This window comes from Ursus arctos, unplaced genomic scaffold (assembly GCF_023065955.2).
Source record: "Ursus arctos isolate Adak ecotype North America unplaced genomic scaffold, UrsArc2.0 scaffold_19, whole genome shotgun sequence".
Classification (NCBI taxonomy): Eukaryota; Metazoa; Chordata; class Mammalia; order Carnivora; family Ursidae; genus Ursus; species Ursus arctos.
Genome location: NW_026622863.1, coordinates 28,591,507 through 28,651,269, shown reverse-complemented (window position 1 = coordinate 28,651,269; position 59,763 = coordinate 28,591,507). Strand labels below are relative to the sequence as shown.

General features: G+C 45.0%; 2 protein-coding genes and 2 long non-coding RNA genes across 10 annotated transcripts; 3 read left to right on the top strand and 1 right to left on the bottom strand.

Moving 5' to 3' along the window:
- Positions 1-2,470: 2,470 nt before the first annotated feature.
- On the top strand, positions 2,471-19,148 carry LOC113252498 (uncharacterized). 2 transcript variants are annotated; one of them, XR_007191023.2, is made up of 5 exons: positions 2,471-3,528; positions 14,197-15,445; positions 16,121-16,185; positions 16,333-16,417; positions 17,800-19,148. It is a non-coding gene; the product is annotated as an uncharacterized LOC113252498 (long non-coding RNA). The 2 variants fall into 2 exon arrangements; XR_006409033.3 differs by having other exon boundaries at positions 14,197-16,185.
- ZFP1 (ZFP1 zinc finger protein) lies at positions 16,607-41,350 on the bottom strand. Of its 6 annotated transcripts, none has more exons than XM_048223772.2 (5): positions 41,199-41,318; positions 40,413-40,505; positions 36,171-36,229; positions 21,073-21,199; positions 16,607-19,536 (listed from the first exon to the last, which is right to left on the bottom strand). In XM_048223772.2, exons 3-5 carry the CDS (start codon positions 36,183-36,185, stop codon positions 18,461-18,463), a joined length of 1,218 nt encoding a protein of 405 aa, XP_048079729.1. In that variant the 5' UTR covers positions 36,186-36,229; positions 40,413-40,505; positions 41,199-41,318; the 3' UTR covers positions 16,607-18,460. The 6 variants fall into 6 exon arrangements, with proteins under 6 accessions (XP_048079729.1, XP_048079730.1, XP_026351023.1 ...); XM_048223773.2 differs by having other exon boundaries at positions 21,073-21,157; positions 41,199-41,299; XM_026495238.4 differs by lacking the exon at positions 40,413-40,505 and having other exon boundaries at positions 41,199-41,350.
- On the top strand, positions 23,743-34,099 carry LOC130544119 (uncharacterized). The gene is made up of 3 exons (XR_008960112.1): positions 23,743-23,920; positions 27,630-27,754; positions 32,352-34,099. It is a non-coding gene; the product is annotated as an uncharacterized LOC130544119 (long non-coding RNA).
- Positions 41,351-54,400: 13,050 nt separating the features above from the next.
- On the top strand, positions 54,401-58,962 carry LDHD (lactate dehydrogenase D). Its single transcript, XM_026495226.4, has 11 exons — positions 54,401-54,539; positions 55,230-55,342; positions 55,572-55,713; positions 55,914-56,055; positions 56,192-56,351; positions 56,628-56,827; positions 56,922-57,050; positions 57,138-57,265; positions 57,843-57,933; positions 58,019-58,130; positions 58,204-58,962. Exons 1-11 carry the CDS (start codon positions 54,465-54,467, stop codon positions 58,367-58,369), a joined length of 1,458 nt encoding a protein of 485 aa, XP_026351011.2. The 5' UTR covers positions 54,401-54,464; the 3' UTR covers positions 58,370-58,962.
- The last annotated feature ends 801 nt before the right edge of the window (positions 58,963-59,763 follow it).

Here is a 59,763-nt window from a genome sequence, read left to right as displayed (position 1 = left end):
CTTGGCCGGGGGTCAGAGCAAACCGCCAGGTCGAGAGCAAAGCCCAGGCGCGTGTGGAAGTGTGGAGCTGCGGACGCCCCGTCTTGCCGTCTCGAGGTGAGGCCGACAGCGGCAGGTTCCGCCGGGGCGAGGCCGGAGCCGCTCCCGGACCAGCACGGCGCCGAGCCGGGTGCCGCGGCCCCCAGCGAGCTGCTGCCGGGTGACAGTGGTGCCACCGGCGCTGACCGAGACTCCGACCACCGCAGACGGTCGGTCCCCAGGGAGCAGCAGGAGAAGCAGGGTGCCACTGTCACTCTCTCCAGGCTCTGGGGCAAGGGCAAGGCCTCCGACGCCGGGCTCAGCCCTGTGCTGAGGGCCCCCTGCCACCGAGGAGGCGTCTGTCACCTCAGGCAGTCGGAACGTGTTCACAGTCGGCCTGGGTGGGCGCCGGGCGGGGCCTCGGTCTCCAGAAGAGCCCGGGGGGATTCCAGAAGCGGACGCTCCCCGGCGTGTATTGGGCTGGCACTGAGCGCGCGGAGGCCCAAACCGGTAGGAAGCCAGGTGGACTCGTGTTTGCTCCGGAGACTCCGCGAGGCCTAGTCCGGTGCGGCCGAGGGCGTGAGTGGGAACGCCGAGCTGGGGGCCTAACGGGTGCTGGGCTGTGTGCGGGGCAGCTGCCAAGGGCGCCGTGGGGCCTGGCGCTGGTGGAAGGTGGCAGACGTGCGCGCTGCGTCTGGAGGGCGAGGAGTCGTGAGGGGTGGAGAGGGCGTCCTTCAGAACAGAAGGCTGAGCGGTGCTGTGCCCGTGGGAGGCTAGTGGCCGGTTTAAGGGCGAGGGATTCCTGCCCGAGGTTGGGGGAATTTCTCGGTCCTTAGAGAACCAGCTGAGGCCCAGAGACGTGACAGATGAGGCTGGGCCTTGGAGCTCAGCTCGTGTGGTGTAGGTGGCCTGTGCAGCTGTGCGGATCTGCCGGGACGCCCCCCCTCCCGGGCCCCCTCCCCCTCCCGGGCCCCCTCCCCCCCAGGGACCACCTCCCCCCCAGGGACCACCTCCCCCCCAGGGACGCCCTCCCCCAGAGGGACCTCTCAGCATAATGTCATCAGTGGAGTGCCCCAAACAATACATTTTACTGTGAGGTATTTAAATCCTGGTGGCAGAGGTTACATATAATCGTAGGGCCGTTTGAATCTCCCATTGTGGGGGCACCTGGGTGGCTCAGTCAGTTTAACATCTGACTCTTGATTTCGGCTCAGGTCATGATCTCAGGGTCATGAGATTGAGCCCCGTGTGGGGCTCCACGCTGGGTGTGGAGCCTACTTAAGATTCTCTCTCTCCCTCTGTTCTTCCCCACTCCCCACTCGCTCTCTGTCTAAAAAAATTTAAAAATTACATCCCTTTGGGAACTGCACAAAAGCAGCCCCTTCCAGACTGGGCCTGGAATTCCTCTGTCGGGGAACAAACAGAACATATTAACTACATCAGTGACTGCGAAGGACGCTTCTTGCACCCATCATATGTGCTCAGTCAGTTCTGTAAGACTAGGAATCAGAGCCTTAGGGGAACCTCAGTCCATGGTGAGGCTCGATCATTAGTGACTGGCTTGAGTGCCAGCCACATGGGGCCATGACAATGGGAGATGGTCGGCTTCGTGACTCCTGTCAATCACAGCTTTAATGACAGGGCCTTGGCTTTCATTGCCCATGTGATTCCATATTCAGGAGTGCTTTCTGTCCTCACCGGGGGACGGAGAGTCGCTGGCATCCACGTGGCCTTCCCACCAGGAAGGCTAAGAGCTTGGGATTGTTCTCTGTGCCCTGGTGGTGTCAATGCCCCCACACCTGGAAAGAGCGGGCCGGGGGACCCCCTCCAGAGGAAGCTGAGGTCAGTGTCCTAACAGTTACATCTGAGTGGGTCTGTATACCTTTGATTGTTTTACTGGCAATGCCTTGTAGGTAGAAGGACTTTGCTTCAGAGAGTTGACAGGGATTTCCTAGAATGACACTGATTTGGACCCCAGTGCCTCATAGCGCCAAAACGGCTTGTGCTTTTTTCTTGTCTCGGTGGACCACCAGGTGGTATAGGGGCAATTCTCTGGGAAGTGGGACAGGCCCTGGGGTGGGGGGGCCGCCAGTGTCTTAGGGTAGGTGCTTAGCTGACTGCCAGTCCTGGAGGTTAGGGACAGGGGCAGAGCGAGCAGCCAGGACGGGCTCGGGGTCACGGGGCAAGTGTGTGGCAGGAGGGTGGACAGCAGAGGGGGGCTGTAGCTGGGAGAGTGCTAGTTTTAGGGTGGGATTTTAGAGAATGGCTATCCAGAGAGCAAGTAACCAGGAGCCCCGAGTTTTCATAACTCCCAAGAAAGGCTTACCTTTCTATTTACCTTAACGGGCAAAGATGGACCAGGAGTTTACAGGGGAGGGAGCGGGCAACCTTTTCTGTTGAAGGAAATTTGTTGGAGGGGAGACCCTTCTGGGGTAGAAGGAGCGGAGGGGAATGAGTCTGAAGGATCTGGGTGTCTGGGGGTGAGACTCTCCTCTATGTCTAAGTAACCATGTCAGTGCTGTCCAGGGCCCTGTGGCCAGTTTGAGCAATCCCAGTAAAGTGCAGTAGCCTTGCCCCGTAACTAGAGGGAGGACCTGGCAAAAGAAATGTCTCTCCACACTGGGTCAAGTGAGCCTGCTGAGGGTTGGAAATGAAGAAGAGGTCATTTGGGTCACTATGGTCCTGTGAATGATCAACCCAGTTGTGATACTGTGATTTATAGTCAATACATTTGTGGTCTTTGTCCCTGTCCCTGGCACTGGCCCAGAGCACCTAAAACCTTTCCAATGTCCTCAGTGGTGAGAGCACTGGACGTGTTTTTTGCTAGGTTAATAAGGTGACTTTTGAAACGTGTTTAAGGATGGGGGCAGGTTTCCAGTGGAGCCAACCATGTGATTAGAGGACTGGCACTTAGAGTCACACCCGCTGACCTTTGGGGACCGGAGAGGATGTCATCAGTCGTGCCTGTGTAATGAAGCCTCCACCCAGAAGAACAAGGTTGGGAGAGCTTCGGGGTTGGCGAACGAACAGCTGAAGATTCAGAAGAACGGGGCCCCCAGAGAGCATGGAATCTCTGTGCTCTTTTCCCATGCACCCCGCCCTCTGCATCTCTGCTGTCTGGCTGTTCCCCGTTACATCTACTTAAAATAAGATGGTAACCTAGTCAGTAAACGGATTTCTTGAATTCTGTTAGCAGCTCTACAAATTAATTGAACACAAGGGAGGGCTCTGATTTACGGCCAGTTGGTCAGAAGGCCAGGTAGAAACCTGACCTGGGGACTGGTGTCTGAAATGGGGGTGGGGTGCACGTGCAGGCTTACGGGACTGAACCCTTAAACTATGGATTATTGCTTTGCAACCTCAGGAGCTCTCTGGGTGAAATCTGAAACCGGCCTCCGTACAGGGAGGGCGAGGAGAGGTTGCTAGAAGAGGTGGACCTCCGAAGCCTGGCGGGCAGCAGGTTTCATAAGCAAGGGGACGTCCGTGAAGGCTCCCTTGGGCAGCTGCACGGTGAGCAGATCTCCACACCCACCCCCCGAGAATCTCCCAGGTTCACAGGGAGGCCTTAGCGGGGTCCGTCACATGTGCTGTCCAGATGGCCTCAAAACAGGGTCCAGGGCCCCCTCGTACAGGGACCGTGGGGAACATACATTCCAAGGTCAGGGGAGGGGTCAGGAGCTTCTGACCCAACGGATCTAGTTTGTGGGTCAGTAGGTAGTCCTGTCTTCTCGATGATCTCCTCCAGCAGGAGTGTGACGACCTCTCTGGGGAGGTGGGGTCACTGGGCGAACTGACACGGCTGCTCCCGATCCAGACACACGAGCGGTTGTGCCGAGGGAACAGCCCGTGGCGCGGACTGGATAAAAGCCGCTGCGAGGTGTGTCTAACCTGAGAAGGGGGACTGCTCATTCCCCCTTATAAAACCAGGCGGCCCCCCGATGAGCAGCTGACAGAGCGTGGGCAGGCCTGTGGGACTGGCTTGCGGACGACCGGGTCGCCAGCCGCCGCATGTGCCTGTTGCGCAGATTTTAGTAAACGCTGGGACTGAGGGGCCACTTTGTACCTTCCCCGTTAGAAACCTGAACAGCAGTTCCAGAGAGAGCCCTTAGCAGATTCGCCGGGGTGGGGTAGGGAGAAGAGGGCTTTCAGGGACTCCTTGACGCAGGAGCCCATGCGCTGTGATTCCAAACCGTGCTGCTGAAGTCTTGACAGGGGCCCAGGTTCGAGCAGGAGGCTACGGAGATACAGCCTTCGATGGGGTTAAGGGGGAAGTTTGGATGAAAACTGGGCTTTTCTTTTCGAACAGATTTGATGTAAGGTGGTGGCATCTTGTTGACCTGAATGTATGGGATAGATACTATGTCCAAGTGCGGACTCCTTCTCTTGGCTGATGGTTAGGACAGAAGGCCTGTGAGCCCACCGTCAGGCCAGCGTTAATCGGAGATGCCCTACAGAAAGCACGAGAACTGCCTGAGCCCCCAGAGGTGGCTAATTGAACGTGGTGTAGAATATGGGTGGACAAGAAGAGCTGACCCCTTTGGTTCATGACATGCTAGAAACCGGAGTCGTGGTAGCGACAGTCTCCTCACAGTAGCCCTGTGTGCCCTGTGGGAGCAGCGACGGCTCACAGTGACCAAGAGTAAACCACTGAGGACTGGAGAGCCTCAGCGACTCCAGCCACGCAGACACAACAGGCTAGGGGTGCCTGCCTGGCTCAGGCCACGGAGTGGAGCAAGTGACTCCTGACCTCAGGGCTGTGAGTTCGAGCCCCCTGTTGGGTGTAGAGATGACTTAAAAATGAAATCTTAAAAAAAAAAAAAAAAGGACAAAAGAAAACACAACAGACTAAAGGAGAGGAGTCTGGTTCTCAGTGACTGATCTTGCAAGCGCTTTCTTCTCTTCGTCTTGGAAAGGAGCCCACCGCAGTCTGCCTTCGTGCGAGAAGGATCTTGACGTACGTTTACTGTGCTGCCTCCGGTTATCTGAACTCAGCAGCTACCGTAGTGATGTGGTCAGAAAGGATTTGACTTCTGCAGGGCTCAGGCGCAGTCACACGCTGTGGTAATGACGTTATGAGAGATCGGACAGTGAAGATCAGGCTGGGACTGACTCGAGTGCGAGGGTGACGTACAGGACCAACTAGTCCTGGTTAGGAAGTCCAGGAAGGCCCAAGGGTCTCCTCAAGCAGTGACACTCTCAGGAATAACCTGGGCAGGAGCCACTTGGGATGTCATGCAAGCAACTAAAAGTAATTGTCACTGCCCATCCCTAGGACCAAACAAGAAGCTAGCGTTTGGTCAGTGTATTTGGATTTTGGAGAATGCATGCTCCGTATCTGGGAATTTTGCTAACTCCCGTCTCTGAGACGACCCCAAAGAAAGCTGTATTTGAGTGGGGACCTGCACAAAAGCAGGCCGTGTTTGAATTACGGAAGGTGGGAGCTCTCTCGCTGCCTTTGAACCCTTGTGATCCCACTCACATGGGACACATGTTTGCCACCTGTACTCCTGCAGACTGGGGCTTAGGGTGAAAGCCCATGAGCCCCTCTGTAGAGAGCAAGATGGAGTCACTCATGTCAAGCAGTGACGCAAGCAGCCCAAGGGCATTGCAGCCATGGCCAGATACCACCAAAGCCAGCACAGACTGGCAGGACTAAGGACTGATAACCTGTGAGGCCATGTGAACCTGGAAGAACAGAGAGAGGATATCACTAGCACCAGGAAAGCTGCAGAGGCCCAAGGCTGATCACAGCCCTTTAAAAGGGAGGACTTTTGGGGCGCCTGGGTGGCACAGCGGTTAAGCGTCTGCCTTCGGCTCAGGGCGTGATCCCGGCGTTGTGGGATCGAGCCCCACATCAGGCTCCTCCGCTATGAGCCTGCTTCTTCCTCTCCCACTCCCCCTGCTTGTGTTCCCTCTCTCGCTGGCTGTCTCTATCCTGTCAAATAAATAAATAAAAGGGAGGACTTTTGCAGTGAACTGTCAGGCTCTCCAGACGCTGACCATTTCCCGTCTGACCACATGAGAAAGGCAGCTGCCACCAAAGGCTCTGAACATAACCGAGCTGCTCCCCCGTTGAACGTAATAAGCATAAATGTGGAGAGCTGACCCTCACTGCACGGAAGCCTCATCTCGGCCGCACACTCACCGATTTCATGCCGCTTTCATTAACTTCTTACCCCTGTTGTATCTTGGGGGTGTGACTTTGTATTTTTGGACTTTGCTTGTTGGACACATGATGCGGGTTTGGAATCTAGGTGAGGTTCAGTGGGGTGGAGTCTGGAGTCCGGAGCCCACAGCCAAGAAAAAATTCTTTTTTTTTTTTTTCTTTTTTTTTTTTTTAAATGATTTTTTATTATATTATGTTAGTCACCATACAGTACATCCCCGGTTTCCGATGTAAGGCTCGATGATTCATTAGTTGTGTATAACACCCAGTGCACCATGCAATACGTGCCCTCCTTACTACCCATCTCCGGTCTATCCCATTCCCCCACCCCCCTCCCCTCTGAAGTCCTCAGTTTGTTTCTCATAGTCCATAGTCTCTCATGTTTCATTCCCCCTTCTGATTACCCCCCCCCCTTTCTTTATCCCTTTCTTCCCCTACTGATCATCCTAGTTCTTATGTTCCATAGATGAGAGAAATCATATGATAGTTGTCTTTCTCTGCTTGACTTATTTCACTAAGCATTATCTCCTCCAGTGCCGTCCATGTAGCAAATGTTGAGAACTCGTTCTTTCTGATAGCTGAGTAATATTCCATTGTATATATGGACCACAACTTCTTAATCCAGTCATCTGTTGAAGGGCATCTCGGCTCCTTCCACGATTTAGCTATTGTGGACATTGCTGCTATGAACATTGGGGTGCATATGGCCCTTCTCTTCACTACGTCTGTATCTTTGGGGTAAATACCCAGTAGTGCAATGGCTGGATCATAGGGTAGCTCAATTTTTAACTTTTTAAGGGACCTCCACACTGTTTTCCAGAGTGGCTGTACCAACTTGCATTCCCACCAACAATGTAGGAGGGATCCCCTTTCTCCACATCCTCTCCAACAATTGTTGTTTCTTGCCTTGTCTATTTTTGCCATTCTAACTGGCGTAAGGTGGTATCTCAGTGTGGTTTTGATTTGAATTTCCTTGATGGCTAATGATTTTGAACATTTTTTCATGTGTCTGTTAGCCATTTGTATGTCTTCATTGGAAAAGTGTCTGTTCATATCTTCTGCCCATTTTTTGATTTGTTTATTTGTTTCTCGTGTATTGAGTTTGAGAAGTTCTTTGTAGATCTTGGATACCAGTCCTTTATCTGTAGTGTCATTTGCAAATATATTCTCCCATTCCGTGGGCTGCCTCTTAGTTTTTCTGACTGTTTCCTTGGCTGTGCAGAAACTTTTAATCTTGATGAAGTCCCATAAATTCATTTTATCTTTTGTTTCTCTTGCCTTTGGAGATGTGTCATGAAAAAGGTTGCTTTGGCCGATGTCGTAGAGGTTGCTGCCTATGTTCTCCTCTAGAATTTTGATGGATTCCTGTCTCACATTGAGGTCTTTCATCCATTTGGAGTTTATTTTTGTGTATGGTGTGAGATAGTGGTCAAGTTTCATCAAGAAAAAATTCTTGAGGCGTCTTTGGTGCAAAATGGTGGCTTATTAAAGCACGGGGACAGGACCCGTGGGCAGAAAGAGCTGCTGCCCCGGGTTGTGAGGGGTGGCTGATTATATACTATGGGGTTGGGGGAGGTAAGGAAAAAGGAGGTTTCAAAAGAATTTTCATATGTTAAAGAGGACTCACAGGATGACCGAGGTCTTGCCATTGTCCAGCGAAAGTTGCTTTTCCCTCTAGCAAGGCATTAACATGAACATAGCTGGGAACTTCCTGGAGGAACATTACACTCTGCCAGCTTCAAGTATCTGTCAATGGGCTGCAGGTTATAAGGACGTTTAACTGTATCTACATTCCCTTCTGGAAGCTAGGTTATTAATAGAAATGCTTTGTTCTTGTAGACCGCTAAGACAGTTGTCAACGGAGGGAGACTCCGGTCTTGCAGGATTGTGATCTCTATAAGTTCACTATTTCATTTTCCCTGCCTTAGCTTTAGGGCTGCCGGGAGTGCCTGAGGAATGTCACATATATTCCTGTCTGGGGGGGGCGGCGCGGAGTTGTGGGGTGTAGATTCTGCTCTGTCCTCAGCTTGCTTTCTGTTCCCTCATCAGCAAGTATGGAGCCAAGTTAAATGGTAGCAAAATGTCATTGAGTTTGGAATCCTGAAGCTGCTTTACAGTTATGCTAATCGTCAGGATTGAATAAAGCCGTGTCTTTGTGGAAAGACACAACTCGCGTAGGCGCTTTTGTAGAGTGACCGCCAACGGCCTCCCAGCAGTAACCGGGGGATTTTGGACCAGAAAGTTCCCACATAGCGGATGCTGCTGGCCAGTGTCCACCATTTGAGCGACAATTCTTAGCCTGCTCTTGGGCACTGATTAAGACAGTTTCCAGGATGTAAAATAATCATGACACCTGAGATACTCCTAATGTCTTGGGTGATGTCAGAGAAACACTGCAATCAGGAAGGCCGTGCCCAGAAGAGTTCCACAATCACATGGAAATCGTTCACACAGGAGCACGCTGCGTCCACGAGCGGGGAGCCTCTTTTTCTCTAGGACGGCCTTTGGAGCCCCGTGAGGAGCCACCAGAACCAACTGTCCTGTGGATGGGGCTGCAGGAACAGCTCTCATCTGGACAACAAGGAGCTGCTTGGTTGACGATTGGCAGTTTCAAGATGAACGGACAACATGCTGTTTGGAAAGTGAGTTTGCAACTGAGACCAGCACAGTGGCCATACCTAATGTCCCTCCAAAGGGGGAAAAATTGGGGGATAAATCGAGAGAAGGAAAAAATAGTAGCTATGGCTAAAGGATTGAATACATGGGCTATGTGATGGGGGAAATCAAATATTACATTAACATCTTGGAAGAGGCTCTGAGCAAGAGGCGATACGGTCTCTTAGCTGGACCATCCCAGATGCATAGAAGGGTGCGTGTACCCTTGAGGCCACTCCTGCTTTGGGAACCCGACAGGACTGAATGGTAGCCTGCAAATCTGAGTGGCCTCACCATAGGAGACATTTTCATGGGATGTGATGGACCGGATAGTTATTAGTGACTGAATGGGATTCTAGTAATATGCCAGTAACTTGTACTTCTGCCTTTCAAGACTGTTTTTCTATAACGGATCCATGTCTGAGAAGAGGGGATGGGCTGTGAAGTTGTGATTTATGATAAAGGTATATTTAGTCTTTGTCCCCATTTCTGGCACAGAGCTACTAAAATCCTTGGAATTTCCTAAGTGATAAGAGGGATAAAGGTGTCTTTTGTTATGTTAATGAGCTGGCTCTTGGAACACTCCTAAGGATGGGGACTGGTGGCTGATGGAGCCAAGCAGGGGACTGGACTAGAGGATTGGAACTTTGAGTCCCACCCCCTGACCTTTGGGGAGAGGAGAGAGCCTGGGGACTGAGTTCAATCTCCAGCTGTCAGCGATTTGATCAATCCTGCCAATGTAATGAAGCCTTCCTAAAAACCCACAAGGGGCTTAGGACTGAGCCTTTAACCTGTGGAGTCTGATGGGATCTCTAAGTGGATTGTATCAGAACTGAGCTGAATCTTAGGGCACCTAGCTGGTGTCCGAGAATCGCTTGTTGGCCTGGGGGAAACCCCTCTCCAGCACACGCGGTGGCATCGGGCGTGGAGCCCTTCTGCCAATGGAGCCTGCTCTGTGCAGCGGGAGATGGGCCTCCTTCATGCTTTCCTTCGCTGTGAGCCTTAGCTGTCATCGCTGACGGAGCGATGCAAGGGTGGGCACAGCAGGAGGCAGGACGCATCCAGTGAGGAGAGCGAGGGCCCTGGTACGAGTGCATGGCTCCGGGGCCTTCCCATCTCCCTCTTCCCCGTCCGTCACTGCAGGTCTCCAAACCCCGGCACCTTTTCCTTCCGCAGGGGTGCCTTGTGGGGGACGTTTCTTGGTTCTGCCCGGATCAGGCGAAAGCCGAGGGGGTTCTGGGTCTGTGGCATCTTCTCTTGGGGGAAACAAGCCTACAGCCTGGACGGATCTTTGACCAGCTTACAGATCTCTGGATCCTATGGTCTCTGGAGATAGCGGCCAGGGAAAGCATTCCAGCAGCCGGAGTCATAATGCAGACCCCAGCCCCAAAGCTGTGATAGCCAATCACTTCCCTTCTCTCTTTCTGGCCGCATACAGTCTTAGAGGTTTGAGTGTCGGTTACAGTATAGTTTCTGATCTGTTTCTACTTTGTGGTTTTCTCTTGTTACCCTAATCTTGCGTTGTTACTGGAAAAAATGGCAGATGTTCCAATGTTCCTGTGCACCCTCTTCAAAGGCAGCCACTTTGCTTTACAGGACCCCACCCCCACCCCGGGACTGGGGTCCGCCTCCGTGGTGTCGGCCTCCAAGCTCCAAGACCTCGGCAGTGTTAACGCCAGACTTGGCGGTAGGTACGCCATGGCACTGCACAACCCCCAGGAACCTTCCACAGAGGTTTTGCATTTGCCAAGGAACCGATGTACCACCTCAGGGTTTTTAGGACATGCTGGTTGCAATGTTTGGGATGATGGGGTTTTGGAATACCGGTGAAGTTCAGTGCGGTGAGGTCCGGAGCCGACGGCAAAGAAAGAATTCTTGAGACGTCTCTGGTGTAAAAAGCTGGTTTTTTAAAGCAGGGGGACAGGACCCGTGGGCAGAAAAAGCTGCCCTGGATTTGCGAGGTGTGGCTGATTGTATACTTGGGAGTTGGGGGAGGTAAGGAAAAGGGAGGTGTCAGAAGGATTTTTGTATGTTAAAGACTCACGGGATACCAGAGGCCTTGCCATTGTCAAGTGAAGGTTGTTTTTCCTTCTAGTAAGATATTAACGGTAAGACAGTTGGGAGCTTTCTGGAGGAACACTACACTTTTCTGCTTCAAGTATCTGTCAATGGGCTGCAGGTTATAAGGACACTTAATTGTATCTACATTCCCTTCTGGAAGCTAGCCTGTTGATAGAAATGCTTTGTTCTTGTAAATGGCTAAGACGTGTAAACTGAGAGAGACTCCGGTCTTGCAGGATTGTGATCTCTATAAATTAGCTATTTGTTTTTCCTTGATGGCAGCCGGGAGTGCCTGAGGAATGTCCCATATATCCCACGGCGGGGGGGGGCGGGGGTTGTGGGATGTCAGCTTTTGCCTGTCCTCAGCTTGCCTTCTGCTCCCTCATCAGGGACTTTATATTTGTCCTTTTTTTTTTTTTTTTTTTTTTTTTTTTTTAAGTAACATCACACCAGGGATTGAACCCATGATATCCCGTTGGGTCAGGGGATGCAGAATGATAGCAGGCAGTGAAGCAGTGACACAGAGACCACAATCCTGCATTTCCCTTTCGTGGTGCCACTGGTTTCCAGTTGCAAGGCTATTTGACTCACTTGTGTCAGGATGCACTGTCCAGGCGCAACCCACTGCCCAGATGGTCAGAGGTGGAGGTCTCCTGTCCTCCTTTCTTGTGCTAGGCGGGAGCAGATATCCTGTCCTCGTGCCTTTTAGCCCAGAGCCTCTCCTCAGTGTGACAATAGTCTTGTGATCCAACCTACTGCCCTAACTGTCCTTGGCCTCGGGGCATGGAGGACCCTTACATAAATAGTTAAGGCTTTTATAACTACTGGTCCAATCTTCTTGTTAGACAATACGGCCTTGACCCCTACTACTCTGGGAGACCTTGAACTATTACGGCAGCAGTGACATTTCGGGATGAATGCTGTGGGCAACGAATGAGAGAGGTAATAAGCAAAAGCACACAGCGGTGTGACAGACCTCTGGCTATTGGTGTGCCTTTCCCAGAGTGTTACCCACTGGGGTTAGTCAGTCAGGAAACCAGTTGCAGCTAAAGGGCTTTCCTCTCATTTAAGTGCAGGGGCAATCAAGTAATCCTGCTGACTATGCCAATTATTTTGGTCTTGGCCTATTGATAGTGCCGCTATCAGCTAGAAATGCCTGGGGGCCCGCTCCCCTGGGCCCCATGAAAACACCCCACCCCCACCAGACATCGCCCTTTCCCGAACCAGTGTTGTGGCTGGACCACCCCTTGGGGTTCTTCCAATTGCAAGACTCCCTTTGTAATAACTATCAGGAAACCGGTGTTTGGCACACGTACATGGGGGAAGGGGGGACCAAGGTTTATTACTCACAGGTTCTGGAGGGTACCTGACGTGTCTGGGGCCACACAGTGAAGTTGGAGAGGACATGAGTGAGCATGGGCCTGGGGTATGGCTTTTATTGGGGTTGAGGGTGGGGGCCTAGTTTTGTGAGTTTACTCTTTATTAGTGAATTCAAGGGCAGGAACGAAAATGCAGGAAGGGAAAAACAAGAAGCCAAATAGTTACCTAAGTCAACCAGAGACTTCTAAACTAGCGGAAACTTTTGGGGGGTGAGGTCAGGCAGCAGCCTGGCTCTTTACCCAGTTGTGTTGTGCTGGCAATGTGTTCATTTGAAATAGCCATCTTTCAAGTGGATGCCTCAGCATGAAAAGCGTGTCAGGCACATGCATTACAATAAAAAAAAAAAAAAGTATCAAATGTCAGGTGCTTACACTACATTTATCTTACTACTGATTTTTGTTTAATTGTTGCGGTCAGAGAACACACTGTATGATTTCAATCCTTTTAAATGCATTAAGACGTGTATGGCCCAACATATGTCTATTTTGGTAAATGTGCTACGTGCACTTGAAAAGAACGTATATGCTGCAGCTGTTGGTAAAGTGTTCTATGAAAATCAGTTAGATCAAGGTGGTTAATAGTGTTGTTCATATCTTCGTATCTTTATTGAGTTTTTATCGAGTTCTATCAGTTGCCCAGAGAAGGTGTTTAAAACTTAAGCTGTGCTTGTGGATTGTCTTTTCTTCCTTTAAATATGTCCATTTTTGCCTTCTACATTTTGAAGCCCTATTATTGGGCACATACATGTTTATCGTCCTAAACTGACCCTTTTATCATTACCCTTTATCTCTACAATACTGTCTTGAAGTCTACTTTATCTGATATTAATAGTGCTACTCCAAGCTTCTTACGTTTAGTGGTTACATGTAATGTTTTTCCCATTCACTTTCCATCGTTGTTTTTATAGTAAGAAAATGATTCCATAGAGCATGTAGTTGAGCCTTGTTTTTATTATTCACTGGACAGTATCTGTCTTATTAGTATGTTGAACTGTAGGTCTACCATTTTACTTTCTTTTCCTTTCTTGCCTTTTTTTGGGGTTAAAAATATTTTCAGATTTCCATTTTAATTTAGCAGCTTTTTAGATATACCTCTTCTCATGATTTTTTTTTTGATGGTTGCTCTGGACTACAATATACAACCTTTTCATATTTTTCTTAGTATTGTACCACTTCACGTACCTTGAGCAGATTCCTTAGCCTCTCTGAATTTGTTTCTTTATAAACACTAATAAACTTAGGGGTAAAAAAATGGGTTGACTATTAAATGAGCTAATGCATATAAAGCAAACAGCATGCTGCCAAGAGCATAATAAGCAACCAATACCTATTTACCATCACTAATAGCAGTACTGTTGTTACTATTACTGGTCTGGTAGCAGCTGCTGTTGCTAGTATTTTTTATTAGCATTTGACCTCCTGAGGTCACAGGCAGCCATATTAAGCATCCTCAGCAGCTTGACCCATTTGGTCATGTTTTTCTACCTGCTGTCAATCATCCATTCCTCTAGATGGCCTTTTTTTGTCTCAGCAAGACTCCCTTCAGCTGCCCCTTCCTTGCCCAGGCCTGGCCATCCTGTGCCCACTCTTCAGCCTGTTGCTGTACCTAGTACAGCCAAACCAGTTGACCATAGCCAGTCCCTGCCCTACCCCTAGCCTGATCCTTATCACAAACTAAGTCTGGCTTTATTTTTCAACATTACAGTGTCTGTTGTCCTGAGCAAAGTGATCTGAGCCCATAGTCCCACAGGCCTCTTGCTACCTTCAAACACATACTTCCCAACATGAGAGGACTTCCCACATCTTGTTCTCTCCACTTCAGTTTAAAGGGGGCAACCCCTGCTCAGTCCTGGCTTCTCCTCACTTTGCTAAGAGGTATCAACTTTTATGCACTACTCTTCCTTTTCTCGTTTTCAGTAATGGCTTCAGCACCTTGCAGGGATACCAGCCTCAGATAACTCCTCTTCCCACATTCAGCATCAACCAGATGGACAAAGTGCTCAGGTCAGCCCTGTCCCAGATCACCTAGGGGTAGAATTCCAGTCTTGAGGTAAGAATGGGTAATTTCAAGAGTCTGGATGGGCTGGAGGAAGAGGAATTGTTCAAATACCAGGAGACATTATGAAGAGATCTAGGAAAGCAGGAATTCAAGTGATCTTGAATTTGCAAGAAGATTTCTCACTGATTGCCGACAGTCAGTAATAGAGAAAGCACTTGGTTGCTATTCAAAGTTTTGCTGAAAGCCATTGAAGTGGGGGCCATGAATTGGCAGAACTTGATTTCTTACGGTTCTCCTCCTAAGGGAGGGGGGTTGTTACTGGGCACCTGCCCAAATTCTCTTCCCAGTTAGCATCAAGCTCACTTAATTCTTAAAAAGCAGATGATGCTATTCTTTATTCGAAGCTCTCCTGTGGCTTCTCATTTTTCTCACAGGGGCAGGCCCAGCCCATACCTATGCGTCCGGCTTCCTGTAGTCTGTCCTCCACCCAGGTTTTCTGACTGCTCCTGGGAAGCACTGCTAACACACAAATACCTCCAAGACAGGAGCCCTCTGTCACAATATGATCTTGTCCACCACTGTATTCCTGGCAGCCCACAAATGCCTGCTCCCTTGTTGGTGCTTAAAATGTCTTTTGTATGAATGGATGTCCCCACATCCACTATCAGTGTCAACAGCTGTGGTCTGGACTTCTCATGGGGGTTTTATGCTCCCTTTACTATCCAATAACTAAAGTCTTCAGTACCCATCTATGGGTTCTTTAACACGAGTCTCACTAGCCTTTATAGGTGGTGTTTTGGTTTGTTTGTTGTATTTTGGTTAATATTCTGACAGTCCTTATAAAACTGAGAAAAGTAGATTGTCCTCTATTCAGATATGTTACATACAATTCAATGTGTATGTCTGAGATAGAAGAGCAGCCTCATGGGACAGAAGAGATAAGACCTGAGGAATAGAAGGTCACCAACACTGTGCTAAGATCTGGAACACTGGAGCAGAGGGTCCCAGATAAGTTCTATTGACCACTGCTCAGCAGGATGAACTATGGGAGTTTTCCCCTTCAAAATCCCCAGAGTACAGACCTAGCCAAGTCAGAAGATGTAAGTGGAGACCAGGTACCAAGAGTCCACTCTACTTTGGCCAGCAGGATTTGATGGGACAATCGAGGTAAGTAGTTGAGTCAAGAAAAATTCTAGCCATACAAGGCCTGGGGATGTCCCAGACCAGCTGTCTGGTTGGGAGAGGGGCTGTGTGTCATCATGCAGCTGCAGAGAATGAGGATGGAGCAGGGGTGGCTGGAATGAAACCTCTAGCTGCAGTCACCTCCCCCCAACCCTGAGTACCCCAGAGTACCTCACATTTCCATATTTTTTCAAGCTGTGCCTCAGCATCTCATCCCATAGTTTCCTTAGACCTACAATCCCACCATCCTTAGACTTAACAGTAGAGAGATGCCAATTAAATTTATCAATGGCAGCCTTATGCCAAGATGGTCCCCAACTTTAAATTTAGAAAGCATTAAACCATGGGGAAAGCTGCAAGTATTTAAGCATTTTAGTTATGAAAAAGGTTATTTGTGGAAACAGGAACTCCAAAGTTAAAATATCTAATGGAATAAAGACAGGTAAGGGGGCCAAGTGTAGTGGGCATGGGTGTTGGAGTCAGATTAGGGAGAGGTCAGAATCCAGAAACAGCCCCTACTGGCTGCGTTGCCTCTTGGCCTGCTGTACCCAGCGTGATGCAAGGTGGAAATGCAGCCAAATGCCCAGGTTGTAAGAACCTCTTTCAGGAGAAGTTTCATCTAAAAGCACTTTTTTTTTCCCCCCTGATCTGGATTTCTAGGGCCTTGGGAGCAAGCAGCTCACGAAAGGACAGTCACCCCAATGATTACCTTTGCCTTTGTAAAGGTGGGTGTGTTTTCTCAAAGCATTTGTAATTTGCTGATTTGTAATAATGACCTTGCCATTCCTTGCAATTTTTTCATGGGTTTTTCTGTCTTTCCTATTTTTTTTTTAATTAAATGTTTCCTTGTGTGAACAATGAATATCAAATAGGTGTTTTCATGGAGAACACAGGCTCAAGCACACCACACAGCTATGAAAGTTAGAGGCCCAGAAGAGCAGACAGCTGTTTTATAAAGTAAGAGAACCTGCCTTATGTTAACTAATGTTAATGATCTGATTGTGTTATGAGTTATGGTATTTAGTATAAATGGGTTAATTTAGGGACCAAGGAATGCATGACACATTTTCCATTAGACTTAATGATAATTATATTTTTTCATATAGAATTTTATTATCCAGGACCATAAAATCATACAAATACACATGTTCTTAGATCTTTATTTTAAAAATGTGGCGCACACACACAAACTTTCTCTCCCCTCTTCCCCCGCCCCCTTCTCATTTGACCTGGAGGTATTTGCTCCTACACATTCTTTTCCATGGAATACCATCCAACCATGGTATATTTTGCCTGCAGTTTAATCATTCTCTTACTGATGGTCATACATTGTTTCCATTTTTGTCCTTATCAAAAAATACAATATACATTGATAAACATATAATCTTAAGTACTGGCACTTTACTTTTTTCTTAGGGATAGATTCCCAGGAGTGAGATTCCTGGATTAAAGGGTATGTGTATTCTTAATGTTAAGAGTCACACTTTACACATGTCTAACAGCAGTGTATGAGATGAATCTTTCCCTTGCTTCCTTGCTTGTAGGAGACAAGATGACAATTTAGACAAAGACTTACTGGACTATAGATGTTCTGGTTAACCTATTCAGAAAGTCACTCCCATTCATATAGTCACAGCACATCAATGACATTCAGAAACAAGGAAAAAGGCCAGTTACAGTTGCCAGTGACAAATCTAGTGTGTGATTTATGACTGATCAGGAGAGAAACTTGGGAATATGAAATCAATAGTAAGATGGTTTGCCTCTGAGTTATGCAAAAAGCTTTTTTTTTTTTTTAAGGTTAATTGTTAAACATCTGGAGAGATCACTGAAAAGCCTAACTTCTAAGGTGTTTGTGAACCTTTAAAGGAAAAGCTTAACTTTTACTCGAGTTCCAAAGGGAGATGCTTTGGGTTGATGACAGTGAAACTCAGGGAGTGGAAATGCCTCCTTTAAACAGAATGTGGCAAAAACGCATTTCTAAAGTGTGTTGTGCACATGGACATTTTAAAAAGCAGTAAGACATTTACTGACAGTTTCTTAAATTTTTTCTCTAAAGTCTCTAAAATGTAACATTTGTGAACCACATACACATCCTACTTTTTTGTAAGACAATTCATAAAATATTAAGAGAAATAGGGAAACACACAAATAAAAGTACGAGTAGTTTCTGGGTTATACACTATGTTAAAAGACATGCATTCGTAGGTAACACCCCACTGCAAAGTGACTGTGCACTAGAGACGGGCCCTCTTCGGCTGGGGTGCGTACTGAGCGCCCATCGGCCCGCCGTGCTCTTTCACTCGCTAAATCCCCTCTGCATTCTCACTCACTCACAGACTGACGTGAAGAATGCTTCTAGCAACCCCAGAAGCAAGTTAAAACTCCAACATTGTCTTCTATTTACTGAAGAGGCAGCGGAATAACGATGGTCAGACCGACTCTCTACGTCAGCGAGCAGCAGGAGACAACAGAGGCCACACGCCCCCTGAACGGTTACCTATTTCATGTGGAATGCATACCGGCTTGGGAAAGGTACTGAAAAACACATGATGTTCAGCATGGAAAATCTTATTCGTGCCCCAACTGTCAGAGGACAAGAATTTCAAACTCCCAGTGACTGTGTTAAATGTACATGTGTAGGTCTAAGATAGGATCACACAGAACCACTAAATTCCTAAGGTACTGACTGATCCTTTATGCTGCTGCCCAGAATATTTCATTCTTGAGTCATTCAAGATTTTAACAAGCTCACGGTAATACCATTAAGCATTTCTATTTAGAGTTGGATATGTGCTGATATATATTCTTTAGCTGGGCGTCATCTCTCACTTTGGGTACGACAGTGTTCTGAGGGGACCCTGTTTTTACATGTTTTCCGATGTGATGGATTGTATCTCACTGTGAATTTCCACGTGCCTTCAGTACCTTCGTGCAGTTTCTCCCCCACAGGAAGGGTTGGGGTGGAAGGGTTTTCCACAGTCCTGGCTGGCTGCATTCTCAGGGCTTTTCCCCCAGGTGAACTCTCTGATGGACACTGAGCCGGGATTTCCTACTGAAGGCCTTCCCACATTCAGCACACTCATATGGTTTTTCTCCTGTATGGATTCGCAAATGTAATCTAAGGGTTGACCTCTGGCTGAACGTTTTGCCACATTCAGTACATTCATAAGGTTTCTCTCCCGTATGAGTTCTCATGTGTATAATCAGTTGTGAGTTCTGGATAAAGGACTTCCCACATTCACTGCACTCATAGCGTTTCTCCCCCGTGTGAATTTTCTGATGTATAATGAGGTTGGATTTCTTGAAGAAGGTTTTTGCGCATTCATTACACTCATAGGGTCGTTCTCCCGTATGAATTCTCTGGTGTGTAGTAAGTTCAAATTTCTGGGCAAATGTCTTGCCACAATCACTGCATTCATAGGGCTTCTTCTCCATATGTGCTCTCTGGTGTACGATGAGGTTTGACTGGTGGGTGAAAGCTTTTCCGCATTCAATACATTCAAAGGGTTTCTCCCCCGTATGAATTCTTTGATGTTTAATGAGGTTTGCCTTATGAGAGAAGGTTTTCTTACATACATTACATTCATAAGGTTTTTCTCCAGTGTGTATTCTCTTGTGACTAATGAGGAGTGACTTAAAGGAGAAAGCCTTGTCACAGTAATTACAAATAAAAGGTTGTACCAAATTTCTTATTTTCTGATGTTTAAAAATGGCTTCTTTAAAGACTTTTCCGCTTTTGCTATATTCAGAGTATTCTAATCCATTATGGGCTTTCTCTTGCTTCAGATAGAGGAGTGCTTTTCCAAATCCGTTACACTCATCAGCTCTCTTTCTTATGTAGTTTCTATTACTATTAAGTAAGTCTGAATTCGATTTCAAAGTTTTTTCATATAAGTCGTATTTATAGGGTACTTGCCTTAAAGAAACGAAATCTGTGCTCAGATTAAATGTTTTTCCAAAGAGATTACCTCTTTCCTCAATTGGGGTTTGGTTCTTGAATATGATAAACGGCCTCGCCTGCTCATCTGGATTGCTGCGGTCCCTCTCCACCTGGTCGTCGGCCTTCCACACCTCTAGGAGAGAGCACATGAGACACGCTCTGTCAGCCCCTTCCCTATGATGTTACAGAATATGAAGCCTCCACAAAGTTATATTGTGGGGCTGCCTCTACCGTGTGGGATCCAGTCTTCCAGTATTTATTAGTAAGTCTCCAATGCAAATTTTGCCTAGTTCTTAAACTTTGAAAGACAAAAAAAAGCCCTTGGCAAAAAAAGTGGAAACTGACAATGGACGAAAGTAGCATTGCTAGATTACAAAATGGCCCTAAAAGGTGAAATAAAAAAACAGAGGACAGCAAACAGGGCACAAATGATGTGGGAATGCTGGCAAGCAAGTCTGGGGACAAAGGAGATTCAGAATTGTCCTCAAGAACAGCGAACAGCAGAGACCAAGAAAACAAGAAGATGAAGATGTTAAAGGAAAAAAGCCTAGGCTGACGTGAGTTTAGCAACTACCTCTTAGGCTCTGAATGACTATGGTCTGCTCATCTCTGCCAAACAACTTCCTCAAATCAACACTTCTCACAGGTCCGCATAGCTGATCCTATTGCCAAGATCCAAATCTCTAAAGTATGACTTTTGCAAGCGGAGGACAAGATACAGAACTCCTATTTTGTGGGAAATAAGAAAATTAAGCCAAGGGTCCAAGATTCTTGTGACAGAATCATTTGTTTCACTCCTTTTTTCTACTGAAATATTTTTCTCCTAATATGTTGAATTTCTTCTCTAAACCAGTCTTGTCCCTGCTTTTATTTGAAAGAAATCTTAAGGAACAGATCCAACCTTGACCTAGACCTTTAATAACCTTTCTTTTCATCTGTGTGTTCCTGGTTACTCCTGACTCTTGTGATCCTGCTGCCATTGTGTCTAGGACAAAGACATCACACTTAAAGATTTTTTTTCTCCCCTTAAGGCTATTTTACCAATTCCATGACCTAAAATATCAAAGTCACCATTCTGACAAATTGAGAATACTAATCAGAAAAGTTTAGGACAGGTGAGGCAAATAAGTGTGAGGGAAAAACAAAAAAGTTAAACAGGAAAAAAGTTAAGCAGGGACAGACTGATAGTTGGAGGTATGATTCTGAGATCTGAGGGATATAGGTCATCTGGTCTTGACCATCTCTAAATGTTTGGGGACATGAAAACTGATTCTTCAAAATATTTTGAAATATTTCAACCCATTCATAATCCCTAGGATATTACTTCCAGTGGCTTCTGATTCTCCTTCCCTCTTCTGCCATCTTCCCTAGAAAATTGTGAACTGGCAATTGTTAATATGCTATCAATACTTCTCTTCCTGTTGCCTGAAAATCACATCTGGTTTGATAATATCAGATAACTTGCTAATGGAACATAGCTCCTAACTGCTTGGACTTCAGAAATCCCCAAAATAAAGAAGGTAGAACCTGTGAGTCTGCACGCTCAGCTTTAACAACTGAAGCTCAAGGCCAAAACCACTCCCTAATTCAGCAGCTGAGAATTTCCGGTAACGGAGCACGTACACAGAGGGCAGGCAAACACTGAGCTACACCCGAAAGAGGCCCTTACCCACTGACAGTAAGTTGCTGTAGTTCTCCAGCATCACATCCATGTACAGGATCCTCTGGGAGGGGTCCAGCTGCTCCCATTCCTCCTGAGTGAAGTCCACAGTCACATCCGTGAATGAAACAGATCCCTGAAATGGCATATTGCTATTCATTCTGAAATGACCAACATTTGATCATGTAGAAAGGATATGTGAAAACTTATTCCTACCTTGTTACAAAAGTCATTCACCATGAAAATGTATAGAGAACACCAACTATACATCTTCAGGGTTTTATGTTTCCAAAAAAATATTTTTAAAATAGTTAAAGCATTAATTTACATTCCCCTATACCTCTGGCACTACCATATTTGACAGACATCTAGTCACTGTTCTCTGAAAATGCGTACAGGGAAACACATAAATACACAGTACTTACTGTTACCAGTGCAGAGATGCTCATATAGGTGGTTCTGTGGTATCAAACCAGATGATACTAAAGAGTTTATTAAAGGTTTAAATATTTAAAGGCAGAAGATGAACTTCCAGTTTTTTTGTTTTTTTTTTTAAAGATTTTATTTATTTGACAGACAGCCAGTGAGAGAGGGAACACAAGCAGGGGGAGTGGGAAAGGAAGAAGCAGGCTCCCAGTAGAGGAGCCTGATGTGGGGCTCGATCCCAGAACGCCGGGATCACGCCCTGAGCCGAAGGCAGATGCTTAACCACTGTGCCACCCAGGCGCCCCGATGAACTTCCAGTTTTAAGACAACATGTCAGACATAACAGATCTCTCTACCATATCCAACCGATAAAAATGGCAGAAAATCAAAAAATAAACAAGTGGAACTACATCAAACTGAAAAGCTTCTGCACAGAAAGAAAACCAACAAAATGCAAAGGCAACCTACTGAATGGGATAAAATACTTGCAAATCATCTGAGAAGGGGTTAATATCCAAGATATACAAAGAACTCAGAGCTCAAAAGCAAAATTATCCAATTAAAAAATGGGCAGAAGATCTGAACATTTTTCCAAAGGGACCTACATATGGCCAACAGGTACATGAGAAGATCACTCAACACATCACTAATCGTCAGAGAAATGCACATCAAAACCACACTGAGATATTACCTCATACCTGTTAGAATGGCTGCTATCAAAAAGATAAGGAATAAACGTTGGCGAGGATGTGGAAAAAAGGGAACTCTTGTGCACTGCTGGTGGAGAGGTAAACTGGTACAGCCACGAAGGAACACAGTATGAAGCTGCCTCAAAAAACAGAACTACCACATGATCCAGCAACTCCACCTCTGGGTATTTATCCAAAGAAAACAAAAAACACTAACTTGAAAAGATACATGCAGGGCGCCTGGGTGGCTCAGGTGGTTAAGTGTTTGCCTTTGGCTCACCTCATGATCTCAGGGTCCTGGGATGGAGTCCAGCATTGGGTTCCCTGCTCGGCGGGGAGTCTGCTTCTCCCTGTGCCCATCCCCCCCAATCGTGCACGCACTCTCACAAAAATAAATATTAAAAAAAAAAAAAGATAAATGCACTCCCACATTCACTGCAGCCTTATTTACAATACCCAAGAATGGAAACAACCTACGAGTCCAAGGATTGACAAGTGGAAAAGGAAATGTGGCATATATATATATATACAATGGACTATTTACTCAGACATTAAGAGAGAAAATCTGGTCACTTGTGAAAACACGGATGGATCTTAAGGGTATCATTCTAAGCAAAATAAGTCAGAAAGACAAATACTATATCATCTCACCTCTATGTGGAAACTAAACCCCCAAACAATCAAGCTCATAGATACAGAGAACAGACTGGTTTCCAGAGTGGAAGGTGGGGAGTGGGCAAAATAGGGGAAGGGAGGTCAAAAGGTACCAACGTCCAATTATAAGACAAGATGTGGGGATGTGATGTGCAGGATGGTGACTACAGGTAACGATACTGTATTGCATATCGAAAGTTGCTAAGTTCTCATCACAAGGAAAAAAACTAACATGTGGTAATGGATGTTTATCAGACTCATGGTGGTGATCATTTAGCAATATATACCCATATCAAATCATTACACCGTATACATGAAACTAATAATCCTCCATGTCATACCTCAATAAAAAATGAAAAAAATGTTCACAGTCACATTTTACATTAAGAGCCCAAAGCTGGAAAAACATTCATCAATAGATTGATTTTTTTGTGGTCTATTAAAACAAGGGAGTCCTATAAAGCAATGAAAATGAACTAATTCCAGCTACACAGGGAGGATTTCACAAGAGCTCCAAGAAACCTGGCTAATTTCTATTTCTTGGCCTGAATGGTGGCTACCTGGATTTTATTTATCTACATCCACTTGGCCAAATGATAGGTACATTAAGAACTTTTGTATGGCTGCCAGACCAACAAGGGGGATAAACCTGTGGCACAGTACTTTGACTCAAGTTACAATAATTTATTTTTTAAACAAGTTTGTTTCCCAGAGTCTATAGTCTCTCATGGTTCATTCCCCCTTCTGTTTACCCCCCCTTTCTTCTTCAACTGAGGGCTTCGGGGTGTGGGGGAATGGGATAGACCGGTGATGGGTAGTAAGGAGGGCACGTATTGCATGGAGCACTGGGTGTTATACGCAAGTAATGAATCATGGAACTTTACATCAAAAACTAGGGATGTACTGTATGGTGACTAACATAATAAAAAAAATATTTAAAAAAAAATTTGTTTTTGTTTTTGTTTTTTTAAAGATTATGAGAGTGAGAGAGAGAGAGAGAGCGCGCGCGCGCGAGCGGGCACGCACGCAACCAAGAGAGCACAAGCAGACGGAGGCGCAGAGGGAGAAGCGGACTTCCCGCTGAGCAGGTAGCCCGCTGCGGAACTCAGTCCCAGGACCCCGGGATCATGACCTGAGCCGAAGGCAGACACTTAACTGACTGAGTCATCCAGGCGCCCTCAAGTTACGAGAATTTAGAAATGACTCCAATATCAAGTGTGAAAATACTCTGTATCTTTTTCCTCACAGTGCTGTTTTCCATACTCTCTAACAAAAAACTCAAAAAAACTGTTGATAAAACAAAATTCTGATACCATAGTATTAAAAGGGATGTCAGGCATGACTGACTTCAAAGACTTTTGTCAATATAGTATAGTTTCCATCGGAATTAATTTGGTGTTCCGGGGAGAAAGCCCATGGCCGTGAGTAGAGATGTGCCCAGCCTATTTGACATCCAGAGCAGACCATTTTTTAATACCCCTTAATCAACTCTTCAAACTGTTAGATCTTCCTTGACTTATGATGGGGTTACATCCTGATAAACCCGTCATAATGTGGAAACATCATAAGGTGAAAATGCATGTAGTACCCCTAACCCACTGAACAACGTACCTAGCCTACCTTAAACATGCTCCGAACACGGACATTAGCTGACATGTAGGCAAAATCATCTAACTCAAAGCCTGTTTATTTTATAACAAAGTGTTGAATATTTCATGTAATGTATTAAACTCAATACTGAAAATGACAAGCAGTGATAAGCAGAATGGCTGTATGGGTACAGAACGGTGTTAAGTGTACTGGCTCTTTACCTTCTTGATGGTGTGGCTGACTGGGAGCTGCGGTTTGCTGCCGCTGCCCAGCATCACAAGAATATCCTACCACATACTGTTAACCCAAGAAAAGTTCAAAATTCCAAGTACAGTTTCTACTGAATGTGCAACACTGTAAAGTAAACAAATCATAAGCTAAACAATCTTATGCTGGGGACTGTCTATAACATCTAAACTGTCACCTCCCAATTTACTTTTGAGTGCAAGAATCTTCTATAACCTATTCACATTCTCTCTATTCTGAATCTACATTATCTTTCATCTTCAGTTATGACCTTTGATTCCTTAGGCCTTTGTGATTCTTCCCAACTGTCAATGCCCCTGTAAGATTCCACAGCTCCAAAATCTAGATTACAGGGGCGCCTGGGTGGCTCAGTTGTTAAGCGTCTGCCTTCGGCCCAGGGTGTGATCCCGGCGTTCTGGGATCGAGCCCCACGTCGGGCTCCTATGCTGGGAGCCTGTTTCTTCCTCTCCCACTCCCCCTGCTGTGTTCCCTCTCTCGCTGGCTGTCTCTCTGTCAAATAAATAAATAAAATCTTAAAAAAAAAAAAAATCTAGATTACACTTGTCACCAGCTTTAAAACCCTTGCCCTACTGACTTCCCACCATCTCGCATTCATAACTCTTAGCCTTGGGAAAAGTTCTAAGAAAACAAATGACATAAAGGTCTGAGTACTACAAATGACCTAGTTGTACTGCACAAATTTGCAGGTAGCCTCATCAGCATTATTTCATGACATCTTCTACGATTCTCTAGCCACTTGGCATGGGAGCAGAGAATGCAGGTGGTTGGTCATGCCTGAGATCAAGGTCCTGGAGGGTCAACAATCATAGAGCCAACATTTTCCCAGTAGTAAATATTTATTCCTATTATCAGATCACTTCTGAAATTAAAGTTCAAAAAACAGGATCAGTAGGAAATTCCAAGGGCCTAAGTACTAGGGACACAAAGAGCAAGACTGGTCATCACCCTGATCAGCAAGCTAGAGAACCCCTCAAGTCTTTCCTTTGCTGACTGTTTCCACTGCCACCCCAATTATTACAAAAGCCTCTTCTTATTTTATGTCTCCCCTTATTCTCATCTACCCCACATTCTAAACCTAACATCATTTTTCTAAAGAATAGCTCTAGTACACGATTATCTCGAACAGACACAATCATTCATTATCTACTGAAAACTAATGAACAATGACTAGCTCAGTATTCATCATTCAAATTTCTTTTCCATCCCTCTTTCCCATGGCTGTCCTCTCCATGCAAAGGTCTTTCCTGTAAGATCACATCTGAGATCACTTAAATGTGATCCTTCCATATTTTGAGTCCCTGCTTGGTTTTAAACCCTGGGGTATTTTGTTTCTGTCTCTTGTGGAAATGTTGCCTTGCTTTCTTTTGTTAAATGTGTCTTTTTTTTTTTTTTTTAAAGACTTTATTTATTTGACAGAGAGAGAGTACAAGCAGTGAGAGCAGCAGGCAGAGGGAGAAGCAGGCTCCCCACAGAGCAGGGAGCCCGATGTGGGGCTCGATCCGATCATGACCTGAGCCGAAGGCAGACGCTTAACCGACTGGACTGAGCCACCCAGACGCCCCTGTTAAATGTGTCTTATTCCTTCCACTCTCCCCACTAGATGCTATAATTTTTTAGACCAGAAATCATATCTTGATCATCTTTATATTCCTTCTAGCACAAAGTACATGAGTATACGTTAGGCACAAACAAAATAATGCTAAATTGAATGGAGTATTCAACTTTGTTTTTCATTATCTTTTTCCTGAAGAGACATGCCACGTAATTCCTATAGCAACATCCTAAGTAACCAGCCAGAATAACATAGCCTCTGTATCGTTCATACTCAGATTATGTAAAGATTTTGGTAATATTTGCTAAAATCCTAATATCTTGCTCATTTTCCTGAGATGTCATGTATGCTCTAGTATGCTTGTCTCTTCATTAAAAATGCTTTTTATTCAGTTTGTAATCTACATGATTCCTAATTCAATTCTGGCTGCATTTGTATTGGACAATATATTTGTATATGGATATCAGTTTTGCTAGTGGTTAGTCAGCTTTTCAGCATCCTGGATATAATGACTCCATTCATGGAGTAAACATAAGTGAAATCATCTCCACATTTTCAGCATAATGTAAGTAGAGACATACAGTGTGACTCATCATCACCCAGGCTAAGTCATGGGCCACATAACCTCTCACAAAAGAAAGGAGCAGCACAGAGTAAAACTGAACAGGAAAAAAAGAATGTTAGAGAAGACATTGTAAAAATATGTAACTGGATTTAACAGCAAGTGAGACACATCTAAAAAGATGATGAGAAAACTGGGTAGGTCAGTAAGGAACCTAGACAAACAGAGAAAGAACAAAGGATGGGAAACACATCAAAAAGACTAAAAGACACACGGGACAAACTAAAAAGGCCTAATATACTTGCAGTTGGAGTCCCAGTACAGGAGACAAAAAGCAACGAAAACAATACCTGAAGAGAAGATGGTTTAGAATTTTCTAAAACAGCTCACACATCAGACCACTGAATACCATTAACCCCAAGAAGAACAAATACAAAGAAAATCACATTTATTTACATTATAAAACTGCTCAAAATCCCAGAGGAAAAAAGACGCACTACCTACATAGGCACAATAAAACCGATAGCTGACAGAAACAATGTAAGCCAGAAAATAACAGAGTATCTTCAAAGTGCTGAAGATACTGGAAAATGAGTTGGCAAACTTTCTATAAAGAGCTAAGTAGCAAATGTTTTCGATTCTGCAGGCCACACGTAGTCTCAACTACAACCAATCAAGTCTGCCCTGTACTGTGACAGCAGGCATGGGAAATACGTAAACAAATGGGCATTGCTGCGTTCCGATAAAACTTGATTCGTGGACACTGAAATGTGAATTTCATATAATTTTCATACCATGAAATACTATTCTTTTGATTTTTTCCTAGTCATTAAAAAAGTGTAAAAACGCCTCTCGGCTGTGGGCCATACAAAAAGAAGGCTAAAGGCTATTTGGCGCATGGGGATTAGTTTAACAACCTGACCTAAAATTATGGCTACTAAATAATGTCAGGTAAGTATTAGGTATTTTTATTACTATAAAATGATGTGAAGCATAAAGACAATTAAATCTAACAAGAATCAGTTGGATGCAAAAAGCATCAGGGAGCAAATAAGTCAGCAAAATATGTTGTTAAAATAAGTAATATATGGGATGTGGGAAGGAGGTGTTAAATAATTAGCTGAAACTCATTTTTGGATTCTAGCTATCTGGGAGTTGTAGCAGAGAGAGAGTATTGTGTTTGAGGGGAAAATACAAATTGTGATTAACTTCTTAAACTTTGTTTAAAATATAAGCACCAGAAGAATAAGCTAAACCTTTAAAAGAATGGAAATAGGGGCGCCTGGGTGGCTCAACTGATAAAGTGTCGAACTATTGGTTTTGGCTCAGGTCATGATCTCAGAGTCCTGAGATTTGCTTGAGATTCTCTCTTTCTCCCTCTCCCTCTATTCTTCCCCCACTCTCTCTCTAAAATAAATAGATACATAAAATCTTAAGGGAAAAAAAAAAAAAAAGAACGGACATATATTTTGACAGACCAGTAGAAGAAGAAAAGTGCTGCAAGTGCCAAGAGGAAGAAAATCAGTCATCAAAACAAAAATAGAATAAACATTTAATAAAAGGTTAAGATCCTCAGAGAAGGTGTTTTTTTTTTAAGGTTTATTTATTTCAGAGGTGGGGGAGGGGCAGAGGCGATGGAAAGAGAAACTAAGTAGACTCCACATTGAGTGCAGAGTCCTGCATGGGGCTCCATCTCACCACTGAGATCATGACCTGAGCTGAAACCAAGAGTCGGACGCCTGGCACTTCAGCAACTGTGCCACCCAGATGCCCCCAGATAATTAAAAAAAACCCAAAAAACCACATACTTTTTAAAAGAGGCAAACTTAAATAACAAAGCTTAAAAAATAAAAGGCACAGAAAAATCAATAAACAAAAAATTAAAACAGCATTCCAAAAAAATGTATAAGCCACAACCCCCAAATTCTATAAATTCTATTTAATGCATACAAAAGTATGAAAAAAAAAGTGGATCCACCTGCACAAAACTTATAATACTGGCTACCTCTAAAGTGAGGAGACAAGCATTATTGGTCAAGAGGATTTTAGCATTGAGGAAAAGGCGACTTAATACCAGGAGTGACAGCCTGCTAGGGAGAGCAGAACCAGGACAGTGAGAAAGAGTAAGAGACAGAATTCACATATGAACTGTGTAACATAAAAAAACTTACATATATACACATGGTATATACATTGAAGCAAATAAGCCAAGATGTTAAGTCTTGGCTACCGGGACACTATAATAGGTTAATAGTTATTAGGTTGAACCATACTGAAATTGATGCCATTCAAATGTTTTGACATAAAAATATTGCATTTCATGTAGCTCAACCCTAATACAATTTTATTTGTATTTCTCTGCATTTTCACACTTTACAAAATCAAACAAAAAAAGGTGAAAAAAATATGAGCTATCATGCAAACAGGAATTAAACAAATCATCAGAAAATTTTAAAACACTGGGTACAAAGAGAAAAGCCTACAAGTTTCTGGAGAGAACTGAACGATCACATTCTGATAAGCAGAAAGGCCTTTGGACTTTATGCTTACAACACTAAAAAGCAATCACTTTAAAATTCTGAGAGAGAATAACAACAAAAGCTGGACAAATATATAAAATAATTTGCAGGCATTGGAGTGCAACCACTGCAGGGCTACAATTATTGAAAGAACAGTGAACGTGAGGGGAGTCCCACATTCACAATAATGATAAAAGTGCTGAAAAAAAAAATATCGATCTTGAATTCTATATACAGCAAAAATGTCCCTAAAGGTATTTTCTCCAAACGGTAGCCCAGAGACAGAGAACCCAAGCAGCAAGTGGCACTGTTGCTACATTGAAGAAAAAAGAAATTAGCACATGGGTCTGCAAAGCAACTGAGATTTGGGGGCAAGGTAATGAAGATAAGACATAGAGAAGGGACTCTAAAATTCTGCATAAAAACTCACCTGACATCTCTGGGTGGTTCCTCATATGTGGGCAGGGCAAGCCTCTAGGAGAACTAGTAGATGACAACAGTTTTGTTCTGCCAGGTAGTTACGTTATTGGCAAAACACAATTTAACGCTCTTTAGAGGGAGTTATGTATTATACACGTGTCCAAGTAAACGAAAACTACTAGAAAATATGTGAAAAACCAGAAAAAGAAGTGGTAAGACAAGAAACAGAGATGAACAGTCAACAGTATATATGTAGAGATAATCCATGGATTAGAATTACTACCTAAGACTTCAGATTAACTGTAAAGTAATATGTAAAAGAATACTGAGAGGGGCGCCTGGCTGGCTCAGTCTGTAGAGCATATGACTCTTGATCTTGGGGTCATGAGTTCAAGCTCCATGTTGAGGGTAGAGTTTACCTAACAGAAAAAAAAAATACAGAGAAAAAGATGGATAATGTAGATAAAAATATGGGACTATTTCAACAAAGAACTGGAATCTACAAAAGAGAAGCAAATGGACATCACAGAACTACAAAATGTAGTTTTTAACTGAAATTAAAAACTCATTGTATAGACTTAATAGCAGACGTGACACAGCAGAAGAACTGTGCACTTGAAGGCAGGCCAATAAGATGATGTCGAAACTAATAGAGGAAAAAAATGGAGGAAAACCCAAAACATACGAAATGTGAGGTATGGCCAAAAAACCTAATGCACTATTGCTTAAAATGCTGAAAGCAAAATCAAAAAAGAGTAATGTGTAGTCTCACAAGAAGAGGAGGGAAAAAGGGACAGAAACATTATCTGAAGAATAATAGCTGAGAATTTTACAAATATGGTAATGGCATCAACCACAAATCTAAAAAACTCAATAAAGCCCAAGCAGAATAAATGCAAAGACAATCATACCTAGACACATCATACTCAAACTGGTGAGTGCCAGAGAAAAAGAGAAGATCTCAAAAGTGGCCTAAAGAAAAAGATCCTTTTCCTTCAGGGAACAACAACAACAAAAAAATGAAGACTTATGTCTTAATAGAAATCACAGAAGTGAGACAAAAACAGAATGTCTTATTTATTTATTTATTTATTTATTTATTTATTTATTTATTTATTTATTTAAAGATTTTATTTATTTATTTGACAGAGACAGCCAGCGAGAGAGGGAACACAAGCAGGGGGAGTGGGAGAGGAAGAAGCAGGCTCCCAGAGGAGGAGCCTGATGTGGGGCTCGATCCTAGGACTCTGGGATCATGCCCTGAGCCGAAGGCAGATGCTTAACGACTGAGCCACTCAGGTGCCCCTAGAATGTCATCTTTAAAGTACTCAAACCCTAGAATTCTATACCCAGGGAAAGTATTTTTCAAAATAAAGGTAAAATAGGGGCACCACCTGTGTGGCTCAGATGGTTGGCTCGGGTCATATCTCCAGGTCCTGGGATCAAACCCCACGTCGGGCTCCCTGCTCAGTGGGCAGTCTGCTTCTCCCTCTGCCTCTGCACCTCCCCTCTGCTTGTGTGTGCATGCTCTCTCTCTCTCTCAAATGAATAAATAAAATCTTTTTTAAAAAAGGTAAAATAAAGGCATATATACAGATAAACAAAAGCTGCAAGAATTCACTGCAATATAACGTATACTGTTCCTGGATCATATTGAGGTGGTCCAGTATTAATTCAAAATGATTAGTAAAGGGGCGCCTGGGTGGCTCAGTCATTGGGTATCTGCCTTAGGCTCAGGGCATGATCCCAGGACCCTGGGATCAAGCCCCGCAACGGCTCCCTGCTCTGCTAGGAGCCTGCTTCTTCCTCTCCCACTCCCCCTGCTTGTGTTCCCTCTCTTGCTGGCTGTCTCTCTCTGTCAAATAAATAAATAAAATCTTAAAAAAAAAAAAAAAAAGATTAGTAAAGTATGTAAGTTGTAATCCCTACAGAAACCACCTAAAAAATATACCACAAAAGCACTAATCATAAAAAGGAAGGTATGGCTGTAATTATATAACCACAGATAAAGAAGGGCATTCAAAATGATAGAAGGGTAAATCCATCGGGAAGACACAACAATCATAAATGCACATGCACTCAGTAACACAGCTTCAAATTACATTAAGCAAAACCAGACAGAACTAAAGCAACAAGTGGACAAATACACATTCATACTATCTATCAAGCAAGTATCACAAAAGAATGAAGACATTTTCAGAAATGCAACATCTAAAAAAATTTATCTCTCACCTACCCTTTCTTAAGAAGACACTGGAGAATGCATTCCAATAATACAATAGCAACCCAAACAGGACAAAGACACGGGAAGGGGCAAAGAAACTATCAATATCAGAGCTGAAGGAAATCCCTAGGAAAAGTTTGAAAGAGACAGCAGGATGGCAGAGATTCTCTACTGATACCAAACTGCTTGTCATACAGATTGGAATAGTGTGATTCAAAAGCAGGCATTTTGAGGATTGTCATAAACAAGATGCCTACTGCATTGTACCACCTTTTTAACCTGAGGGTAGAATGCCTGGGTGAGCCTGGCCCAGGTTCTTATCCATACTTGGTTTGACTTGTTTTGAACATGTGCTAATGGTATCTATTTCTTCCCTCCACACCAGGCTGCCTTGGATAAGATGAGGACACTCACTTCTTGTGTTCTGCTTTGATCTACTCCTGAGAGTTGGCAGTTGACCAGTGAGCTAAGAAGCAAAGAATACAGAGCAACCCACTTGCTCTAATTATATTTCTACCAGACATTCAAACCTGATCCACACTTTGACCTGCGAGATGGCCCAACCATGTGAGCCCTATGTTTTCCTATGTTTCTCATGATCTTGTCAATGACTTCTCCAAATGGGATTTTTGGAAACTCAGAAAAGCTGAAGCCAGACTATGACTCAGAGACTCTATTCAGCTCATCTTCTCCTGGGAACCTTTGTGCAATACCAGCAAAATTTCTAGACACAACAAGACTTATGCTTACTTAATAATTTTTGCCATACTGCTCCCCAGTAAGGTGGTATCATTTTAGACTATCATCAATAACACATGAGTGGTTACATCTCTTTAGTTAACCTTGGCTAATTTAACTTGAAAAAAACAATGATTAACAACGTACTTACCCAAAGGATACAAATATAGTAATGTGAAGGGGCACCTGCACCCCAATGTTTATAGCAGCAATGTCCACAACATCCAAACTATAGAAAGAGCCCAGATGTCCATCAACAGATGAATGGATAAAGAAGATGTGGTATATCTATTCAATGGAATATTACTCAGCCATCAAGAAAACCGAAATCTTACCATTTTAACCACGTGGATGGAACTAGAGGGTATTATGCTAAGCCAAATAAATCAATCAGAGAAAGACAATGATCATATATGATTTCACTCATATGTGGAATTTAAGAAACAAAACAGAGGATCACAGGGGAAGGGAGGGAAGAATAAAATAAGATGAAATCAGAGAGGGAGACAAACCATAAGAGACTCTTAACTATGGGAAACAAACTGAGGGTTGCTGGAGGAGAGGTGGGTGAGGGGATGGGTAACTGTGTGATGGGCATTAAGGAGGGCACATGATGTCGTGAGCACTGGGTGTTATACACAACTGATGAATCACTGAACTCTACCTCTGAAACTAATATACACTATTAAATTAAAATACAATAAAAAATTTTAAAACCCCCCCAAACACCCAAGTCTCGGCAAAGAGAACATGGGTGCATAAAAGGACATCTTTAGATCTTTATGTCTGGAAGAAAAAGAAAAGAATTCACCAATCAGAAGGAAATTATGCAAAACATGGTAATATAAATTCCAGTTACAGTTTCTCAAAATTGAATTTTACATTGATTAGGGATATATATAGATAAGCTGTAATATCTTTAAAGAAAGCAGGGGAATAATTCACAAAAATATCAAGATAGTGGGTATCTACTAGGAGGACTAAAACAGAGAATGTATCATAAGGAACAGAGAATGTTCTTTTTTTTTTTTTAACTTACTGATTTGAGAGAGAGAGAGAGAGATAGTGAGAGAGAGCACGAGTAGGGAGGAGAGGGAGAAGGAGGCTCCCCGCTGAGCAGGGAGCCGGATGTGGGGCTCGATTCCAGGACCCTGGGATTATGACCTGAGTGAAGGCAGACGCTTAACCAACTGAGCCACCCAGGTACCCCAGAGAATGTTCTATTCCTTAATTTGGGTATGACACATGGGTGCCCATTTTATTATTATTCTTTAAGGCATACACATTTATTATACACATTGTTATAATATGTATAAAGAGTATTACAATGCTTTAAAAACTCCTCTGTATATATGTTACATTACACAATTAAAAAAAAATGTTCTGATATGGAAAGACTTCAGATATGTTATTGAGTGATAAAAATACAAAATCAAGAGAATGAAAAGACAAGCCAGACAGAAAATCTTTGCAAAACATATACCTGATAAAGGACTAGTATCCAAAATATATAAAAGAACTCTTAAAAATCAACAATATGAAAGCAAACAGCCTGATTTAAAAATGGGCCAGGGGCGCCTGGGTGGTGCAGTCGTTAAGTGTCTGCCTTCGGCTCAGGGCGTGATCCCAGAGTCCTGGGATCGAGCCCCACATCAGGCTCCTCTGCTGGGAGCCTGCTTCTTCCTCTCCCACTCCCCCTGCTTGTGTTCCCTCTCTCGCTGGCTGTCTCTGTCAAATAAATAAATAAAATCTTAAAAGAAATAAAATAAAATAAAATAAAAATGGGCCAAAGACCTTCAAAAACACCTCATCAAAGAAAATATACAGACGGCAATAAACATATGAAAAGATGCTCAACTTCATGTCATAAAAGAATTGCAAATTACAATGAAATACTGGCACACACCTATCAGAATGGCCAAAAATTCAGCACCAAATGCTGGCAAGGATGTGGAGCAACAGGAACTCTCCCATTCACTGCTGGTGGGAATGCAAAATGGCACAGACACTTTGAAAGACACTTTGGTAGTTTCTTACAAAACTAAACATACCCTTACCACATGATCTAGCAATTACACTCCTTAGTACTTACTCAAGTAAGTTACTTTATCGCCAGCACATGAATGTTTGTAGCAGCTGTCATAACTGTCAAAACTTGGAAGCAACCATTCAATAGGTGAATGGATGGATAAATGACGGTACATCCATATAACAGAATATTCAGTGGTAAAAAGAAATGATCTATCATGCCATGAAAAGATATACAGGAACCTCAAATGCATATTTCTAAGTGAAAGAAACTAATGGTTATATACCATATGATTCCAACTATATGACATTCTGGAAAAAGCAAAACTATGTACACAGTAAAAAGATCAGTGCTTTCCAGGGGCTCAGGGAGAGGGAGGGAAGGATGAATAGATAAGAACACAAGGGATTTTTAGGCCAGGAAACTATTCTAGGAAACTATAGTGGTGGATACTTGTCATATATTTGTCAAAAATCCACAGACTGTACAACAGCAAGAATGAATCTTAATGTAAACTATAGATTTTAATTAAAGTATCCATATTGGCTCATGAATTGTAACAGGTATACCACATTAATGCAAAATGTTAATAACAGGGTAAACTGTGTGGGAGGAGGGAACTCCGTATTTTTTGCTCACATCTTCTGTAAACTCAAACTGCTCTAAAAAAAATGAAGTCTATTAATTAAAACCAAAATAAAACTCATATAGGGCGCCTTGGTGGCTCAGCTGGTTAAGCGTCCAGCCTTCAGCTCGGGTCATGATCCCGGGGCCCTGGGATAGAGCCCCACATTAGGCTCCCTACTCAGTGGGGAGCCTGTTTCTCCCTCTTCCATTCCCCCTGATTGTGTTCTCTCTCTCGCTCACACTCCCTCTCAAATAAATAATCTTTAAAAAAATCACATATAAACAAATTGGCATGATTAATATGCTGTCTTATAATAATCCATATTTGTACTTGTGTAAATATGTACACATAAACTCTGGAAAGCTACGCAAGAAAGTAATGACAGTGGTACTTGTGGAGGCTGGGGGTGAATTTAAATACACACCCAGAGATGTACTGAATTCTTTAGCATCATGCTAATCTGATTGAAAAAATAAAATACACACAAAATCCTGCATGTGAAGAATGCTATATAAGATAATCAGAGACAAACTGATAATCCCATTGTGTCTGGGGATGTTGTCCAAAACACCATCTATATGAAGGTCCATAAAGTTTATTCAGACATAATACCAGAGAACCAAGGAGATGACACTCATAATCAATTCAAGATAACTTGTTTGCTTTTTTGGCTCCTGGAATTGATCAATCATTCTTACTATATTTTCCTTGAGTTTTACTCATCTATGCCTTTCTATTTCATTTTCTGGGTTCTTATAAACTTCCTCAGATGCACTGAGAAATAAAGTTAGGAAAAACAATCAACTCACCTGGGATTTGTTCATTTTTTGTGGTTTTTGGGTGAAGCCTGCGAACTATGAAGGCAGAACTGGAAGAAAAAAAAAAAAGGAAGATATTGTTAATGATCTGACCTGCCTTGGAACCCCTAAAATGACTTGTTTACAGAGCCTTACACATCACTTGGGAAAACACCACCTACTGGGATAGTCCCTTGCCTCTACAGAAGGGACAGAAAGGGGGTGCCTGGGTGGCTCAGTCAGTTGAGCAACCAACTCTTGATTTTGGCTCAGGTCATGATCTCGGGGTCCTGGGACTGAGCCCTGTGTTGGGCTCTGTGCTCAGGAAGGAGTCTGCTTTAGGATTCACTCTCTCTCTCTTCCTCTGCCCCTTCCCTACTCATGGCCTCTCTCTCTAAAATAAATAAATTCTTTTTAAAAATATTTATTTATTTATTTGAAAGAGAGAACAAGCCATAAGGTCAGAGGGAGAGAGAATCCTAAACACACTCCAAGCTGCGCATGGAGCCCTATGCAGGGCTCAATCTCATGACCCTGAGATTACAACCTGAGCCAAAATCAAGAGTTGGATGCTTAACTGCCTTAGCCACCCAGGTACACCTAAATAAATCTTTAAAAAAAAGAGAAGGGACAGAAAGGATCATGCTGACAACACTCACCTTCAATCAAAAACTTTGAGACACCAGAAAAGGCAAGACTAAGATAACCCACTATCAAGAGACAGAGCAGTCAACACAAGCTTCAACTAATGAAATTATCAGATGGGGAATTTAAAACAATTATGATTCATATTTTAAAAGCCTTAATGCAAAAGGAAGACATTAGTAATCAAATAGGAAATTTGAGATAAAAACTGCAAAAAAAAAAAAAAATCTAACAGGAAAGACAGAAAGCACAGTAACAGAGTTGAAAGAATACCTTCAACAGGTTCAACAGTAGACTCCATAAAGCTGAGGAAATTTTCAGTAATTCTGAAGACAAGTCAAAAGAAATTACCCTGAGGGGTGGGGGAATGGGTTAGCCCAGTGATGGATATTAAGAAGGGCACATATTACATGGAACAATGAATCATGAACACTACTTCAAAAACTAATGATGTACTACATGGTGACTAACATAACAAAACCAACAAACAGACTATTAAAAGAAAAAAAAAGAAATTACCCAAAATGAAACACAGAGTAGAATGAAAAATTAAATAAATAGAGAATCCAAAGGCTGTAGTACAGTATCAAACAGCCTAACAAACATGTCATTGGAATACCAAGACGAGAAGAGAGAATGGGACAGAAGTAGTATTTGAATACATAACGACAGAGAACTTTCCAAAAAAAGGAATGATACCAACTATAGACCCAAGAAGCTCCAATAATTTATCCAAACAGGATAAATACCAAACCATACCATATGCAACACATCATATTCAAACCACTGAAAACTGAGGTTAAAGAGAAAGTCTTGAAAGTAGCCACAGGGAAAACTGATACATTATATAAAGGACCAAGATACAGAGTCACAGCTATTTCTCATTAGTAACTATACAAGCCAGAAGATAATGCAGTGACATCTTTAAAGTACTTAAAGAAGGGGAGGGGCAACTATCAACCCAGTATTCTATAACCAGCAAATACATCCTTCAAAAAATGAAACTGAAATCAGAACCTTTTTGAACAAAAGCATAGAGAATTCATTACCAGTAGACTTGTACTACAAGAAATACTTAAAGTAGTTCTTTGGGTAGAAGGAATATGATACTAGAAAAAACCCTAGATCTACACAAAGAAATAAAGATCTCTGGGAATGGTTAAAATAAAGATGACTCTAAAGGAAACTTTTTCTTACTTTTAATCAAACTAAAAGATAACTGATTTGTCAAAAAATAGTTTTGTGGGCTTATGGCATATGTAAAAGTAAAGTACATGACAACAGCACAAAAGATGGGATGATGAAATTGGGAGTATACCATTGTAAGGATGGGAGTATACCATGGTAAGGATCTTATACATACACAATATAATATTACTTAAAGGTCCACTGTGATTAACTCCAGATGTATATTGTAAACTCTGGAGCCACCACAAAAAAATTTTTTAAGAAGTGTAAGTGATAAGCCAATAGTAGAGAAAAAAAATGAAATTATAAAAGTACCCACTAATCCAAAAGTAGTCAGAAAAAGAGGAAAATAGGGACAAAGATCAAATAGGACAAGTAGAAAAAACTTGCAGGACAGAAGATTTTAATCAAACCACACTGATAATTAGTATAAATACACCAATGAAATGATAGAGGTTGTCAAACCGGAAAAAAAAGCAAGGCCAAACTATGTGCTGTTTATAAGCAGTTTGAAACATAAAAACATAGCTAGATCAAAAGTAAAAGGATGCGTGGCTCAGTTGGTTAAGTGTCTGACTCTTAGTTTTGGCTCAGGTCATGATCTCAGGGGCCTGAGATCACGCCCCACATGGGGCTCCATGCTCAGCATGGAATCTGCTTGTCCCTTGCCCTGTGCTCCCCTCCCCCACAGGCTCTTTCTCTCTAGAATGAATAAATAAAATCTTTAAAAACAGTATAAGGATGAAAAAGATATGCTTTGTAAATACTAATCAAAAGAAAGTTAGAGTGATATTAATATCAGAGTAGACTTCAGAATATTAAGAGAGAGAATATTACATTATGTCACTGTGATAGGTAACACCTGATAAACGTGTCAAATGACCAGAAGATGGTAACAATCCTAAATGTATATGTACCTAACAAAAGAACTTCAAAATACAAGAAGCAAAAACTGATAGAACTGAAAGAAAAAAATAGATAAATCCACAATTACAGGTGGAGACTTCAATACTCTTTTCTCAGTGACAGAACAGGTAGACAGAAAACCAGTAAGGATACAAAAGAATTGAACCACACTATCAACCACCCCGACCCATTTCATATTTATAGAAGACTCCACCACCAACAGTACAAGAGTCATTAAAGTACATATTAAAAATTCCTAAGATAGATCATATTCTTGGCCAAAAAACAAACCTCAAGTTTTAAAGAACTGAAATTTGTAACAAAGTATATTCTTTGAAAGAGAATTAAACTAGAAATCAATTAATAGAAAGAGATCTGAAAATTCCTTCCGTCCAAATATTTGGAAATTAAACAACAGACTTCTAAATAACCAAGGGGTTAAAAGTCACAAGAAAAGCTTAAAAAACCATAGAACTGAATGGAAATGAAAGCACGACATATTAAAACTTGAGGGATATAGCTGAAGTAGTAATACAGCATTAAACAATTAACTATAACTATTGCATTAAGGACACCTGGATGGCTCAGTCAGTTAAGCATCTACCTTCAGCTGCGGTCATGATCCCAGGGTCCTGGGATGGAGTCCCACATAGGGCTCCTTGATAAGTGGGGAGACTGCTTTTCCCTCTGTCTGCCTACCACTCCCCCTGCTTGTGCTCTCTCTCTGACAAATAAATAAAATCTTTAAAAATAAAAATAAAAAAATAAACATTGCATTAAATTATTTATATCCGAAAAGAAGAAAGATTTTCATCAATGACCTCAGCTTCCACCTTAAGAAATCAGAAAAAAGAAAAGGAAATTAAACCCAAAACAAACATAAGGAAGGAAATAATAAAGGTAAGCACAGAAATTAAAAAAAAAAAAACTCAAAACAGAAAAACAATAGAGAAATTCAATAAAACCAAAAGCTGGTTATTTGAAAAGATCATTAATATTGAAAAACCTCTAGCCAAACTGACCAAAAAGAAAAAACGGAGGACACTAATTACCAGTATCAAAAATGATAGAGGAGACACTACTACAGATGCTATAGATATTAAAAAGTTATTCTTTAATAATAAAAATAACCATTAGCTACAATAACTTAGGACGCGAAAACAAAAAGGGGAGAAATCCCAAGTATGCAAAATAAGAACAGTGGAAAATATCAACAAAAACAAGAGAAAAAATATGAAATAATCGAAAAATGATTACATCTTCAAAAGCAATCAAACACTACATAAGAATAGTTGAGAAAAATGACAAACTTTTGTAATTAAGATTATAAAGTGCCGTTAAGGGGGACAAAACAAAACAGGACTTCAGCACTGGGAAGCCCTACAGTAAGACCCAACATCATAAAGGAGTCCATTCCCCCCAATTAAATGCAGCCATTAATAGGATCATAATAAAAGTACAGATTTTTTAATACAACTGATTCTAAAGTAGAGTGGGAATGATAAGTCAACTTGCCTAATCTCCAAGGGGTCAAGGCTTCTGGACGTCATGCAAGAGAAGAGCAGTAAATTCAACTACAGAGAGATTCAAAACGCCTGCATGGCAAAACTGTGAGCGAAATCAAAAGGCAAATGAAAAAATATGTGCCACTCGCACAAAGTGCTGGCTAGCTGTATGATCTCTGGTATTCCACCCACGTGAGCCTCCGTTTTTCCTCCAGTTGCAACCGAGAAACCAGCGGCGTCACAGGCTAGGTCTAAGAGTCAGAGGAAGAGCTGGCTAAAACGGCTTTTGCAAAGCGGTCAGAGCTCTCAGTTGGCACGCCGTGTGCGTCAGGTAACTTGCCGGGGCTTTCATTCCTCCCTGCACCTGGCGAGGCCCGGGCACGCGGCACGCGGCTTCCGGGTGCCGCCAGGTGTGTCCGGCCCCGCCCCGGCCTCGCCCCGCGCCCTCGGGGCCTGGTCACGCGCGCGCCCGCTCGGGCTTCCGGACTCGCTCCCGCGCGGCAGGAGACACTTGCGGCCGGTCGGCGGCGCTTCTCTTGACAAAGGGAGGAAGGCGAGCCCTCGCCGCCGCCCTCCCTCGCCGCCGTCTCCGCCCCCGCACGTCCGGCCAGGCGGGCCCTGTCAGACCCGCGCCGAAGACAGCGCGGGGCGGCCCCCGACGCCGCCCCGAGGGTCACCGCTGCCTGCGAGTCGCCTAAGTTTGGGCTCCCACCCCCCCGCGGACAGGAGCCCATCCCTCATCTCCTACCCCTCGGCCCCCAGGCCCCGCGGAGCTGCATGGCAGCCCCCCTCATACCTGGAGGGGCACAGCCTCCACTTGTGGCTCAGTGCCAGTCTGGGTCACGGCGCAGGTCGGCGAAGACGCGCGGAGACCGGGGCCCTGTCACCCACTCGCGGCAGGAGGTGGGGGAAGGGCAGCCACCGGCGCGCTCGCAGCATTGCACATGCGCAGATACGAGGGCTGCTCACTGTCCCAGGGTCCTCTGAGGGGCGGTTTATCGAACTCCGGGACTACATTTCCCATAAGTCCTTGGGAGGGCCGCTGTAGGGACTCGCAGGAAGATTTTCTCCTAGTTTGGCGGTGGCAGGAGTGTGACCGAGATAATCCCTGGTGGAGGCGATAATCCCGTGTCTGTTCATTTCCCCCAGAAAGGGTTATGAGTTATAACCACCACCAAACCCCAAATATAAAAACCTGGCTTTTAAAGATTACATAGGTAATCTATGATAACTAATTAGAAAATATGAAAGTAAATGTCAACTATAATTTTTCAAAGATAACTATGTGTAACATTAAATTCATACCTTTCTGATTTTTTAAAAAATAAAATTGGCCAGGGGTGCCTAGCTGGCTCAGTCCGTGGAGCATGCAACTCTGGATCTCAGGGTTATGGGTTCGAGCCCCTGTTGGGTGTAGAGATTACTTAAGAATAAAATCTTTAAAAAAAAAATAAACTGGCCATAAAGATATCATGGGCTGTAACTAGCTTCTTTTGTCTTTATTTTTTAGCACAGTTTTATGTTCACAGCAAAATTTGAGGAGAAGTACAGAGAATTTCCATACTCCCCCACCCCCGCACATGCACAATCTCCTCCACTATCAGCATCCCCTACCACAGTGGTACATTTGTTATAATGAAAGGTACGTTGACACATCACCCAAAGTCTATAGTTTACATTAGGGTTCACTCTTGGTGCTGTACATTCTATGGATTTTGATATGTGCATATATATAATGTATAACATATAATGATATGTATCCACCACTATAATATCATACAGAATAATTTTTCATCCCCTGTGCTCCTTCTATTCATCCCTTTCTCCTCCCTGAACCCCTGGAAAACACTGATATTTACACGTGCATACTTTAGTATAGTTGGAATCATATAGAATGTAGCCTTTTCAGATTAGCTTCTTTCCCTTAGAAATAGGCATTAGAGGTTCCAGTATATCTTTTCATGGCTTGATAGCTGATTTTTTATTTTATTTTAAATGATCTCTACACCCAACATGGGGCTTGAACTCACAACCCTGAGATCAAGAGTCACACAAGCCACTGACTGAGCCAGCCATGTGCCCCAATAGGCTCATTTCCTTTTTCCACTAAATAATATTCTGCTATATGGTTGTACTGCCATTTATTTATCCATTCACCTACTGAGTGGTTGCTTCCAAGTTTTGACGATTATGAATAAAGCTGCTATAAACATTCATGTGCAGGGTTTTGTGTGGAAATAAAATAGCTTCTTTGGTAAGTGCTAAGGAGTATAATTGCTAGCTCATATGGTAGGAGTGTGTTTCAAAGTGGCTATGCCATTTTGCATTCCCACCAGCAGTGAATGAGAGTTCATGTTGCTCCACATCCTTACCAGCATTTGTTATGATCGCTGTTGTGGATTTTGGCCATTCTGCTATGTGCGTGGTGGTAGCAACTAGCTGTTAGTTAACAATATATGGTTTCCAAAAGGTACTTGTACATCAATGTTCATAGTGGCATTATTCCACAATAGCCAAACAGCAGAAAGAACCTGAGTGCCCATCGAGAAAAGAACAGATAAATAAATGTGGTATATACATATGATGGAATATTATCCAGCTAAAAAAAGAATGAAGTTCTGACACATGCTGCAGCGTGGCTGAACACTGAAGATACGCTAAATGAACTAAGCCAATATTGTGTAATTCCACTTACATGAAGGATCTAGAATAGGCAAATTCATAGAGAAAATAGAATAGAGATTACCAAGGACTAGAGGGACAGAGGCATGGGGATGATGTAAAGGTTCTTTTTTAAAAAAATATTTTATTTATTTATTTGACAGAGAGAGAGAGAGCGAGAGAGGAAACACAAGCAGAGGGAGAGTGAGAGGGAGAAGCAGACTTCCCACCGAACAGGGAGCCCGATGCGGGGCTCAATCCCAGGACCCTGGGATCTGAGCTGAAGGAAGACGCTTAACGACTGAGCCACCCAGGCGCCCCGATGAAAAGGTTCTGAAAAGAGATAGTGCTGGGGTGCTTGGGTGGCTGTCGGTTGAGCTCCCGCCTCATGATTTCCAGTCATGAGTCAAGCGGAGGCTGCTTGAGAATCTCTCTCTTCCTTTGCCCCTCCAGCCCTGCTCATTCTCTGTCCCTAAAAAAATAAATAAATAATAATCTAAAAAGAGAGAGAGAGAGATCTGGTGGCTATACAACATTGTGAATATGCTTAATGCCACTGAAGTGTATGCTTAAAATAGTTAAAATGGTAAATTTCCTGTTATGCATATTTTAGCAGAATTAAAAAAAATAAACTGGGTGATGGACATGGGGGAGGGTATGTGTTGTAATGAGCCCTGGGTATTATTTAAGACTGATGGATCACAGACCTGTACCCCTGAAACAAATAATACATTATATGTTAATTAATTGAATTTAAATTTTTTAAAAATGGGGAAAAAAAGAATTAAAAAAATAATGTACTGGATTGAAGTGATGCATAACTCTAAATCACTAAAAATCAAATTCTCTGAAAGGTAATTTTGTTATTTACTAATTACACTGTTCTATTTTTTAATTTGATGGAATAATTCCATACTTCAGAAAGGAAAACAGACTACTCAGGACATTTTTTTAAAAAGAGAGACTAATAACTATTTGATATAAAAATGTATTACAGAAAATAATGAATACCTTTTGGTGTATTTTGAAAAGACTACTGGAATGTACAAAAAGAGGGAAGAACCCCCATCCCCCATATGCACACACAAAATAAAGTCTCCTACCGCCTTATGCTTAACACAGAATACTGTGTGTGTGGACTGTTTCTGAAGAGCTTGAAAAATTCAAAACCACATTATTTTCTATTAATTTCCTCTTAGGAATAAAGGGCAAGTGTACAGAATGTTTTTGGAAAGCACATTGCATATTTTTATTTAACTGTTGCTTTTAGGGGCACCTGGCCGGCCCAGCCAGTGGTACATGTGAACCTTGACCTTGGGGTTGTGTGTGTGAGTCCCACGTTGGGTGTAGAGATTACTTAAAAAAATTTTTTAAAAATCTTAAATGTTGGAGCGCCTGGGTGGCTCAGTTGGTTAAGCGTTTGCCTTTGGCTCAGTGGGATCAAGTTCTGCCCTAGGCTCCCTGCTCAGCGGGGAGCCTGCTTCTCCCTCTGCCTGCAGCTACCCCTGCTTGTGCTCTGTGTGGGTGGGTGTGTGTGTGTCAAATAAATAAATAAAATCTTAAAAAAAATCTTAAATGTTGCTTTTGATTTCTTTGACTTTCCACTAAAGTTTCACAGAGTGCTCTCTTCTCAGTCAACTACCCAGTATATCCTACAGGTTGTTAGATCCCCTTCTTAGTGTGTTGGAATACCTACTTCTGTTCCAACAGGCACTGGCACCAACATTAGGTACATGCTTGGATGGCACTGCTATAGGATGTAAAGGGATTTTAACTGTAATAATAGTGACTATTGAAAGTGGAGCACATAAATAACAGTGTGGTTTGTTCATAGGCATTAACAAAAAAAGTCTTTTATTTTTGTTAACTTGCTCAAAAGACGTTACCATGGGGCAGAGGTCATATATCACAACACGTGACCTTATCAATGAACTTTCGTACTCTGTTATATTAAAATCCGTTGGGGGGCACCTGGGTGGCTCAGTTGGTTAAGGGGCTGCCTTCAGCTCAGGTAGTGATCCCAGGGTCCTGGGATTGAGGCTTGTGTTGGGCTCCCTAATCCACGGGGAGTCTGCTTCTCCTTCTCCCTCTGCTCCCCCCCCCACCACCGCCACTTGTGCTTTGTCTCTCTTGCTCTGTCTCAAATGAATAAATAAATAAATTCTTTAAAAAAATCCATTGGTCGTTCTTGCACGTTGAACAGATCATTTATTCAGGCATGATTTTGTAATGTCACGCCTTGGTCATTCGAAAAATAACTGGCTCACTAAGTCATGAAGATCTTTTAAATGTTCATATATTTCATTACATAGTATCAAAGGACCACAATAATATCACCACTGGTCTCATCAGAAAAGCTTTAAGTATTGGGAAGCAGATACAAGTTTTTGCCAAAATTCTGATCTTCACTTGAAAGCTCATTTTATCATTGGGCAACAAATATAGTCCGTTGTTTTCCTTGAAGTGACAGCTCACTTCATTCATTTTAACAGCCAGCCTTCATTTGACTCTCAGCCAACCCAGTAAAAATGGTGGTTCCATGAGAAAAGCAGCTAGTTCAGCTCACGACTCAAAGGACTGCGTGAGTGATTTCCCCGGAGACAACCATCACGCTCCTGTGTGGGGCAGGAGTACTTGTTTATTCTTCCTGTTTCATCAGAGCATGAAAAAGGCACGCCCAAAGGCTGAGACTTAATACAATTAATAATTTTTACTGCTCCATTAAAGCTACTCTTTTTTTTTTTTTTTAAGATTTTATTTATTTGACAGAGAGAGACAGCCAGCGAGAGAAGGAACACAAGCAGGGGGAGCGGGAGAGGAAGAAGCAGGCTCATAGCGGAGGAGCCTGACGTGGGGCTCGATCCCGTAACGCCGGGATCACATCTTGAGCCGAAGGCAGGCGCTTAACCGCTGTGCCACCCAGGCGCCCCCCATTAAAGCTACTCTTAAGTGAAATGAGCATTGCTTCTCTAGAAGAAGAATTTTGTGCCCCAGAGCACAGAACGCAATGACCGTTAGTCCAGTGGGGTGCCACTCTCTGGAATCCTGCTGTGGCACCAGGAGGGCCCCCGTCCTCTCCAACTGCTTTTGCAGGAAAGTGATGTCTAAGTATTATTAGCAAGGAGCCGATGTGGGGACTTGATCCCAGGACCCCAGGATCATGACCTGAGCTGAAGGCTGACACTTAACCGGCTCAGCCACCCGGGCGCCCTTGTATTTCCACATTCTTTTCAGAAACATTATATATTTCTTCAAGTTTTTATAACTCAAGATCCAGATGAGTCCACATCCTGTGATTGATGTCTTTTAATACGTAGGTACTTCATCCATATCTTTTCTTTCTTTGCCATTTATATGTTGAAAACAGTGTTGTTTCTTCTGAAGAATTTTCACCTTTGCATTTTCCTGATCATGTTAAATTTTAATTATTAACTTTCTGTTCCTTCTCTGGACTCCAAACCTGAGAAGGTCATTGTTTAAGAAGAATTTTTGGCCACATACTAATAGCGATTCCCTACTCCTTGCCAGGTCTTAAAATGATTTTCTTTCTAAGGTCCTGAGTGACAGGGTCGGGTTTTTCCACCAGGTGTCTTTATTTTCTACCCCTTGATTCCACATTCTTTCAATCGAGGTTTGTCAAGCACCTGTGAAGGAGAGCTCCCTCCCCTTGAGAGCTCTCATTCCTGTTGGGGGAGAGGCAATAAACAAAAGGTAAGATATGCCCCACGTCAGGTGGCGCTCACCACTAAAGAGGACCTATCAGGAGTGCTGTGGTGGGGTGCATTTTGGAACAGAGTGGCTAGAGAAGGCTTTACTGAGCAGGTGAAGTTTGAGTCAAGACTCTGCAATCTGGTATTAGGCTCCATAATCATAATTCCATGACTCTACCATCAGACTCTACTGGCAGATGCCTTTGGTTATTCCCAGTGTCTGACGACACCACTCCATCCGCTTTCCATTCCTCCCAGCAAGTCGACTTGCCTCCCTCTTTCATACCTGAGATGATGGAAGGGAAGGATACCTGATACCAGCTTTTCCTTCCCCGTCTGGGGGCTCTGAGAAGTGGCCTTCAATCTATTTTTCTCCCGGCAAAATTGCAAAGTAGGAAGCTGCAAAAAAATCCTTCCAAATCTGAGCAAAGTGAATACCTCATGCTTTCGTTCCTTCATTTTACACATAAATTAAACATAAATGGAACAGCTTGAACCAGCAAAATCCAGTTATCCTACTGAGCATCTGACAAGTTTATCTTTCTCCCTGAGGAGTGAAGGATTCTCTCAATGGCTTAGGAAGATTATATCCAAGGATCCCCTGGGTATACAGGGACTGTTTCATTTATCTCTGCCTTCCCAGCACTATGCTTGGGATAGATGAGGAATGAACGAATGACAGAAACAGGAACTTAATGATACTTGAAATGCAACCAGGACCGGAATCATCCAATTTTGTAGTCCTGTCCACCAGGGGGTCCCAGGGGCTGTCATTGCAGCCTGCATCTTGCCTGAGGGGGGCGGCTACCAGCACCACCCAACTTTTCAGTGCCACCCCCCTCAGGGGAGCAAGTGGTACCCGTGCGAGGGGAGGAGCTGCCCCTTCAGTCTGTTTCTCCTATTGGCCACATCTTGGGTCTGCAAAAAAGTCATTCTGTGTTCTATGCAACTGATGAATTATTGAACTCTACATCTGAAACTAATGTGGTACTATATGTTGGCTAATTGAATTTAAATTTAAAAAAATAAAATGCAGAATAGTTTGTAAAGTGAAAAAACAAAGTCATAGTCATTCTGAATAAGTTTCAGCACTGCATGCATTATTTTTATAGAGGATTTAGAGATAATTTCATATGGATCAGAAAGACGTGGTTAGGGGTACCTGGGTGGCTCAGTTGGTTAAGCATGTGCTTTGGCTCAGGTCATGATTTCAGGGTCCTGGGTTGGGGCTCCACGTTGGGGTTCCTCTTCAGCGAGGAGCCTGCTTCTCCCTCTCCCCGCCCCTCCCCCCTCTCGTGCTCATGCTCTCTCTGTCTCAAATAAATAAATAAAATCTTAAAAAAAAGACATGGGTGTGAGTATTACTGGGCCAAGTATTATTACAAAATTAAGCAACTGAATCAAAGATTCCCATTTTTCATGAGTAGATCCAGAAACAGAATGGATCAGGGTGTCTATTGGTCCAAGTATCTCTGTTTACAAATGGAAAGAATAAAGCTCAGACTTTCTGGCCTCCAGAACTATGAGAAACACATGTTGTTAATGGTTTCAGCAGCTCTAGTGGATTAAGGGATAGGCCCTTCTTGGCTGTCATTGTTTCTCTGACTTTCCTTGTTTTTGTTGACGCTGACAGTTCTGAGGAGTTCTGGTCAGGTATTTTGCAGGATGCTCCTCTATTGGCCTTTGTTCGGTGCTTTTCTCCTGATTGGACAGGAGTTATGGGTTCTGGGGAGGAAAGGTAAGGGACCATTTTCATCATATCATGTCAAGGCTACTCTACCAATTTCCTAGGGCTTTCATAACAAAGTACCACAAGCTAACTTAAAGCAACATAAATTTGTTCTTTCCTGATTCTGGAGCCTGAAAGTCTGAAATCAAGGCATTGGCAGAGACATGCAACCTCTGAAACCCATGGGAAAATCCTTCTTTGCTTCTCTCTAGCTTCCAGTGGTTTCCCTAGCTTCCTTGGCTCCTGCTGCAGCACGTCAGTCCCTGCCTCCTTTGTCACACGACATTCTCAGCTCTTGTCCCTATGTCTCTTCTCTTCTTACAAGGACACCAGTCATATTGGATTAAGGGCCAACCCTACTCCAGAATCACTCCGTCTTAACTAATTACACCTGCAATGACCCAACTTCCAAATAGAGTCAAATTCTGAGGTCTTGGGAAGGACATGAATTTGGGGAGGCTACTCTTGAACCCAGCACAGGTGCATGCTATCAACACAATTTATGACTGTTGATACTGACCTTGGCCAAGTAGTGTTTGTCAGATCTCTCCACTGCAAACTGGCTCTTTTCCTTTCCCCTTTCCATTGTACTCTTTGGAAAGAAGTCACTCTGAACAGCCCACATTTTGGGAGTGGGAAGTTATGCTCCCTATCTTTAGGGTTGAGTATCTCCATAACTTATTTGGAATTCTTCGGCATGGGGGACTTGTCTCTTCTCCTCATGTATTAATTTATTCAATCAATCCAGTATATATGTGTGGTTGTATCGGAACTGTTAATTCGTGCCCCTGTGGTACTGACTAGAGCATAGTACTTATGGGCAGTTTCTTTTGCCTTTAGTCTTACACACTCCATTCCCGAAGTTACTTAAGTCAGCACTTCTCTCCCCCCCCCTCCTTCAGGGAGGTTGCTCCATGCATTTAGAAAGCTGCAGTTAAATTCTCTTGTCACAGCCTGCATTCTTTCCTGGGATCTTCCAACCCCCTAAATGATTTTTTAAAAATTTGTTTGCAGTAAGAAGAGGTTTACTCTTGGTGTTGTAAAGTTCCCTAGGTTTTGAACATCCCCTAAGGTCATGTATCCACCATTACTGTATCAGACAGAATAGCTTTACCACCGTAAAAATCCCCTGTAGTTCATGTATTCATCCCCTGCAGCTCAAATCCCTGGCAACCACTGGTCTTTTTACTGCCTCCCTAGTTTTATCTTTTCCAGATTGTCACATGGTTGGAATCATATGCTATGTCGCTTTTTCAGACTGATTTCTTTCGCTTGGCACTATGCACTTAAGATTCCTCCATGTCTTTGTGTGACTTTTCGGAGCTGACAAATATTCCCTTGTATTAATGGACTATGGTTGGCTTACCCATACATCTTTGGATGGACAACTTGGTTGATTCTAGTTTTTTGGTGATTATGAACAAAGCTGCTGTAAACATTCATGTGCAGACTTCTGTAGGGACATACGTTTTCAACTCAATTGGGTAAGTACTCAGGAACAAGATTGCTAGATCATATGGTAAGACTATGTTTAGCTTTATAAGAAACTGTCAAGCTGTCTTCCAAAGTGATTGTCCCATTTTGCATTCCCACCAGCAGTGAATGAGAATTCCTGTTGCTCTGTGTCCTTGTCAGCATTTGATGTCAATTTTTAAAAATTTTTCATCATTCTAAAATGTGCTTAGTGGCATCTTGTTTTAACTTGTAATTCTGTGATGACAGGTGATGTTAAGCATCTCTTCATATGCTTATTTTCCATCTGTATGATTTCATTGGTGACGTGTCTGTTCAGATCTTTTGCCCATTTTTAAATCTTGTTTTTTGTTTTCTTATTGTTGCATTTAGGAGCACACCTAACACACAACTCCTGAGTTCTAAATACTACTCTCCACTTAAAGGAACCAGAAGTCCTTGGAAAAGTGGTTGGTTACTGGTCTAAGCAGGGGACAGACAGGATGAGCCTGGACTATCTTAGAGTACTAGAAAGCAAGATAGTGCTCAAAAAAAAGTACGCACTACTCTAAAGGGCACAGAAACCCATATGGCAGAGGCCTCCAGTGGCCAAAGCCAAAACTGACTGATCACCAAAATAATGACAATATTAGGTTATAACCTATTGAATAAAATAAATATCCATGAGCCCATATTAGTAATATATAAATAACTGAGTAAGTAAATAAATAAATAAGGCAGAAGGGATGACTCTTCCTTAGAGAATAATTCTAATTAAATAATATAGAAAGAACAAGAGAAGTAGAAAATCACCATTAGAACACACAATACCACAATAACAATAATTACAGACAAGATCCATCAGTAGATGCTAAGAATAGTGGATGAAAGTGAAGTGAAACAGGATATTTGCACAGTCTTCAAGTATCTACCCCAATATATTTATTAATTAAAAAGAGAAAAATAGTAACTTCACAGTGCCGAAACCCCACAGACATGACCTAAACCAAGTGATCAATGTTAACTCACTGCTAATACGACACACCGACATCTTAAACCGCCTATACGATATATTGAGAAGAGCACATTGCTTCTGTGGTATTGGTGCCAAACGAGCATGACCTCAATCTACTCACGAGAAAACATCAGGCAATCCAAACTGAAGAACATTCAGTAAAGTAACTGACCAGTACTCCTCAAAATGTCAAGGTCAGAAAGACAAGGAAAGATGAAGGAATTGTCACAGGTTGTAGGAGACAAAGGAGCCAAGACAACTCAATGCAGAATGAGATGATGGATTAGATCCTGGACCAAACAACTCCTCCACCAAAAAAACCAAACCAAGCCAAACCAAACCAAAACAAAACAAAAAAACAAGAGGACGTTAGCGGAAGAGCTGAAATCAAATTTGCATCAATCCTCTGTCAATGAGTATTTTACTGGTTCTTAGTTTTGACAACTGTACTATGGTTACATATAATGTAAACACTAGTGAAAACCAAGATAAGGGTATATAGGAACTCCCTGTACTATTTTTGCAATTTTTCTGTAAGTCAAAAATTATTTAAAAATACAAAGTTAAAAGTCATTTTGATACTCACCTTTTATCTGTTAGTTACATAAAAATATCTTCCTCTTCTGGGACTACAGTAGAGTAGATGCATTTCCAAGCTGGTGCCTTAGTTGTACCTCCCAAAGGCCATTCCACCATTGCTCTGACCTGACCGCCTCCCCCCAAAAAAAGTGGGTTGTTTGGCCTTAGGTGATGTTATGTGGTATACTATGTTGGTGGATCAAATACTCTGTGAACCTTCAGACAGCAGGCCTGGCTGAGGCCATGGAGGCAAGAGAGGCAAACACAGACACAGAATATGTGTTGTGTTGATTTCAGCCCACATAAACTGCTCCCCTTTCAGAGTGGAAGAGGTCCGATGTAATTGACTTGTGACCAAGTGGCTGGCTGGTCTCCTAGAGGAATGGTACTATGTGGGGGATTCAATGTTGCAGTAGCATTAACACCCAGCAGTGGCAGTAGCCAGATCAGCCTTAGTGAGTGGGCTCTATGCTGGTGGATCCGTTATTAGCCTCTATCCCTACTACCATTGAGCCAGCGCTGGTGTGGTCATTGACCACTGATATCATTGGCCAGTGATAACCGGCAGAATCATGCTATTTGCTTCGTTTGGTCTCTTCCGTGGCAGATGCTCACTGGTGAGTGTTAACATGTCATACCTGTGCTATAGAGATCCCACTGTGTGCTTACTCCTAGACATCCATCTACATGCCTCTTCTCCAAACCTCTTTGACCCTGATTTTCCAATCTTTCTCCTCATAGGCCTTTTTTTTTTTTAAAAAAGATTTTATTTATTTATTTGACAGAGAGAGAGAGACAGCCAGAGAGAGAGGGAACACAAGCAGGGGGAACGGGAGAGGAAGAAGCAGGCTCCCAGTGGAGGAGCCTGATGTGGGGCTCGATCCCAGGACTCCGGGATCACGCCCTGAGCTGAAGGCAGACGCTTAACGACTAAGCCACCCAGGCGCCCCACTCCTCATAGGCCCTTGACCATGCAGTAAAGCCATTCACCATTGCCCATGAGCCCATACTTATTCTTCTATTGGGCCATCTTTCTTTTTACAAAAGGGGACGATCAGGTGCATGACCTGGAGCTCTGCCAACTGGAGGGACTTCAGTTACCACCTACGTAGAGCTATAGTGCAGCAATAGTCCCCTGTTAGCTTACCCTCATACTGAGCCAACCCATTCATGAATCGAGCTTGAACTTTTCCTTCTTCTATCAGCTGGTTGTAAGTGTTCCCCCTTATGACCAAATAGGTGTGAGCTGAGGGAAAGGTGCTGGCCAGGCAATGGTGGGTGATCTGGGGATCCGAGCCACCTACCCGTGCAGCTTACTTTGCCCTCTGGCCCTGCTTGTGCCCAATTTTGTCTATTCCTCTTTTGTCTAGTGATGGGTTGTTTTGGACCCACCTGCCTTTACGGCTTGGTGAGTCTGATAGAACACAGCTCATGATGGCCAGCTCCAGCCATCTGGCCACTTGATGTCTTGTTATCACACTCACCATCGTAACTAGGACCTAGTAGTGGGCCAAGGGCACTTTTCTGAATGGTGTATACTGTTGCAAATGTCATGACCCTGCTCCCAAACCTTAGGGATCTACATTGGGGTTCTTCTTTTAGGGTTTGCCGCAAACTCTCTTTGGCGTCTCTCCTCCAACCATAGATACCTCCAGTACCATTAGCTACATGTGGCTAATGGAAGCACAGACACAGAATACTTCCGGAAACAGAAAGTTACCCTGGACAGTGCCACATCTTGACCTAACAATTTACATGAAATACAGACACTAGAGGAAGCTATTAAGCAATACCACATGGATGTACTCATCCACATACAGAATGTGGAAAATTCTGCAGAACAAGTGACCGACCCGGTTTCTTGAACAAATAAATGGCATGGGAAAACAAGTGAGCAGGGAGGGAAACCGCTAGAGATGAGAAGAGATTTATGAGACATGTTAACCAAATGCATTGTGTGGACTTTCACGGGCTCTTGATTTGAACTAACCAACTGTAAAAGAGACGTTTTTTGAGACAAGCCACTTAAGCAACGCACTGAGAGTGGAAATGTGAATTCATTCAAACGTGGTTGGGGAGAAGGACCCAAGTAGGAGTTTGTATTCGTGATTCAATTGAGAAGAAAAACAAAGCTGGGAATAGCTTTATCTTAGTAATGTTAGCAGCATGCTTCTCCAAATTTGCTGTGGAAGGAAAACGGAGCTTGGAAGAGCTTCAAGAGCGGCAGCCACATCACCGCAGGATGGTTCTGAAATCCACCCAGCAGGAGGGTGGAGATGAAAGAACAGCCGTCTTTCCCTTCACTTAGCTGGTGAACTATACGGCTTACTTAGCTCTCCTCTTCCAGGGAGCCTTCCGGGCTTGCCTCACTTCCTTACACCATCCCACCCCTAAGTTGCCTCCCTGCACTTCCCTCCTCATAGTCCTGCTCTCTGTCTCCTCTAAGTGTGACAGAAGCTGAGAGTGCAGAGTAAGAGAGAAGAAGGGTGTGTGCCAAGGCCCTGAGCTGAGCTGGAGCTCAGGGGATACAGGAACCCAAAGGGAAACTGGAACTCAGACGCCAAAGAGGAGACTGGAAAGAAGTGGGGTAGGTGGAGAGGAAGCCGGGACCAGCAGGACCTTTAAGTCCGTGGCAAAGAGACTGCCTTTGTTTGAAAGACCAAGGGAAGGCACCGCAGAGCACGAAGCCAGGGAGAGGCTGCTATGCCGTTTGCCCTTGTGTTAAGCCTCACCTCTCCTTTAGAAGTACTGACCCACATGCCTACTGCCGAACCTGACTCAGCAAGGTCTGGCAGGGCCACCTTAAGGCCGCGCCACCTTAAGCAGTCCCCCCCCACCACCGCCCCAGCCATTGGGCTGGCACGGCCACCTGGCCACCCGCCTCTGTGCGCACACCCCTCTGGCTGCTGCCTCACCATGGCCAGTCTGCTCCGGGCTGCTGGGACCTGGGGGCTGTTCCCCTGGAGGGGCTACTGCTCCAGGGGGACACAGGTAGGTGGGGGGGACCCCGCTGGAGGGTGGGGGGCCGGATGTCAAGTTTCTACCAGGCTCCGTGCTGCACCAGAACCCTATGACCTTGGGCAGCAGATGACTGGGCTCACTGTGTACCAAGCGTTGGTGTTGAGATGGGCCGAGGCCCCCTCAGCTGCCACAAATGGGGCTGGGGGGTGTAAAATCAAAAGCTTGTGGGCTCCAGGGCGCCCTGTACAAAACGTACAGACACATTTTGAAACAATGCCTGGGAGGTAAGAGGACTGGCAATGGGGTTTTCCTTCCCATTCTCCCTTTATCAAGCTCGGTGTTCCCCGGTGTGCCTGGGACAGTGGTGGAGGAAGGACAGAGATAAGTAACCCTTCGAAGCCACTAAGGCAGGTCTGGCTACGTTATGGAGCCCTGTGATGCTCCTTTGTGTGGAGTGAATCTGGTTCCTATTTTTACCCAGGTAGTGTTTTTTCCCAAGTGAAACATTGACCTCGATGGTTCTGTTTGGAAAGGGGCATTCTTGTTGAGTGGGTTTGCTTCCAGTGGGCCCACTGGCAAGGCCTAGCTGCTGGCCCTTGGGGTGGTGTCAGTGGGGTGCAGGGAGGCCAGAAGAGCTGGCAGCCCCTCCCCCACTCCAGGACCTGCCACGGGGCCCCAGGTGCCTCTGAGTGACTCTAGCAGTGTGTTTCTTTTTTGCAGGGGGAGCTCGGCAAAGGCTTTGTGGAGGCTCTGAAGGCAGTTGTGGGGAGCCCCCACGTGTCCACTGCTGCTGCAGACTGCGAGCAGCACGGGCACGATGAGTCCATTCACAGGTGTGGGGGCCCTTCCCCCATCAGAGCCCTGGGCTGGGAGTAAGAGTCCTGGGCTGTCTTCTCCCCCACCCATCCGTTTTAGGGGGGTTCTGGCATTCTCTACCTCTCCTTCGTGCGCATCCCTCTCCCACCATGTAGCCTCAGGCCCTGTGATATCTTGGGGCTCCTTGGACATGAGCAGAACCAGAGGGCACCATGCTCCCAGAAACTGCTAAGGGTCTGCTTCCAGGTGCCAACCTCCAGGGGCCGTGGTGTGGCCCCAGAATGTGGAACAGGTCAGCCGGCTGGCAGCCCTGTGCTACAGCGAAGGAGTCCCCATCATCCCATTTGGCACTGGCACTGGGCTCGAGGGTGGAGTCTGCGCTGTGCAGGTAGGCAGCCCCCCAACCCGCCCTGCCTGGGCTCTGGCCCCCTCCCACTTGTCACACTGTGGCTGCCTCCACCCCACCTTACCTGCCATCTGGGGGCTGCGGACTGGCTGCCAGGTCAGCCTGGAGGTGAGGTCCTATGGAAGGTGGCCTGGCCCTGGGAAGACGGAGGTCCATCAGCTCCTTGGCACCCCTCCTGCCAGGGCGGTGTCTGCGTCAACCTGACCCACATGGACCGAATCCTGAAGCTGAATCCAGAGGACTTCTCTGTGGTGGTGGAGCCAGGCGTCACCCGCAAAGTTCTCAACACCTACCTGCGGGACAGTGGCCTCTGGTTTCCTGTGGGTAGGCTGGAACTTGAGTCCCCTCCCCAGGGCCCTGAGGGCTCCCAGGTGGCAGGGCTGTTTGTGGGGCTCGAGGGGACCCCTCCGTCCCCGGGTGCATGCCCCAGGCTGCCTTCCGCCCACTCTTTGCCCCGCAGACCCAGGTGCGGATGCCTCTCTCTGTGGCATGGTGGCCACTGCGGCCTCCGGCACAAACGCTGTGCGCTACGGCACCATGCGGGACAACGTGCTCAACCTGGAGGTGGTGCTGCCTGACGGCCGGCTGCTTCACACTGCAGGCCTCGGCCGCCACTTCCGGTGAGCACCGTCTCCCCGCCGATAGGGGGCCTCCTGCATTGGAGGCCCAGGCTTCTGAGGGGTCTGAGATTCCTGTCACACAGGCCAAAGTGGAAGGTGTGGCGGTTCTCCCTGTGCCAGGCTAATTTGGGCTGTTCCTTGACGGCAGGCCAGGGCCGACTCCCCACCTGGCAGGGGCCTGGGGGACGGTGCTGGGCTTCCAGCTCAGTCTTGTGGCCAGAAACCCATCATCTCATGGCCGGGCACTCACCTGCCTTGTGTGTCACCCGGGTCCAGGAAGAGCGCAGCTGGCTACAACCTCACAGGGCTCTTTGTGGGCTCTGAGGGGACACTGGGACTCATCACAGCTGCCACCCTGCGCTTGCACCCTGCCCCTGAGGCCATGGTGGCCGCCACCTGTGCATTTCCCAGTGTCCAGGCGGCCGTGGACACCACTGTTCACATCCTCCAGGCTGCAGTGCCCGTGGCCCGCATTGGTGAGCTGGGGACTAGACAGTCTAGGTGGGCTCCCCGGAAGAGGCCCCCTTTGAAGTCTGGGCCTCACCTCACCTGCCCTCTCCTTGGCCCCAGAGTTTCTGGATGAAGTCATGATGGATGCCTGCAACAGGCACAGCCAACTGAACTGCTCCGTGGCACCCACACTCTTCCTCGAGTTCCATGGTTCTGAGCGGGCACTGGCCGAGCAGATAGAGCAGGCAGGTGTGCTGGGTGCTGTGGGGTGCAGGGCACAGGCTGGCCCTGAGTAAGGCCCCGTGTGAACCCCCCTCCCCGCCTCCGGCCTTGCAGAGGAGATCACCCAGCACAATGGAGGCTCCCACTTCTGCTGGGCCAAGGAGGCTGAGGAGCGCAGCCGGCTCTGGGCGGCGCGGCACAACGCCTGGTACGCCGCTCTGGCCCTGCGGCCGGGCTGCAAGGTGAGTTGGGCTGGGGTGGACGTGGCTCCCACACCCCACCATCCTGTTGTCCCGAGCAGTAGGCTGGGACCCACAGGGGCAGCACTGCCCCTACCCAGCTGTTTCTCAGACGCTGTCTAGCGGGAAAGTAGTTGTCTGCCAAACCCTCGTGGAGGGAGCCCCGGCCTGGGCACAGGGACAGTGCAGGCGCTCTTAGGGTTTGTGCACACGGAGGAGAGGCTGGCTGGAGAGAGATGATGAAGCAGAAGGGGTCAGCCCACAGGAAGGGGAGACTGGGCTCCAGGCAGCACGTGCGAAGGCTCGGCCACGTGGGCTGCTCGGGGCCCTGCACAGAGCTGGGTGGGAAGCAAGGTGACAGCTGGGAAAGCCTCCACGGGTAGGGCAGGGCAGGGCAGGGCACTCACTTTGGCCGCTAGTCCGGTTGTCCAGGGAAAACAGGCCTGGAGAAAAGCAGCTAGTTTTTGTGGGTGAGGCCAAGCCTCCTCTGACCTGTTCTTAACCTCGACCACAATGACCTCTTACCTCTGGGCCGGCAGGGGGTGAGGGGGGAGAACCTCACAAACCTGCCCCCACCTAGGGCTATTCCACTGACGTGTGCGTGCCCATCTCCCGGCTGCCGGAGATCCTGGTGCAGACCAAGGAGGACCTGAAGGCCTCGGGACTCACAGGTCCGCATGCCCACTGCTGGAGCACCGTGCAGGAGGGGAGGGAGAGGCCTGGCTGGGGCAGCAGCTCTGTCTTCTGGGCCCCTAGGAACCATTGTTGGACACGTGGGCGATGGCAATTTCCACTGCATCCTGGTGGTAGACCCAGAGGACCCCGAGGAGCTCGACAGGGTCAAGGCCTTTGGAAAACAGCTGGGCAGGTAAGAGCAAATCCCTTGGCTGGTGGGGAGGGGGGAGGAGCACCCTGCTGAGGACCTCTTCACTGGCTCCCAGGCGGGCACTGGCACTCCACGGAACGTGTACTGGGGAACATGGCATTGGACTGGGCAAGCAGCAGCTGCTACAGGAGGAGGTGGGCGCCGTGGGCATGGAGACCATGCAGCAGCTGAAGGCCATGCTGGATCCCCGAGGCCTCATGAACCCAGGCAAGGTGCTGTGAGGGGCTCCAAGCACCTGGCCCACAAGCTCCCAGACAGTGGAACCTCCTGTTCTGGAACCTTCCTTCTTGTCATAGAACAGTTCTGTCAAGGACCTGCAGAGGTCCTTGATTGCCTTCCCCTTGGTCCGGGCCTCCTTGCTGCTGGGGGCCGGGGGCAAGGCCTCAGGGACTCAGCTCTCTCAGCCCTATTCCGCCTGCCTGGTGACAGGAACATGCCTTTTCTGGTGTAGGTGTCCTTGGGCCCCTGAAGAACCCCATCTGCAGTTGAGCAGGCAGTACCTGTGAATGGCCTCTTGTGCCTGCCTCCCCACCTCCTTCATGTTCTCTGTCCTTTGTCCTTGTCCCTCCTTCCTCCTCCCCTGCCTGTCCTCTGACTTACTGCAGCCTGGGAGGGAGGGAATGGTGTTTAGGCTACAGAAAGTCGCCAGCTGCTGCTGGTGGGAGCTCCAGTGCCTGAAGATCTGCCCATGGCCGACATCCCTCACGACAGACTACCCCACTGAGCCTGGACTGGGCCTAAGCACATTCTGAACATGTTTTTCAAGTGGCTGCTGCCAGTCAGTGAAAATAGAAGTGAAGTTTTTCTCCTTGTATTATACTTCTCCATGGTGTGATGTATTCTATCACTAGCTCTCCCCCTCGAAGTCAGATCTGCCTTCCCCTGGGCCTCCCCGTGGCCAGACCACTTGGCCTGCGAACTTGTCTGTTGTTCCTAAGCCCACAAGGAGGCGCCCGACACCATAGCATCCGCTCAGGGCAGTGGCACCCAGGACTCCCCTCTGTCCAGGGCCTACAGCTCTCTGCCCAGGGTCCCCTCCCTACATCCCCAAGGTTGGGGTGGGGGAGGCTTGGTGTCCTGGAAGCCAATCTCTAAACTCTGTCCCAGGAGCCTATCATGCGAGGGCCCATCTCCCTTGGCCCCCGAGCAAAGGCGCTGGGGGAGCAAAGCAGGGAGGCCAGTGGGACCCTCCCATCTCACCTCATCCCCACAAGCTACTGTTGAGCTCCTTCCCTGCCTCCCCCCTTGGACCCCTCCCCGCCTCTCCCCATCAGCTGTCCAGGCCCTGGGCAGAGGCCGCTCTTCTGGAACTCCTCAGCCCAACTTGGTTCTTGGAAGCCACCCTAATGCTGGACTGAGCCCAGTTTGCTCCTCTGTGACATTTCTACCCCCAGGCTGCGAGCAGTCGCCGTGCCAAGGGGTGGTGTGGGGGCAAGCCTCATTGGCTCTCCCCAAGCGACCCGCTACACGAACAATCTAAGTGTTAGCCACGCCTGTTTCGGACACACAGCTCACTAGCCCCACCCCCCACCTCCACTTGCACTGCCTCGCCCCAAGCCCGGGGAGAAGTCTGCAATGGAGGGTTCTCCCCTTACTGGGGATGGATCCTCTCTGA

Excerpts from the sequence above, each read along its gene's own strand:
- ZFP1 (XM_026495237.4), bottom strand. The coding sequence starts at position 21,223 with ATGAATAGCAATATGCCATTTCAGGGATCTGTTTCATTCACGGATGTG. Across the intron at positions 19,537-21,072 it reads CAGCAACTTACTGTCAGTGG|AGGTGTGGAAGGCCGACGAC; the intron begins GTAAGGGCCTCT and ends GCTCTCTCCTAG.
- LDHD (XM_026495226.4), top strand. The coding sequence starts at position 54,465 with ATGGCCAGTCTGCTCCGGGCTGCTGGGACCTGGGGGCTGTTCCCCTGG. Across the intron at positions 56,056-56,191 it reads TGGCCTCTGGTTTCCTGTGG|ACCCAGGTGCGGATGCCTCT; the intron begins GTAGGCTGGAAC and ends TTTGCCCCGCAG. Across the intron at positions 57,051-57,137 it reads CGAGCAGATAGAGCAGGCAG|AGGAGATCACCCAGCACAAT; the intron begins GTGTGCTGGGTG and ends CCGGCCTTGCAG.